General features: G+C 53.0%; 3 protein-coding genes across 6 annotated transcripts; all 3 read right to left on the reverse strand.

Annotated features, from left to right (window-relative positions):
• Positions 1-3,608: 3,608 nt before the first annotated feature.
• Positions 3,609-7,500, reverse strand: HMGN2 (high mobility group nucleosomal binding domain 2). Its single transcript, XM_090058405.1, has 6 exons — positions 7,337-7,500; positions 6,813-6,857; positions 6,546-6,575; positions 6,179-6,229; positions 5,681-5,776; positions 3,609-4,509 (listed from the first exon to the last, which is right to left on the reverse strand). Exons 1-6 carry the CDS (start codon positions 7,349-7,351, stop codon positions 4,474-4,476), a joined length of 273 nt encoding a protein of 90 aa, XP_089914531.1. The 5' UTR covers positions 7,352-7,500; the 3' UTR covers positions 3,609-4,473.
• A 170-nt stretch (positions 7,501-7,670) lies between these two features.
• On the reverse strand, positions 7,671-27,097 carry DHDDS (dehydrodolichyl diphosphate synthase subunit). 4 transcript variants are annotated; one of them, XM_090058404.1, is made up of 10 exons: positions 26,315-26,843; positions 24,739-24,892; positions 23,303-23,419; positions 22,482-22,624; positions 21,351-21,467; positions 20,997-21,098; positions 18,895-19,009; positions 17,066-17,173; positions 11,173-11,457; positions 7,671-9,219 (listed from the first exon to the last, which is right to left on the reverse strand). In XM_090058404.1, exons 2-9 carry the CDS (start codon positions 24,799-24,801, stop codon positions 11,215-11,217), a joined length of 1,008 nt encoding a protein of 335 aa, XP_089914530.1. In that variant the 5' UTR covers positions 24,802-24,892; positions 26,315-26,843; the 3' UTR covers positions 7,671-9,219; positions 11,173-11,214. The 4 variants fall into 4 exon arrangements, with proteins under 4 accessions (XP_089914530.1, XP_089914528.1, XP_089914529.1 ...); XM_090058402.1 differs by lacking the exon at positions 7,671-9,219 and adding an exon at positions 27,042-27,097 and having other exon boundaries at positions 11,001-11,457; positions 26,315-26,353; XM_090058403.1 differs by lacking the exon at positions 7,671-9,219 and adding an exon at positions 26,866-26,920 and having other exon boundaries at positions 11,001-11,457; positions 26,315-26,353.
• Positions 27,098-29,496: 2,399 nt separating this feature from the next.
• Positions 29,497-51,184, reverse strand: LIN28A (lin-28 RNA binding posttranscriptional regulator A). Its single transcript, XM_090057930.1, has 4 exons — positions 51,154-51,184; positions 50,680-50,864; positions 36,317-36,501; positions 29,497-34,474 (listed from the first exon to the last, which is right to left on the reverse strand). The coding sequence occupies exons 1-4, from the start codon at positions 51,182-51,184 to the stop codon at positions 34,261-34,263; spliced, it is 615 nt and encodes a 204-aa protein (XP_089914056.1). The 3' UTR covers positions 29,497-34,260.
• Between the last annotated feature and the right edge of the window lie 8,877 nt (positions 51,185-60,061).

Genomic DNA, 60,061 nt, shown 5'->3' on the forward strand with positions numbered 1-60,061 from the left:
GCACACACACATCAGCAGACTCTCCCTATGCCTGAAGAAGGGCATTAGTGCCCGAAAAGAAATCTTGCAAAGAATTTTTCCAACTGTTTAGTTGGTCTAATAAAAGATACCACATTTGCCCAAAGAACCTTGTCCGCCTACATCCTTAGATTAGCATGGCTACAACCAACAACCCTCAAGGTAACAGGAAGTTTTATAGCCCTTTTGGCCTTGGATATATGCTCGATCTTGGGACTCTTCCCTATTTCTTGGCTCCTTTGATGTCACTTTACCTCCTGCAAGGGAAGAGAATCAAATCTCACCCTCTCTTTGAAGTTCCAATCCAGCAATCCCACGTTAAGCAATTGAGGACCATTCCTTCCCATTCCCCACCCGTCTATGCTTTCTGGAAGTTTTCCAAAATTTCTCCCAGCCTTTATCTCCAAAGCTTTTCCAGGACAGCCTCTAGCATCTCCTCCTCTAGGCTCCCTTCTGGTTGGTTTCACCATGCTTTATAGCAGCTGTTTCTATAGCTGACTTGTTCACAACTGGGGGAAGTAATCTGGCTGTACATGAGCCCTTTCTGGGCTGCTGCTTTTGAGCGAATACACCTGTTAATATATGCAGTAGCCCCAACAGTGGGAAAGCTAGGTGACAGGGTAAAACCAACCTAAGAACAGTAAATATACAGAATAAAATCAAAATTGGATATGAACCCAATTCAGAGTATTTCATTTCCTAATGTGAAACCCTCTGCTTACAACTGGTAAACAAACAAATCTCAAGAAGCAGAGGAAGCAGTAGTTTTGGCTAAATGTTAATATAAAACCAAAAACCTATCTGAAATACAGATCCATTTTTCTCAAGCATTTACCAAGTATAGCTTGCATATGACATGACCTTCATTATCCTATCTGGATCATATGGTAAATGACCAGTAAAGTGGCACAGACATGTTTTTTTGTACTTTCTAGCTTGTCATCCAATAGTACATTAAGTTGAACATCATTTTTGTCAGCACTACATACTGGAAGTAACCAAGGTGCAGTGCCCTTTAAAGCAGGGGCAGGGAATTATTTTGGGCAGAGGGCTGCTTACTGAGTTTTGGGAAGGCACTGAGGGACATGTGACAGGCAGCCAAGGTTAGATATTAAATTTTCTAAATTATTTAGGGAACCCACGGGCCAGACAGAATGGCCTGGTGGGCTGCATTTTGCCCACCCCTGCTTTAAAGGAATATGTATTACCATGAAAAACATCTAAGGTAGAATATTCTGGATTTTTTGAAGCAAAGTAAAGTAATTTCTGTAGATGTACTTCCCTCTATGGAATACTCCTGCCTCAGTGCACCCCTAAATAAAAGTGTAAAGAATTACAGCATTCAAACACACTGCTCTTGAGGACAGTTTACAAAGAAGTTACCTTGCTTTGCTAACATTTATCAACTTAGAAAAGATCAGGACACTAGGAGGTAAGACTAGGGTGGAGCTGACTTGAAATACTTTAGCCAGGGGTTCAGTGTCAACTTAAAAACAAAATCCAGAACAAAACACTTGAACAATTAGCATTTCTTATTAAGATGTTTCTCTCAGTTATAAGCATTAAAAAGACCAATGAAAAAAACTTGAGAAAGATGTTATATCTAAGGGTCTCCTTTACATGTTCTATCTAGGAACAGAAGTTACACATAAACCAGTACAAGTGATTGGAAACCAGTTCAAATCTTAACAGTTGTTCGTTCAGTGCACATAAATTGCTTTCAAAAATTGCTGAAACCAGTTTAAGATAAACCTGGATGGATATAGTATCAGACTTAACTTATTCAGGTTAAAATCAGTTTATTGTGTCCCAGATCCCCTTTTCATTCAACTGTCCCCCAGACTTCCAGGATGCTTTGACACCTCCCCTGCAATCCACTCCCCACCTCCCCCAGAATCTGCTCCAGCTGAGCAGGGAGGTATGTTCTAGTGGCCCGATTTCTGGTCTGGGCTACTGCAGGCATGTGGCTGCATTTCCAGAATCAAAGCACCCTAGGGAGTAACTAGGAATAATGGGTGCAAACTACTAGAGAGCAGATTTAGGTCAGACATTAGGAAGAATTTTTTTCCAGTAAGGGTGGCCAGAATCTGGAATGGGCTTTCAAGAGAGGTGGTACTATCACCTAACTTGGAGGTCACCTGGCTAGGGTCATCTGACCTCAGTCCTCTTTCCTGCCGGGGCAGGGGGTCGGACACAATGACCCTTTGGGGTCCCTTCCAACATTACGATCTATGAAAAAGTGAATGTGTGGCTCCCTTGCTTATCAGCAGAGATTATTTTTGGATTAAAACAGAACAAAATCCACATTTTTCCATGATTAAAATGAAACAACCACTATATATAGATATCCATTAGTGGCATTTCACTTTAGTCATGGAAAAATGTGGATTTTGGATTACTTTTTAAAAACAAAAAATTGGAAAAATAAACAAACAAACAACCCCCAGGATCCCTGCTTATCAGTTCAACCTGTGAAGATGGGATGGATTCAGCCTCTGACTTTTTGACTGTCTGTACTAAGCCTAAAAATATACAGAGCAGAAGGCAGAGGAGGAAGGGGTGGACACCAAACTTCCCAACTCTTCTAGTAACAATCCAAAATACTGACAAGGCCAAAAAACTACAGGACAATTTTCAAACTATTCAAGCCAGAGATGATAATCTGCATCCAGCCCCTGCATTCACATAATAATTTATTATTACACTTCTTAGAGTAAGCAGCAAGAATTGAAGAAAATTAAAGACAGAAAGATTATAAACAACAGAGAAAGAAGTTTTAGCTATTTCTTCTGGATTTAAACTCAGTTTGGTCACCCGTTGAACAGTGGCTTTCAAAGTATGTGCCACAGAGCCCCAGGGCCTGCAATTGGTCATTTGGAGTTCCATAGAAACTGGGGCTAATGCAACAGGCTGGGAGGTGGTGCACTTTCTGGCCAGGCCAGATTGCCTGGCTCCACCTCAGTCTTTAGGATAGCAGGAAGGGCTCTGTGACGCAAAATGGATTTGTGACTTTAGAAGTTTGAAAACGACTTCCCTAGTGCATACACATTGATACTTCTGAACTCAACATGCCTGCTCTATGTTCACCACTAATACTGATGATTCATGAAAATTTAGCTTCTTTTTTTAAGTTAAAACTTTTAGTTCTTCCTACTGTAAACTGAAAATTTATAGGTTTTAGGATTTTTTGCATACTCTAAGTTCAAAATTAAAGTTAAAACTTTGATATTGTTATCTTAGTGCTAACTTGTTTAGACAATAGGCATAAAAAATGCAGCATGAAACAAACTGCAACTAGAAGAAACCTGCACTGGAACTATCTGCTTCACGTAATAGCCCTGAATGCAGCCTGCAGTTGGTATGACTCGAAGAAACCCGCTTCTATTTGAACATAAAAAGGCAGTTAAATCCATTTTCTGGGAATGTAGACTCGCTCATGCATTTACATAAAAGATATATTCAGAACAAATATCATCGTGCACTTTGTTAATGATTGTGCAAATACACACGTACACACAGCAGGTACATCGTTTAGGCATACTGCCACATCAAATGTAGTACAGAAGCAATGAAAATAGGAATACATCGAGAACAGTCCAAGCCAAACCGTATCCAGCTTTATTAAAGGTACTTTTCATAAACAATCATGGTAATTCAGGCAGGACATGGGCTACAATCTGCAACATTTTACAACAACTTTCAAACTCCCCTCCTCCATGGACTACCAAAACGTAAGAGTTACTATAAAACCAATGAAAAATCTTCATTTCATATTTGAACAGGGAAAGTTTAGAGTGAGGGTGGACACATTCACATTTAGCATGTTGTTTAACAACTGTTCACGAGCCTACCCTGACTTTTAGAAGAAAACAAAATTAGAACTGCATAATCTTTAATCTGAAGATCCACAATATAAAAAGAGAAAGCCTAACTCTCTTTGGAGTTATGACCTCCCAATTTTGACACCGGAATTCTAGATTGCCCAACAATGATAATGCATTAGATTTTAGGATGAAACCCAAACATGCCCTTTTTGCCACTGTTAGGAGTGATAAGCTCTAGGCAAACAAAGGGAATGAGAAAATGGCATTACAAACTGCAGTTTTAAAGCTGGCAGCAGGCATGTCAGGAGTTTCAATGTTCACTCTAATGCAGTTCACAAACCAAAACAAGATGGGCAACATCAGGGAATCCTTCCTCCTCGTGTCCAGGAAGAGCCCCTCTCTAAAAAAACAAGGGGTCTTTTTTTCCTTTTTAAAAACAGGTTCTGAGAAATGGACTAAGTGACATTTGCTCCCACTGCCCCCCCAAAACACAACAAAGCATTCTGTGTGCTAACAACATAGCTTAAAAAAAAGTAAAACAAAATTCTGCATTGTTATAAAACTTGATAAAAAATAGTATTTCAAACTGTACAGTCACCAGAAGTACACAGTTATCAAAAATTCACACAATTCACTTGGCATCACCAGCACCTTCAGCTTTCTGTGCCTGAAAGAAAAAGAGAAGCTGTTAGTACTACACAGACTTCCACTCACTTCACATGACTCTTGGACACTAGAATGTCTTCCTTCCAAAGTTAAGGAGATTTTAAAAGCTGTGCTTTCCTCAAGTAATGTCAAAATAATGACGTACTGTACTTGCTTACGTATGTACCACGCAAACCGCTGCCCTAAAACTTAGCTTTTCAAAATGAGGGTACATGTCTTAAGCAGGGAAGCTGGTTTTCTATTCAGAATAGAAGCATGGAGATATTGTAAGATGGCTGCTCACTTTCCACCTTCTCTTTTCTCTAGCAGCTGCATGGTGGGAGGGGCAGATGGAGGGGGGGCAGGGCACTGGCGACTTAATAGCATATTATAATCAACATGATTCCTACTAATGGCCCTTCACTCCACAAGTGTTAACCACCCTCTCTCCTTTTCAGTCAACTTCATGTTCCACTACTAGATCATTTCCTGGCAGTTTGGCTCTTTACTAGCTACTTTGGGGGTCTCCATGTCACAGCCTTCCAGATTGCTTAGCTTTTTCAAAACCTTAGATCTGTCCATGGAATCCATTCTTCAGCAGCTATTAGGTTTAGCTGGCTGCTCAGCCAAAAGGAGCTGCTGACAATTCAGCTGTGAAAGGGTTAAAACTGTAACCTTTTCTTGAGCAGGAGAGGGGGTGACCCACTTGAGATTAGGCCTTGTCCCTGCTTTATGCAACTAATAACTTTAGAAAAATCCTTTCTTCATTCTACCTTTCCCAAAACAAAAGTATGTGTCCTATTTGGAGGGGAAGAGTGACATAGGTCTGAAAATATGGCACTTAGAGCTAAAATGCACATGGTACAGGGTAGCCTTAGAAGCATGATTGAAAATTACTCTAAGAGTAATACCACTCATTTGTAAGTGAAATCACATATCGCATCAGTAACAATTCAATACAATTAATGAGAAAACTTTAAAAACTAATTGCACCAATTGCCAAGATGAGACTAGGGACAGAAAGCCCAGCATGAACTCTCAAGATGATTAATTTAGGCTGTTTACTAAATAAATAAGTAACAAATGATTTTTTTTTTTAAAATGTAGAACAGGCCTATAGACCTGTCTGTGCCAAAAAAACGAGCATTTTCTGTTCATTAGAAGCACTAAAATTCTTAGACCTGTGTTTATACCTGGTCTGTTTTGGCATCTCCATTTTCTGCAGGATTATTTCCCTCCTTGCCAGCATCAGCTTTCCCCTTCTTCCCCTTGGGTACCTTCTCACCCTTCTGAAAAATGGTGGGACAACATTAGCAATGCTAGAATTATAAGCATCGTTAATATACAGCTTTACAGTTACAAGCAGTCCATTAATGACACAAGGATGTAATAAAACCCTGGAAAACAGAGCTGAGTAGAATCAGTGTAATACATGCACACATTTAGTTTTTCATCAAAGACCGTTTACAGCCTTAACACTTTTTCTCGAAGCATTTGATCAGATCTTACAAAAGTTTGACAGCGAACAACTTAAATCTATTGGACAGGAATGCTGCTACTCCATAGCTTAACGAGCCATTACTTGAAACTCAAAAATATCACTTGTGATCTGTTTCATTTTGAGGCCCAGTCCAGTAGTAACAAATACACTGATAATACCTACAGGCCGCGTTTTCACGGTGCTAATTTACCTTTGGAGCTGCCTTTTTAGGTTTAGCCTCTGGCTTTGGAGGAGCAGGTTTCTAGAAGTGAGAAACAGCAAAGTAGAGTTTTTATTAAAAAGATAAAACTAGAAAACATTAGATTTTGTTCCTTTGCACTTTCCCCAGCACGCCTTGCTTTCCCAGAGTCAAAATAACTTTGGGGAAATGTCTGAGCGTCCACTGCTGACCACTACACCACTGGGTGCATTTTCCCAAGCCACCCGCTCACAAGCGTTCAGGCCGACATCCGCCTGCATCAGGAGGCGATGCTGGACGAGGTGCAATACAGCTGGTGACTATTTCCACACAAAAACTTTCTGTGGAACTAACTTCACACTGAGAAAGAGATACTTACAGCGGATAACCTTGCCGATCTCCTCTGTGGCTGTAAAAGGAAAAAACAAAGAAGCGCCACACAAACAAGTTAAAATCATGTAAAAGAGCTTTTTTTTGGTTAAAAAAAAAACCAACCTGAAACAACTCGGATGTGTAAAGGTAACCCTCCCCCCCGCAACCAAGGAGCGCGCCTTGCAGCCTCCGACAATGCGGGTGAGCGGCTGTCCATGGCAGTGCATCTTTCAAAGTCGTGCCCGAGCACCCCCGCCACCCCACTCCTCCTCACCTCATCCTTCACTTTGGCCTTATCGCCCTTGCTCTCTCCTTCAGCCTGGGGAGGAGAAAGTCAGCCCTTAGACCCACCTGCACCTCCCCTCCCCCCCCGCATCTAGGACACGAGGGAAAGTGGGGGAAAGCAGACGCCATTGTGAAGGGGGGGCGGTTTTGGCGGCAACTCGCCCCCCCTCAGCGGGGGCCGCCGCTTCCCGCCCTTTTCCCCCTGGCGCGCGCGCGCCTCCCGCCAAAACCAACCGGCTGCAGCCGGCCCCGGCCCCGCCCCTCCCCCCGCGCGCGCCACAGGGTAACGGTCGCTAGGCGCCGCCCCGCCCCCCCCGCGACCGTTGGGGCCTCCTGCCGGAGGGACGCGCCCCTCCCCCCATCGCACCCCGCAGCCTGAGGTAGAAAAATAAATAAAATTAAATAAATAAGAAAATTAATGAAGCCTCCCCCCGCTCTTTCCTCTACCCCTCCCCCCCGCCGCCGTCTCCTCACACTCCGCCTCAGGGCCGCGGGGAGGCCGAGGCCGCGTACCTTTCTCTTGGGCATGGCGGCGACGGGCGGGCGAGCTTGGTGCGGGGCGGGCGGCGGTACAGGAGGATGGGTGGGCACGCGGCTCGGGCTGCCGACCCCACTGCTTTGAATCGGGTGTTTATAAAGTTTTATATAGAGCCGGACGCGGCCCAACCGGTTCCAGCCGGATCCCCACCGCCCCGCCCGCCCATTGGCCCGCGCGGGTCACGTGGGTCGGGGCCCAGCAGCGAGGGGCGGGGGAGGCGGCCAGGGAGGGGAGGCGAAGGAGGGAGGTGCGCGCGCATCCCCCTACTGCCCCCCTCCCCTCCCTGCAAGCAGCTGGGTGCAAGCGGGACCCCATAGGAGGGTGGGATCCACCTCCCTGCCCCCCCCAAGGGTGCCGTGCACGAGTTTTAGGCATGAGGATGGAGCCCTACCTGCTCCTTTGCAAGGCCCCAGTGCACCTTCCCGCCCGGGGTTGCGGGGGCAGCCTGGCAGAAACGCGATGGCGCTGCAGAGGAGCCCCCCAAGCTCGGCAGGGGCCCCGGGGGGGGGGAGGAGCTGTTCTTTCAGCACCAGCCCCTAGGACCAGCGGGGGGCGGGGGGGTGGGCTGTGGAGTAGCACCAGCCCAGGCATCCAGGCCAAGCAGTGAGATGCTGTGCCCAGGGAGAAACGCTAGACAGTGACCCCATTCAAAGAAAAAAAGCCCCCCAACCCAAAAACTGCCTGCTTAGCAGTTTTAGGAGAAATCTCTCAGCCAGTGACCAGAAGGCGGGGAAGCGGCCCTGCGGGTGACACCACCACATCCCGGTGAAAGGGCCCAAAACACCATGGACTTGTCCGTTTTCTCCCTTTGTGGTATCGGGGTACGAGACATGGGTCGGATGCTTCTTAGGGAACTTCAAAACAAGCATCATTATCTACACATGCATGTGTAAACAGATATACAGTCAGAATACATGCACACATGAGTTTTATACCATCAATCATATATACACACACAATAGCGTGTGCATATACATATATACGCATACACACAAAATTGTTGTTTTATACTATTTCTGTATAGTACCACACATACACGCACATGCGCGCAAAGAATTTTATCTATATCTGTATGGATATGGGCATAAAAAGTGACAACTTCCACCAACTTTTCCTTTCACCATGCACTCTTTAAGGACAGTATTCACTACTTATATAAGCGGCAACACTGGAAAGTGATTTCTTTACATACACACAGGTAGGATATACACTTGCGCGCGCGCACACACACACATGCACGCACGCACGCCAGAATGCACGCACACAATTGATAGAAAAGAAATGTATGTTTTTGAGCCAAGTGAGGGAGGTCACTGTCTAGCGTTTAAAACCCAGAAAAGATGTGTGGAAAAAATAGATAAACTATTAAAACTATTAAAAACAACCTAAGGGGTTTTGAGAGCCAGTGACCATTATTGTTCTAAACGACTTGTAAAGTCTGCTGCCTTCCACGCTGAGAAAGAGACAGAGTCACTGAGCAGGTTTGCTACACTTGCGTGTCCAGGTTTTAGGTATACAGATTCATTCCTCCGAGTCTTAGCAGAACGTTCTCGTCAAGACAACTAGGTTTTGTACAAAGCTTTACAGGTCACAGCAGGGCTTCTCAACTACACAACACACCATTCCAGTTAGTGTATCCAGCATCTTTCTTCATGGTTTCTATACTACTGTGAAGTTAGGTAAGTTGCACTCTTGCAAAAGACTTGCAGCTTCATTTTCAAACCTTCATTGGAAAGGCACTTCCTAAAAGACAATACTTACAGTCTTTGCATGTAATATCTTCCTATTTCCAGTCTCTTCCTTACCTTAAGAAGTCATATGTCTACTGTCTGTGACTGTCCAGCTTTCCACCATAAACCTGAAAATATAATTTATTTCGCCAAAAGATATGTTATTACATAGAACACACTCATTCTCTTTCTTCCTCTCTCCTCCCCCTCTCCCCAACTTCAGCTTCCGTAAATTCAGTGCTATGACTCTACATGCCCCAAAAGAGTCCAAAAGAATATACCTTCCTGAGAATAAGAACTATTTCCACAGAAGAATTCTTAAAACAAAAAGGGGAAAAAAACCCAAACAAACCACAAATGAAATCCAGTTAGATATGGGCATAAAAAGTGACAACTTCCACCACCTTTTCATTTCACCATACATTCTTTAAGGACAGCATTCGCTACTTGCATAAGCTGCGGCACTGGAAAGCAATTTATTCATACATGGTCTTGGGATACCCACAAATTACTCAGATTTAAAAAAAAAAAAAAAATCTGCTAATCCTTTCCATTTGACAGGAATAAAGTGGGGAGTCACACACAGGTTAAAGAATGGCATTTGTTAGATCTCGATGTCATCTTCATTAAGCCGCAGAGAAGAGCTCCATATATTTTAAATCTTGGGCTTATTTTAAAAATGTTTGGTATGAAAATGCTTTATTCATGGTTTGACAACTTAATTATCCTTTTCACAATCATATTCAATGTGCTGAGTTTGCAGCACTTAAGACTTTTAAAATCTGCATTTTCTAGTTTTCATTTGGAGGTAAAAAGGAACACTTTAAAAACAGCAAGAGCTGGTGAATTTGAGTGTGCCTCAGAAAAACTGTGGAGACATTTTCAAGTTGATTTTGTCCATAGAAAAGCACAGAAATTAGAGATGGAAAAAAACCAGGAGGTAAGCTCATGCATCTCCCTGCCAGAGGAGACAAAAAAAACAGGTAATATAGTATCAAACAGAGTCTATCTAGCCCTTATCAAAAACTACTTCTCAGCCACCCAAAACATCTCTGCTGAAATTTAGTACATCACCTCTAAACTGAGGTGGTTTTGGGAACTGCTCTTTTGAACCAAAAGCATCGTGACCTGAGGCTGTGTTTGCTCTCAGGAGCTGAATGGAAATATTTTTAAATGATTTAGTGTATGATAAGCATCTCTCTGGCTTTAGAGACATTCTCTCCGCAACAATTTTCTTTTGTTACAGATCAGATTCCTAGCCAGTCTTGCCCTCCCCTCCCCGACCCTTATTCCCAACCTCCTCCAAAAACAGCATTGTGCCCAAGATGAACCCTTGCTTGCTTAGGCACTGCTGAGAGGATGGTGGAACAAGAATGTGAATCAAGGTGCTGCTTATTTTCCTCTTTGCAATACGGTTGTGGCAACCTACATCTTGCTACAGCTTTTCAGAAACTGGTAGTGAGTATATCAAGAACTGGCAAAAATGCAAGGAGGGGAAATAAAGGGAAAAAAAAGACAAGGAACTGGCTTGTGGATGATCTTTCCCATAACTTGGCATGTTCCTCTTCTATTGTAAATTATGTTCTCTACCCAGAATAGGAATAGCACATCTCATTTAGAGAGCTGTTCATCTATACTGTTACTAACTAGATGGATGTTTCACAGAAAGATCTGCCATTGCAAAGTGGCATTAGGAGCCGACACAAAGGCCCAGGGCAGGTTTCACAAAAAAAAGAACCAAACCAAAAAACTGCTCTACCTCAGCCAATTCATGATGGGGGCTAACAGAGTTGGAAATTAGGTCTAGCCATCTTCATCACAAAAAATGCCCAGAGCTGCAAAGTGCTAGGCAGCAGAAACAATATAGCCTGGCATGTATTCCTTTCTCCATCTTTAGTGGCAGGGAGGGAAGACATCTAGACATGCTACCTTCCTCAGTGGCATCTAGAGAGGAAGAACACTTCATAGTACTCTGCTTCCCGCACTTTAGGGAGTGCCACTGGGGTTGTAAAATATTGAAACAGTCCTACATGACCATGGTGGAACCACATCCTCTGGGTGGTACATGGGTTACTGCTAACCTTGTTGCCGTTCCCTCTCACAAGGTCTGCCCAACATGTAGATCATGCAGACACTGTCACTGTACACAGTCTTTTAAGGACATCCATTTTTTTGTGTTCTAGAGCCTCCAGAAAGCCCTGGATCCTCTCTTCCCGCAGGGCAGTGTGTTTCTGCAAGAGGATTTGTCGGCGCCGAGTATCTCCATGGGATGCAGCTCCTTCCTGTTGCAGCTCCTTTGTCACATAAGCCTGGTCCCTTTCCAGCTGCTGCCGTGTCTTTTCCTCCATGTACAAGTCTCTGGCTTTCTGAAGTGAAAAGCAGCAGTGTTAACATTTTACTAGTCCTTTAGGTCATCCCTATCCTCATGATGCACATACATACAGCACAGGTTGCAGCAGAAATAAGCCTCTGCTCACTTAGCCATCAATTTGTAAATTAATTACAAATAAGCCATGTGTGAATCTCCTGTACTTTTATGCAGAATATTGATTGGCAGATGAACGTGCTGGGGAATCTTTGCAGAACCCCTCACTAAGACACAGGTCTGATGATAGTATTGGCTAGCAGTTAAATTCAAAAAAGCTCTGACCAGCAGTGGTAGAAACTCAGGTACCCAACCCACAGGCTTAAAACAGAGATTTCAAGCTACAAAACATATGTCCACATGATTCTTATCTCAACCATCTCAGAATCCTTGTGGCCCATTCACACAGTAGGGCAGAGGTGGTGTTATAAGATTCAGAGCAATGATTTACAGAGAATTGTCACCAAATGGCCAGGTGGCTGTGCCAGTTTGCTTCACCAGAAACTAAAATATATCTGTTTAAGAGACTCAGCTTGATGGGCTATGGAAAAGTAAATTCTAGTAGCACACTTTACTATTAAGAATGGAAATGTTCCAGTAGAATAGTAATTCTGTGCTGCAGCAAGGAACCTATTTGATAGTCTGCAGTCCTGAAGCCTTTGAACACTTGAAAACTACTGATGGAGGTGGTGGGTTTATAATGGTCTTTGACATTATCCACAAAAAGCAAGTGTATTTTTAGGAACGCATTTTTAACTGTTACAGCTGAGATGCTAACCCATCCAACACAAGCCTGCTACCCTTTTAAAACAAGTATCAAGACAGAAAAAAGAACCCTAAGTGTGAACTTCCACCAACTTACTACAATGAGTCTGAATATGTTCAAAATGCCAGGCCTGTTAACTCTCTCACTGCTGGTGGCGTGAGCAGAAACATTCATGTGCATGAATGAGTGATCCTCTTGAGAGACGGTTCCCCAGGCTGAATGCTGTGGGCTTGAAATATACAGACAACCAAACCTCAGCACAGGATTCCTGTCCCTGGACAGGATGATACAGTCAAGCTCCAGGGGAAGCGTGGTGAGAGAGACCTGACCGTAGCTGCATACTACTGGCCACCTAACCAAGGGGAGGAACTTGATTTAGCATTCGCCCATGAACTAACGGAGGCTGCGCATGCACAGGACATGGTTGTCACCCTAACCCAGACATCTCCTGGGAGGAGTGCTCGGCCAGCTCGGATCAATTACGATCCTCCCTGACCAGCACCGATAAGGGTTTTTTGACTCGGGTGGTGCACAGGCCAACTAGAGGCAATGCAGTTCTTGACCTGGTCCTGGCCAAAGGGGATGACCTGGTGACCAACTTAAACATAGAGGGCAGCCTAGGTGATAGTGACCATGAAATCATTATGTTGACGGTCCATCGCAAGGCTGACAAAACAGGTACCAAGCTCGAAGTCTTAGACTTCAAAAATGCAAATTTTAATAAGCTCAGGTCACTAGTAGAGAATGCCCTGAGAGACCAAGAGCCACAAGTAAAGGGAACACGAGAAGGATGGTCATTCCTTAAGGATGCAATCCTTAAGGCTCAGAGAAAATCCATTCTCTTATGGAGAAAAAGTAGCAGAAGGGTCAAAAAACCCTCTTGGCTAAGCAGGTAAGTTGCAGCCCTCCTACAGAAAAAGGAAAAGAGTCATACAAACAATGGAAGCTTGGGACAGGGTCTAAGGAAGACTACTTGACAACAGCCCGCATTCGTAGAAAACAGATTAGGCAAGCTAAGGCAGAAACTGAACTAAAACTAGCTACAAGAATCAAGGACAACAAGAAGTCCCTCTTTAGCTACATAGGGAATAAAAGGAAAACTAATGGAAGTGTGGGGCCACTGTTCAATGCCTCAAGATACCTGGTCACTACCACTCAGGAAAAAACAGAACTCCTAAATTACTACTTTGCCTTGGTCTTTCACAAAACCAAGGGGAACAACATGCCAGGTAGAGTGCAGAACAAGCAGGGCGGGATTGACACCGTTCCCACCATTGATTATACACCAGTTCTATGGCAATTAAAAAAAATTATATATAAAAATCAACAGGACTGGATTAACTCCACCTAAGAGTTCTGCAAGAGTTGGCCAACATAATTGCAGGGCTCCTGGCAAAGGTCTTTCAAAAAATCATGGGCCTCTGGAGAAATCTCAGAGGACTGGAAGAGGGCCAATGTTGTGCCCATCTTCAAGGAGGAGAAGTGTGAAGACCCAGGAAACCACAGGCCAATTAGCTTAGCTTCTGTTCTAGGGAAAATCCTAAAAACAGTCGAAGAGGCTATATGTGACAAACTTGCAGAAGGCACGATACTGAATGACAGCCAGCATGGCTTCGTTGCAGGCAGGTCTTGTCTGACCAACCTCATTCTTTCTATGATCAGGTGACTTGTCAGCCGCTTTTCTCTCATCCAGATGACATCATATACCTCGACTTCCAGAAAGCCTTTGACCTGGTATCCCACAAGGTACTAAAATCAGAAAACTGGAAGATATTGGGCTCAACTGTGGGATCATCAAGTGGGTGCAAAAATGGTTGTGGGGCAGGACACGAGAGTCCAAATGAATGGATCGGTGTTGTCCTGGTGAGATATGGGCAGCGGCGTACCCCAGGGGCTGGTACCTGGCCCAGTGACATTCAATATCTTCATCAATGACCTGAGTGAGGGGGTGAAAAGCCCACTGGCCAAGTTCGTGGATGACACCAAGACATGGGGTTGTGCAGACACATCCGCAGATACAAGCAGACCTAGACAGGCTGGCATGTTGGGCAGAACAGAACCAGATGTGGTTCAACGTAGAGAAATGCAAAGTGCTTTTGGGAAGGAATCTGGGAAGGAAGAACACCCAGCACACCTACAGGCTGGGCATTGCTAACCTGACCAGCACTACAAATGAAAGGGATGTGGGGGTAACAACAGACCCCAGCATGAGTATGAGCTGGCTCATACAGTAGCCACTAGGGCCAATAAATCTCTGGCACGCATCAATTGATACATCTCCAGTAAATCCAAAGAAGCAATTCTCCTACTTTACTCAACATTGGTGCAGCCGCAGCTGGAGTACTGTGTCCAGTTCTGCGCGCCACACTTCAACAAGAATGTGCTAAAGCTCGAGAGGGTCCAGAGAAGGGCCACTCATATGATCAGGGACTTGCATGGCAAGCCATACGAGGACAGGCTGAGGGATCTCAGGCTCTTCAGCCTAAAGAAAAGAAGGCTGAGAGGGGACCTGATTGCAGCTTACAGCTATATCAGAAGTGTACATCAGGGCACCCTGGGTGAAAACTAGAAACAATGGCCACACACTCCTGGAAGATAGTTTCAGGCTGAACATTAGGAAAAACTTCTTTACAACTAGGGTGTCCAGACTACAGAACAAGCTCCCTTCAGAGGTGGTGCAATCATCTACCTTAGAAGTCTTCAAGAGAAGACTGGATGAACAGCTGGCTGGGGTTGTCTGACCCCAGATGTCCAGCCCCTGGTGTGAGCAGGAAAGACCCGATGATCCTTTGGGGTCCCTTCCAGCCCTATGATTCATAGTGCAATGAATGGGGTACTCTAAAGCCTCATGCTTCACCATCTAGGATTAGACCACCCCAGGCTCTACGATGCTGGAAGAGCAAGTGACAAAATAACGCAGCTGGGTCCTAGCAGAGGCAGAGGGGAAAGGAGAGAGAAAAGAAGAACACATATAAAGAAAAAAAAAGTGCCCTGAATATACATCCCCCTTCTGCTAGCTGTAAAATCTTCAATTCCACCAGCTCCTCCATGCTTCCACAGTCTCCAATTATAGCCCTCTAAAATGCAGAAACCTTCTTGCCAAAGTAGACTTCTGACTAGACCCCAATATATAACTCCTGCCTTGTAATAGTGTTTGGTGGCTTGCCTTAACCCAGATCCCCACTGGCAAGCCTGCATCTCTGCAAAGCATCTGGACACTTTCTGTGGTAAGGGACTCCACAAATTCAGCTCCTTCCTAAGATCAGTAGTTCCTTTATAATGTGTTCCCATGCCTGACTTGTCTTCGCACGCAGCTGTATGTGCAACCCGGGATGCCTTGTGTAGAGAAAGCTGGCCTTGAAAACTGAATTAGTTTTACATAACAGTACAGGACATTAACCCAAGATTAAGAGCAACTGTTAAATAACCTTGGTTATTAAGGCAATAGCAAAGACAATGGAAATTAGAACAAGTGACAGTGCTATCAACTGGGAAAGGTGGAGTTCTTGCAAAGCTTGATGCAGATGCAGTAGTTGATTTTAACTAGGGATCTTTTCCTGGCAAAGACAATATTTATTAACAACATATAAGAACACAAATCAAGTAAATCCAAGGAGAAATCCACACAGGCTTTGGACAGAATCTAACACACTTCAGTAGAAACTCCCTTGCTGACTTCTAATTGCTGCACAATACCTTAGTCTTAATATGCCCAGGTCTAACAAATTAAGGTGTTAACCACTAGCTTCAAGCAGCAGGCAAATTTCACTGTTTTACTAATCCATACTTGACAGCTATTAACACTGTGGGAAATCCCCCTCCCCCCCACACCTGAAGGCAGGAAGACAACCAGTTGACATGGATCTACTTGCCATATTTTTTAGCATTCCAAGTAACTGAAAAGGGCCTGGATAAAAATGCTCCAAGAAAAAACTGGAAATATATGATTAAAACCATGATGACAGGGTTAATTACAAGCAGGTGACATTTTAGCTAGACTAAGAAACATTGTAATCAAATACTATCACACCAACTCAGGGATTAGGAAGTTCTGTTTTAGTTACTTATGCATTTTCCATCATCAAATCTTATCTCAACTCAAATTCTATCAAGGCATTACAGAGACTTTTCACTTTCTAATTATTATGGAAGAAGATGGAACAGTCAAGTTCTGTCTAAAATCCCAAAGTTGAGGAACACTTTTGTTAACAATTCAGTTGCTGATCTTTTTACCAAACTGCATTTGAAGATCTTACTGCACTTCAGATTGAACATGCTAATGACCTAAATGGGGCAGTTCCTCAGCTCTCCAGACTAATTCTTTTGTCATACAAATAGAACTGAATTGAGCCAAACCAGCATCACTTCAACTTTGTGCGTAAGTACGTATGCTTTTTAATGCACATTAAAGCATCACTAAAAAAAAGTGCTCTTTATTTAAATGTGCATTAAGACAGACCAATGCACATTTTCCTAGTACTCACAATGGAGGTACTAGATTTAATGCGCATTAATCAAGTGCATGAATGCACGTGTAGATGCGCTCAGTTGTCATGATGTTGGCTAGGCACTGTTTTGCAAAACATTCTGCCAAAACTGACATGACCACCAAAGGGCTACTGGCATGGAGTACTTTACCTGCCCTACTATGACACTTCCAGTATGATCAATCATTGAAACAGGATCTCCTACTAGATGCAACACTGGTTTATGCAAACACAATTATAAAGTATGGTTGGGAACATTAAAATAAGCCATGCACAACTGGCTTCTAGCATGTTACTGGGCAGTTGTATAGACAACATATGTTGTCTATATGACTTTCTCTCTCTAGCGCACTTACCTTTAAGGCACTGTAGTTCATTTGGAACTGAAGGATAGCCTCAAACAAGCTCCAGAAGGTATATTCTGGCCACAATACTGGCTGAAATGCCAGGCATGAATGGGTTGCCTGCAGAAAGCAAGATTACCAAAAATTTAATAACCTAGGGAAGAAACAGACACCAAGATGTGGCTCTGCAGTCATAATCTAGGCTGGACCTGCCCAAGCAGGGGTTTACTAGACCCTAGTTAAATTCAAACCAAAATAGCCAGGGAAATCAGAGTCAATACAATTTTGTTTCCAGTTTTGAGATTTCAAGAATTCTCCATTGCTACCAAGACACACAGGTAGGGCTAGACTCAATGTTATCTAGTTTGTCTCTGGACTATTCTAAGATAACAGCTACACAGGAAAACCTGTAGCAGCACCAGACTCCTGAAGCCTGCATTTGGAAAATATGATGGACTCTACACCAGCGTCATTTTTCACAAGATGTTTTGTGATATTCCTAGCTATCCATTCATCATTTATTTTGTATATTGAATATGAAAGTCCCAATACAGTGGTAGTATAATGGACCTGGGAACCAGGAGCTCAGGTTAAACCTTGATTTTGTCATCGACTCTAGTGTTGTTTAAACTCTCTGCCATGTTTTCTGCAAAATATGGATGACATATTTCTCCAGATCACCCTAATGGCCATAAATTCTTTGAATATTTTAACCTCTATGTCAAATCCTAAGCATTCAAATATTTCCATTTGTTGCACCAACACAAGCATGTTTTAAAAGACACTTCCTTCTGACACTGCACAATAAGCTTCACCAGCATCAGGATAACTGCTGCTTTGGGGCTGTCTAGCTGTACAGATGCTGATAATAACATACACAAGCCCTCAGCCCAACTTGGTAGCTTCTCCAGAATGTCTGGCCCATTTCTTGGCCATTTCCCCCATTCTCCAACATAAGCAGGAGATTGAACTAATTCCTTGTACTACTGCAGACACATGACAATTGCATGCAGAGAAGTACCTGTCAGAAATATATTTTGGGGCAGTAACTAGAACTTTGGAAAGGGAAAGGAGAGTAATCCAGTAGCAAGTCACAATTTATTAGAGAAGAGCTACAAACATGTTTGCACAGCTGACAACAGAGACTTTCAATGTTTACAAACTATAAATGATCTGGACCGAAGGAAAACACAACAAATGTAAGTGAAAGCAGTTTGATTCCAACATCCTTTTACACTGTTTGCAGCCCACACTTTATAGTACTGCCCTAGTATATTAGTAAGTAGAAAAATGTGAAACTGGTCTTTTTCAGATTAAACCTCATGAGACTTACTGTGTATGATCTAGTTTCATAAAAGATGAATAATGTCCCTTTAAAAAGTTTTCCTCCAAAATATTCCTAGCTGATAGATGTCACATGTGAACCCTGGATGTTACTGAAGGAATGCTGTTGACTGATTAATACCAGGACCTAACATTTAAAAAACAACAAAAAAACAAAAAACCTTTGATGACATAAATGAGAGAATGCGAGCAAGGGAAGAAAAAAAAAAAAGTGTGAACTGGCTGCTTCATCAGGTTGAGAAGCAGACTATGTTCATTTTTTCCTATTTTAATGCTTTCAGAACAATAATTTGCACACTTGGACACAATTTTGGGAAAGAAAGTTAGGAAATCTGGAAACACTACAAGAGTAAGGACCACAGGAGCCACAGCCCATCCAATACATTACCAAGATATACCAAGTTCCAAGTGTATTCTGAAGGAGGTCACAAGGCCCAAAAGAACTTCACTGTGCCTGAAAATATTCTACGCTTGCATAAGACAAAGCTATTACCTACCTGCCAGAGCAAGAAGTCACTAAGCCGGACTTCCCCAGAGGTTCGAATCAGGAGGTCTGGGTCAGGGGAGTTGCTCGTGTAGAGACACTTATCAAGCAATGACTCTGAGACATCACTAAAACAGACAAAACACATTCCATTAATCACAAGTTGATGAGATGACACCATTCAATCAGCTGCAGAGCCAATGCTGTTCTGGCCCTAAAACCATCTCCTATGTGCTCTATAAAATAGTCCAGAATTGTGTCAACAAATATTATACATGTCCACTTATACTGCAAACAGCAGCGGCACACACTTTGAAATTCCCTTCTCCACCCTGGATGGAGCCATCTCCACAGTACGTTTGTGGTTTGACTTCACAGCTAGCTACAGAGAAGCCTGTTGCAAATGCAGATTGGAAGCCATAAACACAAATGCAATTCAGACATGGCACTCTGGTTTATTTCCTACTCAGGCCTCTAAGCCAAACTCATTATCATGGCACTTGGGGCCAGCAAAAGGCATATCATGACAGGGACATTTGGTTGCTGGTGAACCTCTGGAACTAGCGAATGGTATGCGCACCATACTCAAGGCCAATGGAAGTAAAAAAAAGTGACAATTCTGGATAAGATGTGCAAAGAATTATCCCTTATTGTACCACTTCAGTCTAGTCAGTCAGCTACGTACCAAATCAAGCCACTGTGGGCCTCCTGTCACTTTGAAATGGCACTTACAGAAGTATTTGGTTAAAGAGTAACAACCAGTGTTTTATGGAGCCATATATACCAATAAAATAGGGGACTGCCTTAGTGTTCCTGGTTGGGTGTACTTTTAGCTTGGCCAAGCAAAGTAAAGCCTCAGATGTTACAAATTTAAAACAGGTTTCAGCTACTTGAGGGCACCCACATGGCAAGACTGTCTCCTTCACAACTCTACTCGTCATTTATCAGTTTGATTTTTAAGTCACTGTCCCCCCAAAAAGGCTCAGGACAGCTTATAATAGAAAACAGTCATAAAAAACAGCTAAAATAGATAAAACAATTCCTCAGACAATACCCTGGGACTTAACCTCCAGCTGCTAAAGGCCTGCCCACATGCTAATACTGCTTCTGAAAGACATCCAGACTCTAGGCCTGGTGGTCCTCAAGGGGGAAGGAGATCCAAAGCTAAGGAGCGATGGCTGAGAACAACCTCCCATGTGTTTTTGCTAAGAAAACTTGAAAAGCAGATGATTCTGAAGTGATGAGGTCCCAGCAACCCATCCTTGTCAAAAGGTGGGCTCCTACATTCTGCACCAGCTGCAGCTTCCAGACTGTCATTGAGGCCAGCTCTGGAACACACTGCAGTAATCTAGCCTTGAGGTTAGAAAAGCATGGATACTGGTGACCAGACCCAAATCTGAAATAAAGGGTTGCAGTCCTCCCACCAGATGGGGGTTAGTGAAAGGTGCTTCTAACCACTGCTACCACCTGAGAATCCAGGTGAGAAAAGGATCCACAAGCACCCTACAGCTGCAGACCTGAGTGACAGAGGGAGGATGCACCCCATGAATGATAGGTGGCACATCTACAGGCTAGGGAAGCCTCTGAAAGCAATTAGGGTCTGTAGTATTAACAGAATGGATTGAAAAGGGCAGGGGGGGAAAAAAAGTCCATCTCAATGTTAAGAAAATGTTTAATACAATTTGGGTTGTGTTTTTATAAAGTACATTGCTGGGTAGCCAGCATATGACCAACTGGTTCTCTGCACAACTCTTGTGGGTGTTCCATGGACCAGTTTTAGAATCACATCCAGCATGTTTTAAATTGCAGATCGTGCCCCACCCAACTTTGTGTTTAGCACTGGTGGAGGGATAGGAGTGACTACTGTTTAACAGATCTTGCTTCTGTGTTCTTTGCTAACAAGTGTAGGATGTTTCACCTTGAAATCTTTTGCTTAAAAGCAGTTGTGCTTCCCCACTTTTATTCATACCACTGTTTAAATGAGGACAGAAACTACTGCAAATTTTAAAGCAAGAGCTCTTATACCATCCTGCTCATGAGAGATTGCACAGGAATGCCAGAAGCTATGAGGAGAAAGTGGGCAGACCAAGCTCATTAGGAAAGCACATGAGTCACCTGGGCTCCAGTAGTCCTTGTTCCACACCCCAGGCCATCTCTCTCACTGCATTGCTGATCTCATGTCTTGATGTGTATGCAAAGCAGACATTCACAAAACACCTGAAAAAGCAAAACCAAGAAGGAAACTTATTTTATACCACTGTTCTAATGATGACAGAAACTACTCCGATTTTAAAGCAACAACTCTTATGTCGCCATGCCCATGAGTTGCAGGTAGCAGAGAGAAAGCAACAGAGAGAAAAAGCAGATAGGAACAGTGTGCTGTGTCCAGGGAAATCTCAGCTGCCAAAGGCCAGGGGTGGATACAGTATTTTAGCAACTCTGGACTGCTTAAGGCTGTTTACAACTCACTTGTTGTAGTTCTTGGTTGCCAACACAGCCTTGGCCATCAATGCCTGAAGATCCAGTGGCAGAAGCGGCAGGTCCCCAATGACTCGGATACACACACCGTGCTTCTTCAAGCTGTCCCTAAGTGCAAGGAGAACAGGAGGGGTCTTAATGGGAGGCAGGCTGAAACTCTACTGCCTTCAAATTACACCCAAAACTTGCAACATCTATTAAGAGGAAGAATGTCATGATGTCACAGGCCAAATTAACATCAGGTATACTTCGGGCTTTGCTGCCACTTGCTGCAGCTGCTTATAGATGGCCAGATTGCAATCGTTTCTAATGCTCCAGGCACCTCTGAAATGAAATTGTCAAATTGGTATTATTTCTTAAACAGAAGCAATTCCGTAAGTGTCCCAAAGATAACCTAGAAAAGGACCTTAGCTGAAGGACAAGGCATTTTCATCTAGCTCTGAAACACAGCATATGACATTAAAAAAAACCCAAACAAGGCAGACACAATTGACAGTTCCCCACCATCTTACTAATTAAGAAAAAAAAATTAAGAGCATGGAGAACAGAACTGGCAGTGGCTAGCTACATAGCAGTCTAGTCTCCAGCTGAGAAAAAATTAATGTCAGTGAAGACAAGTCAAATGCAGATGGGAAACAAATGTGACTACAGAAGTTCTGAATGGAACTTATGCCTGAGCTTGAGTGAAGAATGACAACACTGGCTAGAGATCAATGCAATGCAGATCTTCAGAGTACCTTAACCTAACCAACCCTTCTGTTATTTCAGTCTTTCTCCCGCTTCCCCTATGCACCAGATCGCAAGCGATGGTATTTCCACCCCAGTTACTCCAATCCCATCTGTACAGTTCTGGCAAACTGCTTTGGCTACAAAAGCTAGAGCTTTGACTTTTCTAGCCCATGATGCATAAAGGAAAGTAAATTGGCACAAACCAGACAACTGAAATGCTCCTCTGTTGTGGTTATGAAAATATACAATGAATCAGGGTTGTCTTTTGTTGGAGATATTTACAGCTGCTTTTATTGACTTAATGCCACAATCCTTTAGCATCTTTCATTGCCATTGCCCAGTACTTTTTTTTTTTTTTTTTTATACCCTCTTATAGGCTTGAGAGGATCTTACCGTTCTTCCAGCAGGCGAATGAATTTTTGTCTTGCCAGTTCCATCAGTCCATCTACCTCTTCCTTGGTACGTTTAAAATTCTCAATGCTAAATGCATAGACAGTGACCTCCCGGATACCCAGATGCCAGCACCATCGCAGTGTCTGCAAGGGGAAAGAGGAGTTACTCAAAGCACCAGGGACACCACAGAACCGCATCTCCTTACACACGTTAATGTCACTTTGGGTCATCACCATGCTAAGAATAAGTGGAAACAAGGAGTTAAAGATGCCCATCCAAAAAAGGATTCCCAATTCAACCAAATCCTCTTTGGAATATGGCCAAGTTCCTGGCCTCAATAAGGTCTTCGGGCAATGAGTCTCAGTCTGATTCTGCAACATCATGTTTCAACACATGATTGGACGTGTTTACTCTCCCTAAACCACAAACCTCAATCTCAGAACAGACCTAGCTCTTATTCAGCCTGGGAAAGCTCTGCTTCTAGAGTAAAGGAGATGGTACATAATATTTCATATTTCATTACAGTTTTTAGTTGCTTTACAAACAACAGACGCCTTATGATCAGCAAGGCAGGAGTTATTTCGGTTTTACAGACGAGTAACTACAAAATTAAGTAACTTTTCCAAAGCCATAGAGTAAAGAGCTGTAGGTCTGAGAAGGGAACGCAAGAGTCCCAAGGTCTGTGTACAAGACCCTGCTCCAATTAAGGAGATAATCTTCACCATCCTACTGACACCCCTGGAGAGAATACACTGATGAAAACTCTATCCCAGCCTTCAATGTCCAAACTTCTCTGACCCAGCGCAGAACGTTCTCCTCACCTCTGCTAGTTTGTCGAAGCCATGTGAATGCCCCTGCTGTCTCTGCACGTGGCACTTCTGAGCATAACGGCGATTGCCATCCATGATGAAAGCAATATGCCTGGGCATTGGACCTGCCTAGATGGCAAGGAGAAAGAAAGCTAACGACCAATTTCTTAGCTTAAACTAGTTTACTTAAACTACCTGTTCCTGGCAGGGTCAGCTCTTTCCAGGCAAATGCGTTAGGCAGATTCCACCCTGAAGTGTGTGCATTTGTGGCAAAGAGATGGAGGATGGAAAGCACAGCAGGCAGGAAAGGTAACAAGAGAAATTCAGAAGGGCAGAGATATAGATAGATATTCATTAAATTAGTTTAGGTTCCATAGAAAACACTACAGCAGTCGCACTCAGTGTTAGCAGCTAAGGCGGTTGTTGAATGTAGCTGTGTTGGTCTAAGGACATAGGCAGGCAAGGTTCTTTGGACAGATGTGATCTCTTTTATTAGACCAACTAAATAGTTGGCAAGAAGTTCTTTGCAAGCTTTCGGGCACAAATACTCTTCTTCAGGCATTAGGAGGATCTGCTAAGAGCTAACTTTGGCTTTTCCTTACCCTGTTACTTGAGAGACAACCAAATGTATTTAGGATATAAAGCAACACTAGAATTATTACCTCTTTGCAAAAAGAAACTGTTAAAAGTTCTGTGCTTCTGACACAATAAGAATTTCTATTTCAGGTTTACAGGAAGCTATATAGACCCGACACATTTAAAACAGAAATATATAAGAACTTTCCTTAAGGTTGGTATTTTCTCCATTTAATTTCACCAGGCCTAGGCAACTCTTCCTGGGGTACAGAGAGAACAGCATAGGTTTCAAAACTAACTTTAAAAAACCGCAAAACCAACAACATACAGCACACAGATTTTTCCTGGCATCCTTATATTTTGTTTTAGAATAAGGTGACATTTCAGAATTATGTTCAGATTGGCCTCTTCTTTTCCATTCCTTCTTCAGTTCTTTCCTAAACCACTAGATAGGAGTGCTTTCTGACATTTGAACAACTATTTTTATGTAATCAAATGATGTACGTCTAGATCCAGTGACGTTAGCTGCTAAATGCCTGTGATATGAGAATAAAGCAGCGAAGTGAAAATAAAGGAGTACAGGATAACAAGAATCCCACTGTTTGTTGATCAGAAACAGCTGCAAAACATTGGAAGCCTGGAGTCCCAGCTTGCCATTAGCATGCATCACCTACTACCCTGCTTACTTTGCAAAACTCAAGATAAGAGAGTTTTCCATCCCTGAAACCTATATTCAGTGTCAGTGTTAACATGTATTCTTGTACAGAACATTTTTGCACAACAGCAATCAGTGTTTGTTCTGTTCTCTAGTGCTGAGAAGCCAACCTGCAGATTCTTGGTTACCGTAAACAGTGCTAAGATTTGCCCCTTACCTTTATGATATTGGCAAAAAACCTCTCTACAAGGATCAGCTCTCCTTCCCTGATCCACGACATGGTCTTAGGGACAGATTTTTTCTTTGAGATGGAAATGAGAAGAATGGCAAAGTATACAGAAGATTCTGTCTGAACCTGAAGCAGCAGTCACCTTGTGAAAATGAGATTTAGTTAGCCAGATGAGAGATTTTACTTGTAATAACTACAAGTAGAAAAAGAACATGCAACCCATTTACCCTAAAGGTGATCTAGTGACCATGAAAAGTCCAAGAAGCCTGTTCCACCCAAAAAAAAAATTCCCCCAAAAAACAAAAATCAAGTACTCCAAGAAGTAAATTTAAGAAAATACTACTAGCAAGCTTAACGCTAAGATACAGAAGTTATATACATGACCAAATAGGGCATATACAACATATCAAACTACAAGCTAAAAATAATAATCAAACACTCATAACCTAAATAAATAACAAACAGCCATTATATCTTTAAAAAAACCCCAAAAAAACCCCACAGTCTTAAATGTTCCAAGCCCTAAAATCTTGAAAGCCTCTAACAGGTGGCCAGCCTGGTAGGGAAAAGAACTTCCTACCTAGGTTTCAAAGGCTAAGTTTCAAAGAACCACTGACTTCAGTTCACCTACAGGCCCACAATTCAGTAAGAATCAGAGTTCAAGGCTGAAAAGCAAGAATTCCGAGGTGGACTTGGATTTTTGTACTCCATTACCTGGCTCAACTCCCTAAGCTTAGTAAATAAGGCCAGCAAATACAGACATGTGTTTCATAGATTATTTCATAATAATGGACTCTGCCTCATGTGGGTATAGGGTGTACTCTGGTTGCTGTCTGGTAGAAATGCCTAGTTTCGAATTACTTATTAATGCTGTGCATGTCTTAAACAAGATCCATAAAAATCACTAAATGAACTCTAAGAGACTCTGAGCCAGTTTCTCCTAACCTTTCTTTTGCCTTCTGAACTCTTCTCATCTCTGCTGCTGCTTCTCAAGTCGGTGCAAACTAATGCATAATATGACTGTTGAGCAGCTGTGGGTCTACTACAGTCTAAAAACTAGAGGGGCTGGAAAGCTTAGAAGTGTGCTACAGGGTTCTTAAGATACCATTTAACAGGCCAGGTCTGGTACTGGCTGGGAATGATCAAAAAGTTGTAATCGCCTTATGTGATCACCTGCACAGAACTAGCTGGCGAGTCTCAGTACAAAGCCCAGAGAATAAACGTTCACAGCACAAAAGCTCCCACCACGTTCTTCAGTAACTGGGCAATGGAGAAGGCAAGTACCACCTAGCCCTAGAGACTGAACTCCCCTTTCACCTGTATTAGCAGCTGCCTATTTTGTGAAATGGGCTCAGCTGCTTTTGAGGCCCGCGCCACTTCCACTTTCTAGGAGAGGGGGACTCCAGTCTCCAGGGCTGTGAAGCCTTTGTGCCACGAGCGCTAACTCGCACAGAGTGAAGCGGGGCTCACTGAATGCGAAGCCCGTTTATTGTGTATGCGGCACTTTGCTAAATGATGGACAAGTCTCCGACTTTCCCCCAAGCAGCGGCGGCGAACATTTTACCTTCAGCCAGGGACGAGCAGAGCAGCCGGGAGATGGCTTCTGTGGGGAGAACAGCAGAGGTTCAGCCACTGGGAAGCTGCACCCAGATCCTGCGAGAGATTCAGGACTGGCGGAAGAGATAGCGCAGGCTCTTCACCGGCAGACAGCGTGTGAGAACGGCCTCGGACGGGGACAGACCCCAGCTCTGCCCTGCCCAGGGCAGCGTGAACAGGGCCTGACCGGCATTTTTTTCCTCCACTCCCACTTGCGGCCTCCAGCTTTTGAGGCCGGGGAAGCGGGTCCAGAGGCTGTGCCTCTCACCCCCGCGCTCGATAGGGACTGCCGCCCCGCATTTCCTCCAAGGATGTGTCCACTCCATCGTTACAAGTCCCATGCCAGCTCCACGCCTCAGCTGGGGCCAGGTTCACCTTCCTGCCTGCTGGCTCCATGCCCTGACACCCTGGCTCTGGTCTTCCCAGAGGCAGCAAATAAATCCCGACTGACCTCCTCTTCCCCACGTAGGAAACCGAAACCCTCCCAGCCAAGGAAGCAGCAAGCCCCAGCCCCTTTACCAACGAAACCTGCTGCCTGAGCCCATTTCACAGACAGGAAGACGGAGGCACAGCCCGAAACCCGCCCGCCAGGCCCCGTCCCCCCGGGGGAGAAGGGCGGGCAGACGACCCCGAGACCCGGGGAAGGAGGGGGTGGGACCCCAGCCCCGCCCAACCCGACCCGGCCACGCCGTTACCTTCCGCTCCGCCGCAGCCTGTGAGTCCCGCAGAGTGACGTGTCCTTCCGTCCGCGTCATCACCCCGCGCCAGGGGAGGCAGGCAGCGCCTGCGTGGTTGAGAGCCGGCGAGGGGGCGTGGCCTAGCTCCCCTACAGCCAGCTGGCGGGAAGCGGCCACGTGGTGGGGTGGGCTGCACGTGGGAGGCCTCGGTGGCATCGACTCCCCTCGGGTTTCTCCCTCCTGCGGTGCTCTGGGCCTGCTCTGCCGCCCTCTGGCAGCCACAGCCTGGGCTGGGCAGACCTGCCAGGGGATGTTTCTGTCCCAGCTTTGGGCCCAGCTCCTTTCTGTGCCCCACCCCCCGCCCAAATCCCCTGTCGCTGCTGGCAGCCATCAGGCCAGGGGGCTGGCAGGTTTGCTAGCCCGACTCTGTGATTAACATTTCTATGAGGTGTTGCTGATCGTGAGATCACGCATTGAAGGACCTAGAGGAACTGCAACTAGGGATAAGGAGCTTGAATGCAGTGTGTCAATGGGGGGGAGAAGGCCCCTCAAGGGCATGGGAGGGGGCAGGAGGTGGTGAACACTAGGGTACGGCCTTCTGACATCTGTCCCACGTTTTTCTGTGGGGAGGATACATGGCTGGGTGCAGTTGTCTGGGATTTTCCATTGGAAGAAAGTCATAGCTGAGAAACATTTTCCAAACTAGGGATCCAGAGTGCTCAGCCGCTGGCAGGGGTGGAAGAGGGATGGGCTCCTTCCCTGCTGAGCAGCGCCGACCAAGGCGCTTCCCTTGCACAGAGGGGCCCAGCAGGGGAGCAGCTCATCTAGCCAGAAGTTTCCCTGGCCTTGTTTCAAGGAGCACTGAGCCGAGCTTGCCTCCCTGCATGCTGAAGGCAGATGTGCTTTTGTACGGAGTCTGACAGAGGGACCTGATAACCTTCGGAGAGACGTCTCCCAGGCCTGAGCAGATTTGCTGACCTGACTTCTGAAAACAAGTAGTGATCTTGCTTTTTAAAACTTGCTTCCACCAAGTCCCTTCTCAGCATTTTCCAAACAGCTCAGGGTCTGGCAACGTGTGCAAGGGAAGCAGATCCTTCTGTGATTAGACCGGCTGTAATTGAGGCTACGTGTCAACACGATGTCCTTGCTCTTGTTTTTTTATATAAGGAAAAAATATGTATGCAAATTAGATTCCCTGCCATGTGAATAGCTGTGAGGGATGGTCTGAGACAACACACATCTAGAAAGGGCCCAAGTTGCTGTGAATTAAGAAAACTTGCTCAGTTTTGAGCAGACTATACTGAAAAAGACATGACTCAGGTAAGTCACCAAAATCATGGCCCCAGTATATATGGGTTTGGGCTCTGGGACTGCAGTAGTCTTTCGAGGTGTGGATTGAGTCACCTTCATGAAACTCCATTGACCTCAAAATGGATATATTTGTTCCTGGGTGTTTATTAGAAAAGTGGGGATGTTCTGAGTGCTGTTCAAAATGTACTTTTATGGGCTATTCCCTTCCCAACTCCTAGCTTTCCTGGGCATTTTAATTTGTAGGCCACAGTAGAGATCTTGTCTTTCACACCTTGCAGCCCAAGGTGCTTCACATAAGCATCTAAATAAGGCAGTGCCAAAATTAAGCCAGTTCTGGAATGGAGCACGGGACCACAGAGGCCTCTGGGGAAAACTTATATTCTTATCAGACCTGCCAGGCCCTTGATAGCTTTTAAATTCTAATGAGAAAGATCTTGGTGGGCTAGGCATCCTTCTGGGCAGGAGGAGAGTTGGGTGGGCACTCAGCCCTGACACAGACTCCAGCGGCCTCAGGAGTAGATGCTACAGAAGATGGAACCTGCATTAATAAATGAGGGTATAAACGTGAGGATGGAGGTGGTGGATGATCTCACAGGAAAGGCACTGAATAGGATGGGGAAGACTTGGGCCTCATTCCCGGCTCAGACTTTGCATCTTTGGACGGGCCACTTAACCTACCATGTAGACCCTAATTCCTGTTTCGCAGGCAGGGAGCTCTCTTGCAAGGGCAGGGCCGGGAAAGAATCTGCACATGATTACTGCAGCAGTGAGATCCAGTAAAAACAGTGTGGGATTTTCTCCATGGAGCAGAACCAAGAACTCTTGACTCCCTGCGACCTTCTGTGGCTTCAGGAACCTGCTTCTCAGAAACCACGACAGATCCCTGGAAGTAAAGAAAGGTAAAAAACGGACAGGCACACTGACATCCTTTACCCAGATTCTTTATTTTTTTTTCCCCAGGAAAGAAAAAATCCCCACAATTTTACATGGTTGGTACAAAAAAATGAAAGGAGGAAAAAAAAAACAACCCAAAAAACAATCAGGCAGCGATAAGAATTCTCGATCTCACTGCAGACATTTTGGCAGGAAACTGCCTCTCTGGAAAGCAGAGTCCTGCAGCTCAGATATAACCCTACGCCCAACACAATTGCCCTCTCATGCCCTCCCTCCCTCCCACCCGCCCACTTCGTAAAAATTCAAGAGTTTGACACAAACAAGCTTTGGTTGCTAGCAGTAAACATGGAGTTACATTCTTCCGTCTCCTAGTAGACAATCTTGTAGCCACCTGATTCAAGGTTTTTCAACCAGGGCAGGAGAAGTCCCCTGAGGGACAATTTTCCCTTATACATTCAAATGCTCCATTATTCCACAGTGACCCTGAGCGTGGACAGCATCAAATACCCGCAATTCACTCTGTCCCACAATGCATAGTACCCAGCGCCTGCAAACTCAACCCCGGCAGAGGAGAGGGTGATGTGCTATGCTTCTAGCAGCAATTTATTTGCAAAGCTAGTCTCAAGGAGTAGGAAGCACCACAGCAGAGATCTCCATCTGGCAGATGGAGGTACAGAGAGGAGTGTGAGGTATTTGGCAAACCTTGGACAAAAGGACAGGAGATGTGGTTGAACAGTGTCAAAGTCCATCTATCCCCCCTGTGTGGCTTTCCTTTACAAATAAATTGCTGTTCTCGGCACTCAAGATGCCTCTTACTCTGGAGAAGCCCAAGGAATTCTCTCTTGCAGTGGCATTTAAGATATGCTTCGTTACCAGAGCACAGGAGGGGAACAGCTCTGGAAGTCATCTCCCTGCAGAGGCAGAGGTGCAAGGCAGAGCATACAGAGGACATCCTGTCTTCCTGATCCAAAAAACCATTAGATGCTTTGCCTATTTTTTTTTTAAAGTTTGTAAACAATAATTGAGAATACTGAAAGGAACTGGAGAGATTTACAGAGGTATTTACACGCACTAGACATCTAGAAATCACCAAACTGCTTACATGGGAAAAAATACTTCTACACAATTCATCAAGACAGATCCAAAACCCACAAGGGGCAGTGTCACCCTCTGGCACACCCAGGGCACCAGGGGCTGGTCAACAGTTTCCTCCATGGATGACCTGTGGATGCCAGAACCCAGGGTTAGACACACAGCCCAATGCACTTGATGGCATGTACCCTGTTCAGGCAGAGAAGCTGTTATCCTGAAGCAGATTTGTATCGATCCCGTTACTATTAAAAGAAAAAAATCCTAATAATTCCTTTTGTCTCTAAAAGGACCCACCACCACCTCACCATAAACACTGCTGCAGCAGGACAGGAACCCAGCCAAGGAACCCTCTCCACCCACCGAGCCCAGAAATGAGCTATGCCAGAGCCTCTGGAAGTTCATCTAAGTAGCTTTGCATTGGCTCATTTGCTGGTGTCAGTGGGGAGAGGCAATCCTGCCGTCTGTGCAGGCCAGTCACTCGTCCCAGTTCTTGGGCAAGGCTGCGTGTTTTAGCCCAATCCTTTCCCTTTGGGACACCATGCCTTTCCCAGGGAATGGAAATGTGGCTCTGTACCTCCACAGGATCAGGATAGGGCCCCCTGCCAATAAGTCCCAGAGCACTCAGGGTTACGAGGCGAGTATTACGCTCCCAGCAGCACAGTGGAGCCTCAGGAGGGGAAATCATCCTAACCACACCCCCCCCAAGAGATTCCCCACCTGCTTCCTGTTCGGAAAGTTGGAGCTGTTCCTTGACTGTTCCTGCCCAGCTCTAAAATCTAGCCTATCACTACCTACAAAACCACATGCATGCTCTGAAACATCCCACTGTGTCAGTACGGTCCTGTCCCGGGCAGGGCAGGGCACGGCAGGCCCCACGCCTGCAGCCAGAGCTCGTGAAATGCAAACAGGAGTCCATAGTCCCTCCCAGCCCCGGCTGGGTAACAACTGGGGAAAGGTAGGGGTAAGGGCAGGGAAGGGAGCAAGTGTACCTGACTTGCTGTGAGCTTGGGTGCAAAGACTGGCCCTGGGCACTTCTTGCATGGCTCCAGTCACCTCTCCCCCACAGAGTAGCCCTGAGGATGAAAGCCCATTAGACCTGGGTTGATGGGGCAGAGGTGTCACTAGGAAAGTTTGCTCCCAGGTCAGTGTTTTCCAAGCTTGGTGGACGCTCCTGTGCCCCCGCTAGTGCAGCTGCCGCCACTCCCCTGGGGATCGCTGTCCCCAGCAGCAATGCTCGGGTGGATTTGGTGGCGAGAGAAGCAGCAGCTGCATGAAGGGGCATGAGAGCCAACGCCTGCTCCCTGGGCGCAGACTCCCCGGGGGCGTCCGTTCTGGCGCCCCCTCGAAGCCGGCGGTGTGGCGTCCCACTCGCCCACCCCTAGTTCTGCTCCTGCAAAAAGGCCTTCTCTCTGGCACAGCTGGGATCCCAAGAGTCTGGGGAGAAAAGCTGAGGGGTGAGGAGGCTTCTCGGGGCCAACACTTCCCCTCGGGGCAGGGAACGAGCTCTCAGAGGGGCAGACCTCATTGCCTCTGTGCTGTAGGAGACTCCTGCATCCTTAGGGACAGGGGCTATAGGATGCAAGCACACAAGGTTCCCTGTTGCGCTCAGTCCAGATGAATCCCTGCCTCCCTCCCAGAGCCGTAGTACCTCCATTACCCCTCTTCTTCATGGGCCAGGGCTCCGTGCCTGATTGCTGACCCGTGACCGGGCACAGACCTGGGCCATAAGAGGGGTCTCCAGAGCCTACAGCTGGAGAAGACAGAAAAGCCTCCAGGATAGGCTCTGGAGTTTGTGGCGGGGCAACAGAGATGAGAGGGGCCGTGAGTAGATGCTGGCTTGGGGCAGAAACTAGGGAGAGGGGAAAGTTCCCGGTCAGAGATGGGAGGGAGCAAGAAAGACGGGCCATAGCCAGCATAAGGACCCCAGGCTGGGACAGTCTTTGGACTTCAGTGCCCCAGCATGGACACTGGGTGCTGTGCCCCCCACCCCTGGCACCCCTGCCTGGCTTCCCCTCACCCACCCACAGCCACAACGCCCCCAGTTCCAGGTAAACACAGAGGGGAGGGGAAGAGACCATTACAATACAGCGTCATGAAAGACCCCATCCCCGAGGGACCGTGCTGCAAAGTCGAACTCCAGCATAACATACAAACTCTGTTCTGTCTTTGTGCTGTTAAAAAACAAACCCCCCACAACAAAAAAGAAGAAACCCCCACAAAATCCACTCTGTCCGGCCCACAGGCCACAGAGATGTTTCATCCCTGAGATTGCTTGAATACCTGAGAATAAGTTGCAGTAATTCTGTCCTCTCTCTCTCTCTCTCTCTCTTTAAGATTAAAATATACAAAAATACACAAAACAGAATATTTATATTAAAAAAAATAACGAAGACGACAAACAAACCCAAAGATACGTCATACGCGCACGTCTTAGTGCAGGTTCACGGTGCAGCGGCTTCGGCTCAGGTGGAGCCTGGCGCTGCAGACACAGCTGTTCCCAGGAGCCAATAAATAAAGGCAGACGAGGGAGCCCGGGGCAAGGGGAGGTGGGGAAAGAGGGCAGCAGCTTGGAAGGGAGAGATGGTCACCCTGTGCCTCCATGCCAAGGAAAGCCATGCTGACAATGCTTATGGACTGAGGGACCAGGCCTGTGTGGAGGGAAGAGCCATGGCTTGCTGGGTGCTGCCTGGACCGTATCTGAACCCACTGCAAAAATCAGTGGGAAGCCTCCCAAGAAGCAGGCCCGACCGGCCAGGGGTTGTGTTAGACACTTTCATTTTAGATGCTCTGAGGCTGTGATGGCTTGGAAAAAAAATATATGGCTTCTTTGTGTGCCAGGACCCAGCCTGATCTCTGTGCTCCTGTGTCATCCCCAGGGAGGCGACGTGGCCCACGCGTGCGGACAGACAGCGAGCGTCTGTCCGCCCAGCAGCAGGAGCTGCGGGAAGCAGTGCCAGCCGGGCAGGAAGGGCCCCCCCCCCCCAGGCTGGCATCTTTCCCGTTCCTTGCAGTTTGGTATTGGAAGGGTGCCCTGCAACGGGGCCGTGCCCTGCTTCCGTCTGATCCGTGAGCATAGGTCTAAAAGGGAAGAGCCTGTTCTACGGACCCTCGGTTAAAGACACTGCAGAGCTGAGGTCACATGCTGCTGGATTTGCAAGGGATGGGTCACCAGGAGGAGCCAGAACAGGAGGTTTGGAGTACAGAAAGCTTCTGCCATCAGCTCTCTCCCCACCTGGGCCACCAGGAGAGGAGAAAGGCGGAGAGCTGGTGGCTCCGAAGCCAAAGGCCGCAAAGCAGGAAGGGGTCTCATCCTCTGCCACCACCCCTCCATCCAGCATGGAAAGCCTCAGAGGAAGAGGCGCTTCCCAAAGCAGGCTACAGTCAGAGGAGCAGCGTCCTGCGCTGCCCTGACTCGGAGGGGCTCGAGATGTCAGACCTTCCCCGGGAAAGCAGCAATGCAGAGCTGCATACTGGCAAGATCTACAAGGCTCACCCATGCCCAGCCCTGGAAAAGGTGGCGTGGCAGCTCTGGCTTACTGCGTATTAGTCCCTTCTGTGCTTCTCCGGTTCAGATGCTGCTGCTCTGCCTCCACAAAGGGTTCCCAAACCCTCCTGACCAGAGGGAGTAACCTGGAGTGGCTTTCGGTGAGGGGAGGTACAGGGTGATGGCGCTGCCTGCTCTCCCCTGAGGCATCTGGACAGAGGTTTCACAGGGCGTGGGAGAGGCTGGGATTTTGGAGCCAGCACCCGCTCTCTCCCCCCTCTGTCCCGATGCCAGCGCTGTCACCCCGCAGGCATCCCCTGCCCTTCCAAGCCGCTGCCCTCCTGCCCCATGTTCTTACCCCCAACCCCCTCACGATGGCAGAGCCTGCTCACTGCGCTTGCTTTGAAGACTGATGCCTTGTTGAAGCCTTTGGATCCTGGCGGAAGTCTCCCCCCATCATTCCCTGGTTTCAGGAAGAAGGGGCGAGCTGTGCATTTCTTCCTCCTCCCGAAAATAGGCCGGCTTTCCCTGAGAGCTGGGCGACTGCTGGGCTTTGATGGGGCAGTTGGCGACCATGTGGGTGATGCTTTGGCAGAAGTGGCATTTCTTTGGCTGCGGTGGGAGCTTGCACTCTTTGGCATGATGGTCCAGCCCGCCACAGTTGTAGCATCTAGGATGAGAGCGAGATCCAGGGAGGGGATTAGTTGGATTGACTGTACCCAGCCGATGCTGTTCTAACGCCTTCCCCGGGGCCTCGCCTCCGCATGCTTGGGGGAAATGGGGAGAAGAAGGCGGTGGGGGAGAAGCAGCCATTTTCATCCAGCAATGACACATCCCTGTCACTGCTGTGAGGAATCAGGAGCTGCTTGGGACTTCATAGCATCGGGCAGGGACGGGAATACTGGAATTCCTGCTCCAGGAAGGCAGGACACCGCTGTATTTTCCTCACATACAAGACACATTTTCCCCCAAAGACTGCTGCTGGAAATTGGAGTGTGCGTTACATACAAAAAGTACGGTAAGAGCGGGTTTTTTTGCTGCTCCCCAGGCAAAAGCAAAACTAGAAGTAAAATTCTGGACAGAAAGCAAAGAGCAGACTTAGCCCCAGAGCAGCAGCTCTGAGGCACGATTGCTTTCCCCCTCCATTCTGCCTTTCAGAAACAGCGGGCGTCTCTCAGCATGTTGCACGTGAAGCAGTATGGCCACTGCGCGGCTCCCTGCTGTGCACCGGGGAGCAGCAGACACGTAACCAACCATCTCCGGCCTGCCTCTACGGGGGCTGCTCGCAGCACGCCACGGTGTCCCTCGCCTGACCCGTGCCACTGGCCCAGGTGAGGGTAGCGAGGGCAGGACGGCAGCCAGACCGGGACCGGTGTGGCCCAAGCTGCCAGCCACGTTGCTGCCCCTTTGCAGGTCTGCCCGCGTCGACTCCTGCACCCTCCTGAGCAAAACTACCGAAGCCATAAAGCCGGGGGAGAGCGAAGGTTTTTCCTCGCCTCCGGAGAGGCTCAAATGCTTCCAGCGGAGCTTCTTAGGGAGGCCACAAGGGGGTGGCCTTGCCGTGCCGTGGCATCGCGGACCACTGGAAGACTAGCCAAGGCAGCCCCCGGCAAGGCCCAGGCCGCAGAGGACGGCAGGGTAGGGGTGAAGCACTGACCAGAGCCTGGCCCCCAGGCTGCAGGGGGCACTTTGCTAGGATGTCCAGCCATTTCCTGAGCAGTCACAAGGAGGAGCTTTTACTAGAGGAGATGCCCCCCGGCCCCCCACCGATCGGCTGCGTGGCTACGAGGCTCCGTCTCAGGCGCAGAGAAAGGGAGCGTCGGCCCATGCCGTTCGGCCCTGGGTGTTTCTGACCTCTGGCCTTTCACTTCTGGTTTTCTGCCCTTTCCCCCGAAATCTGCATCTGCCACTCATTAAAGGCTGAAGGAAGCATCTTTCACGGAGGAAGGGCCACTGCCCACCCCCGCCCCCGGGGAGCCCCGTGGCAAGAGCCCTCCTGTCCCCAACGGCTCCGCGGCGCTCGGCCTCACGCCTCCCCAGCTGTGTCCTCGTGGCCCGGCCGCCAGATGGGCTTTCTCCAGCCGGGCTCCTTTCTACCTTTTGTGGCGCAGGATGGGGTAACCTGCCCTTCTTTTTGAGGGTGGGGTCCCCCCACCCCCCCAGCAAAAGCAGATGTTTTGGCTCTGGGCGAGTTGCCAGCCCTCTATCCCAGCTGTGTGGGTGCCCAAACCTGCATCGTTCCTTTTTCCTGAATGCATCCTGGGCCGCATTTAGGGACGAGGAGGCCCTGAGTGACCAGAGGCAGGAGGGGCCCTGGCAGGGTGGGTGGCACTGGCAGGGCAGCCTGGTGCCGGAGTGAGAAGGGAGTCAGCAGATCGGAGCCGAGTCCACCGAAAAGCTTTCGACGCCACCTCCTCCCACCGCGGCAGCCCCGCTCGGGGCTCCCTCCCGCAGCTCCGGCACCCGCCAGTGGGCAGAGCCTGGGGGCCCCCCATCCTCGCGGCCCTGTTACCTGTCTCCCTTGGATCTGCGTTTCTGGAGGCTCTTCCCCTTCGGTCTCCGCTCGCTCCCGATGCAGAAGACGCCGCCAGGGCCTGTCACGCGGATGGACTCCAGGCCTTTGGATGACTTCTTGAAGGTGAACTCCACGGCTTCTCCTTCCTTCAGGCTGCGGAAGCCCTCCATGTGCAGCTTGCTCTGCGGGCCGGAGGAGGGACAAGGCGTTGGGGTACCAGGAGAACCCCCCAGTGCCTGCCCGCAAACATATGGGGCACTCTCCTCTGCCCTCGGGTGCACTGAGGCAGACAGGTGCGGATCGCGGAGCGTGGCCCCCCCCCGAAAACAGCTGGCTGATCTGTTGGCCCAAAGAGATGCTTGAATCTAAATGCCCCGGGTGTCTGGGAAGGCTGGGAAAGGGGCCTCCGGGCTCTTGCTCATTGCCCCTTTGGGCCTGCCCCCAGCTGATGCAGTGCCCGGGCTCCGTCCAGGTCCCAGTGAACGAGGATGGAGGTCATGAGGCCTCCCCTGCCGGCAGCGAGGGCTCAGCAGTCTCAGAGCCTGAGCTGCCTCTCTCGAGGCTGAGGATGGAGGCGCAGCAGCGGTGTGGCGGAGCCGGAGGCGTGCTGGGGCCGCTCGGCTCTGCTGCCCCGTGGGGTCTGGTTCCCAGGGCTGTCGGCATCAAAGCCTGGAGCCCTGGAGAAATCCGGGTGCACCCAGAGCCACAGCTTGGTAGACAAGGGCCCGCCAAAGCCCACGCAGGCACGGGCTCGGAGGTGCTTTCGCTGTGAGCCGAGCGGAGCCCGGGCCCTCGCGCTCAGCGCCTTGCCGCGCGCTGCCCCTCCCTGCGGGAATTATGCCTGCAAGGTCCTGAGCACCCGTGACCTCAGCCGGTGCGGCTTGCAGGATCGGGACCCTAGCAGGAGGCCTGCGGGGAAGCCTGCGGGGCTTCCTTGCTCCCCCAGACAAACCCGTGAGGGGAAGAGCCGTGGCTGACACCCCCGGGCCGCTCCCCGCCACGGCGCTGCGTGGCGTCTCCTGCGGCCGTCGGGCCCTGTGTTTCCCTGCGCAGCTTCTCGGGGAACAGAGCCGTGCAAAGGCCCTTTGCTGCCCCAACAAGCGCTGGCAGGGCTTGGTACCCCTCCTCCCAGGTCTGGCGTTTGGGAGGCCGCCCCGAGCGCTTCCTGGAGGCGCCGAGGGAGAGAAACCAGGCGGGACCGCAGCGAAACCGAAGCGGCGGCCTGCTTTCAGCCCGCTGCCGGAGGCCGTCGAGGAGCGCAGCGGCTCGCCCGGGACTCCTCGGAGAGGAAGCCCAGCCTTTCTCCCAGGGCGTCCCCGACTCCCGAGCGCGTTTCCGCTGCCCGCTTCCGGACCGGCCGCAACCCGAAGAGGCTCCGCTTCAGGCCCTGCACAGCGGCCGCCCGCTTCCCCGGCTTCAGCCCTCCCGGGCCCCGAGGCCGGGGCGTTTGTGCGGCGCGCCCCGGCCCGGGGTTAGCTCTCGCCGGGTGGGTGGGCGGGCGGCGTGCGGTGAGAGCCAGCGGGCTCCGTCGGCCCCCCGTCGGCTTTGTGGAGGGGACGGGCGAGGAAAGAGTTAACCCGCGATCTGGCTGGGGTGGGCATTAAAGCAGCTTTCTTCTCTTGCAGCAGCCCCCCTCCCCGGGCCCGAGTGACATGCTGGGGCTTTCCCCGCAGCCTCCCGGGCTCCAGCTCCCTGCCCATCTGGTCCACACGCCGCACTGTTTTTTCTTCCCTTTCTTTTTTTTTATGAATGGAGCATTCCCACCATTCATCTGTTACTCAGTAACCCGGGTCACGTGACCCCGCACAGCCCATTCTTTGCCGCCTGCGGGAACATGCCCGGTGCGGGGTGCGGGCCCGGCCCTTCTCCGGCCCCCGCGCCTCCGGGGCCGCCCTCTCCACCTGGCGGGAGGGTCTCGAGCGGGGGGGCCGCGATGGACAGTGCCCCCGAGCCCGGCTCCGTGCTGCGTGGCCGGGGCCAGGGGCTCGCTTGGCCTGTGCTCCCAGGCCAGTGCCCCACGGCAGAAGCAACAGGGCGTCCCTCCCCCCCCCCGCTTCCAACACGCCCCGCGCCCCTCTTGGCTCCTGAGACGTTTCCCCTCCGAGAGGAGAGAGAGGGGAAGGCCGGCGGATGCCCCCGCGAGCCCCCTTTGCCCCGGCGGTCTCCGCCGCCCCCGCCGCCTGCCCTAACCCGCGCCAGGGGCGCCGGCCTGAGCCAGCCTGCAGCGCCCGGCTGGGCTGGGAGGTGCCAGCCCGCTCCCCCGGGAGGCGCCCGGGGCACCGGCGGGTTTACCGCTGCCCGGGCGCAGGCCCCGGTGCTCCGGGGCGGAAGCGGGTCGCGAGCCGGGGCCAGAAAGCTCATCCCGTGCATCTGGTGCCTCACGACACCCCTCGCCGCGCGGCAAGGGGACCTGCGGAGCCCCGCTCCCTCTCCGCGGGGATAGGCCGGACCCCACCGCGCCCCCGGGCAGAGGGCTTGCCCCCGCTCGCCCGCGGTGCTGCGCCGCACCGAGCGCCTCCCTCCACCCCAGAGCCGGCTGCATTTCAGCGGCCGCCATGTGCTGCAGCAGAACCGTGACATATTGCTATTTGTTTTCCGGGAGAGATAAGGAGAGACCCCAACAAAAGGCCGAAGGAAACCCCTCTCCCCGGGGAGCTGGGGAGGGGGTGGGGGGCAGAGAAAGAAACCAGGGCAGGAGCCTAGCAGCTCTCCCCCTCTGCTCCCCCCCACCCAGGGCCTTTTGAAGTGAGCTGCTGAGAGGCTGGTGGTCCCCAGAGCCCCTCCCTCCCCCCTTCCCAAAACACACACATTGTTGGCATTCCTCTGTTATCAGATAGGTAATCAAACTGAAGCCCATTGAATTAGCTGCATACCTCCTGCATCTGAAAGGAAGAGGCCCAAAGCCCCCTCCCCCCGGCCCGCCCCACACCACACACAAAGCAGGAACATTCCCAGGCCTTCTCCGCGACCCCCCCCCCAAAAAGAGAGAGAGAAGAGGGGGGAAAGAGCAAGAGCCAGAGAGATACTGGAAGGGGGAGGGGAGGGGCTCTGCTTTTAGTCACCAGGGCTGGACACAGAGAACAAAGAGATGTCCCTGTCCACTGCTCGCGGCCGGATTCCTGGAGTTCCCGGGTCGCCATGGGGGAGGGCGGCCGGACTGGACCCCGCGCATCTGCATGTGAAAGGCCGCCCCGCACGGCAGCCGGCCCAGCGCCGTGGCCGTTCCCCCTCAACTCGCTTCTCGGCCCCCCGGGCTGAGCCCCAGGGTGGCGTGCAGGATGCCCGCCTGGGTGCGGGGGGTATGCAAAGCCCCGGACGGCCGGGCCCAGGAGGAAGTGGTGCCGCGCAGCTCTGCTCCGTCAAATTTTGGAGCGCAAGCGCTCAGTTGAACTCAGAGCAGATCTGCCTTTGAACAAGGTGGGCTGTCGGCAGACTCAGGCAGGCTGTGCCTCGTCGTGTGCGTTTTACCGCCTGAGCAGAAAGGCTGGCGGAGCAGGATCATTTCAGGGCCTCTGCGCGCCTAGGGGCCAAGGGTCTCTTGTCCTAGCGCGGCTCAATCCAACCCCAGTTGTCTCTGGACAAGGGCCTGGTCTGCTTCTCCCCCTGCACCCTGGGGGCAGCCCCCCGTTCCCTGCCCCGGGCTCTGATAGACCCTCAAGCACCCCGTGGTGTCGGCCCCCTGCTTCTGTGCCCTGCCTGGGCACCTGCCTGACAAACTCTTCCACAGGCCGAGGACCTCAGCCGCACCGTCTCCCGTGGACCTGTTCGCCGCCCTCCCAGCCCCACCCCAAACGTCACCCCCATTGCCCCGGTCTCCCCCACCCAGTCTTGTCCACCCTGTGTCTGCCCCCCGCCCAAGTCCCCTTCCTTGTAGGACACGCATTGCTCTTTGCAGCCTCCTCGCAGGCGCCTTCCCCCAGCAGTCGTCTCAGCCCCTGGGATGGGAGGCCCGACCTGCCCTGCTTCCGCTATCTCCCCAGCCGCGTGCACTTCCGGCGGGACTCCCTTCCACAGCCCGCACCCTGGTCATGGCACTGGAAGGTGCCCTTTTTGGGGGGAGCATCCTCTGCAGGCCGGCTGCGGTGGACATACTAAGACCAGCTGGGGGCTGAACAGTCACCGCGGCATTTCCCACTCATCTTCAGCAGTGTCGCCGGCCATCCCCGAGGGCTCCTCATTACCCAGTGGTGCCCCCACGTTCTCCGGGCTGCTCTGGGCAAAGAGCCCAGCTAAGCAGTAGCTTCCCTCCCCTCCAAAGGAAAATAGTCCCTGAAGTTTTTCACTGTGGCCGAGAAGCCGCCGTGAGCCAGGACGGACTAACCCAGGAGCTGTTGCTTTCCAGCAGCGCGGGGTCCGGGCAGGGCCCCTCGGGCTACAGCCAGGGAGGAGGGGTGACTCCCATGGTCCCGAAGGCACGGATGTGGAGCCTGCCGCAGCTGCGGCGCGCTGGTCCTGGGACCAACCTACGACACGGCAAAATCACCCGGGGAGACCGGCTGCTCGGGCTCCACGGGGGCTGCCCGGTGACTGCATCCGCACAGCCGGTCCCCCTTCGCAGAGCGCGTCCTACGCACCCGTCTGGCAGAGCAGCCACGCGGAAACCACTTGGCGCAGCAGGGGTGGGACGCGGATCCTCCCCAACGGGCTGGTGGAGAATCCCCGCACCCTGGAAGCAGCGCGGGCTCGTGACACACGTGCTTTCGAGCAGCTCTGAGCTGTTCAGCAGGGCTCCGGGGTGTCTACACCCTGCCCCCCGAGGGGTACGATGCAAGTCAGAAAGAGAGGGTGGGTCAGGAGGCACGAAGGAGCAGAGAGGGGTGTTCGGGAGGCACAGGCGCAGGCGCAGCATGGGCTGGATATGGCAGCAGCTTCGTCCCAACCCAGGGCAGGGGACGCTGCATGGAGGGACAGAGGAGAGGCTGGGGACGGGGGAGAGACAAGGGCCATGAGCCCAGCAGGAGGGCGCTGGCATCTGGTTTCAGTCCTTGTGAACCTGCCGCGGAGGGGAGGGAAGGTGCCCGACCCCCCCACCTCTGCTTCCTCAAGAAACAGCAGCCCCCAGCCCCTGCATGCACAGCCCCATGGCTCACGCACCCCCTGGCATTTCTCTTGCAGAGGCGAGGTCCCCAACCCAAGAGCCTCCCGTCTCAGTGCCCCACAACAGCCCCACGCCCCATCACGGGCGACAGGAGGGCATCTCCGCTCCAGGAGCACCGGGCGGTGGCCTTCTTTAGAGCAGTTTGCCCAGTGAAAGGCGGTGGGGGAGGCCTGCTCTTCCACAGCTCCTTTTGCCGGGGCTCTCGGGTCTCATCCACAGGGTCTGGGGAAAGCGAAGGTAAGGGTCTTGCCCAGGGCTGCAGAACAAGGCAGTGGCAGGGCTGGGAATTTGCTTCCAGAGCCCCGGCCCTGTGCTCCGATCCAGCCAGCGGACAGAGATGCATTCAGGAACGGCCCCTGAGCCCGGCTGAGGGTCATCTTTGTTTGCAGCCTCCCACCCAGGATACAGTGCTCTTGTCCCCCAAGGGCATGGAGCCAGCTCCACACAAGGGGACATTCTTGGCAGCGCTGGCCAGCGAGTCCAGCCAGCCTCGCATCTGGAAGGGGCCTTCGGCAGACGCCCCGAGCCTGGGCTCCTCCAGGGTGCAACCTTGGAGGCGCGTGTCACACAAAGCGGCTGCGTCCTGCCGCGTGGGCTCAGCCACAGCTGCAAGAGAAGCCCCCGTGGAACTGAAACACAGATATTTCCACAGGGTTTCGCATGCATTTGCATCCAGGGCTGCACTGCACTTTGCTGCTGGGCTGTGAGGGCCTGTGCTCCCCAACTGACACAGCCCGGCTGCCCGGGATCTCCCTGGATGGCTGCAATGGCACCGTGCGCTTGCTGTGTTGCCACAGGAAGGCTGGCCATGCTCTGGGTTTAAATTCACCCTTATTTCAGTGACAGCCTGTGCTTGTTCAAAGCCCAGGCCAAACCCTTCCAGTCCCGCCACCCCGAAGATTGTGGGTCATGACAGCCGGTGTTGGCGTTTGGGTATAGGAGATAATTCTCCCCCCCCATACTTGGGGAGCAGACCCAGTTCTCGGAGTGGGGGAGATCACCAGCAAAACCCGCTGCGGGGGAAGGAGCAGGAGCAGGTGGGCACTTTTTTTGATTTCCCTCTAAAGTCTCATGAGTGATTTGTACTCCCCAGATCCCACCCCATGCTCAGAGCCCCTCAGCCCATCCTCCCTGGGCACCCCCATACTCAGGGCATCCTCCCATGCTCCACTTCACTACGCACTGGCTGAGCTGTCCTCCTGCACTGGTCACAGTGGTCGCCCTCGCCCGGAGAGGCCTTTCCTGGCCTCAGAGCAAGGCAGAGGGCCAGAGCAGGACGGGGGGACCAGCACAGCTGAGCTGCCCAGATCCCTGATGGCTAGCCAGGTCTGTCACGCCTGTGCCTCGGTTTCCCCTTTTACAAACAAGGATAACGCCTCCCTTTGCTGAACCACTGGGACGGGTGGGGAGGTGCCTTGGCAAAGAGTTGGGAGGACTCAAAGGTGAGGCTAGAGACGACAATCAAGCCGGGTCTCAAATCAACCATGGAGCCATCAGGGGACAGCAAAACCCACTGGGCTGCAACCATCTGTTAGCCGAGGCATTGCAAAGAGCTGTGATAACGCTTGCTGCCCACAGCCGCCAGCGCAGCCATCCAGCCCACCCCAGCCAAACGAGCCCCGTGCTGGGCCCAGACACAGAGGCCCAGTTCACGGAGACGGGGTGTCACGGGTCTCTGCTGTGCCAGGGGCAAGGGCTGCGCTCTGCACCCAGCGGTCACGCGATCTGACGGCAGGCGAGAAGGGAACAGGACCCTGATCCTTATCGACGCCCCTCTGTGCATCGTCCATCAAACCCTGGGTCCTACGTGGGTGGGATCTGTGAGCCATCTGACCTGCCCCCGTGCCAGAACCCGCCGGGACAGCAGATGCCCCTGTGGACGGGGTCACTGACCTCAACCTCCTGAGCATGGAGGGAGCTGGCAAAGGCCAGGCGGAGGCCTGCGCTGGTGCCAGCAGGGGCCGGGGGGGCAAGAGGCCGCGTGGTGCAGCCGGCGAGTGGAGGCGGGCAGCAAGCTGCTTGGCCCCGGGGCCGGGTAGGCCTGGCAGGCCCTGAAGGGAGCTTGGCTGCGGGCCCCGGCTCAGCGGGGCAGTCGTAGCTGGAGTGGCAGGAGGGCGGGAAGGAGAGGTAAAGCAGGACATCTTGGGGCACAGATCGCACATGCACACGCGGTGCAGGGAAGGGCGAGGGACACGGAGACGGATGGGCCAGGAGGAAGGCTTTAAGAAGACCGTAACTGCTTCGCCTGTTCTCCCACTCGGAGAAGGGCTTGGAGGAAAGGGAACGGACGCAGTCAGGAGTGGGAAAGGGAATGAAATGCCCCTTTCAAGTCAGGGTCGAGGCTAGTCTGGAGTGGCCCAGCCTAAAATGAAAAGCCTCATGTCAAGACATCCCTGGAAGGGAGGAAAGATGAGATCCGTGCGCTCAGTTGGCAGCCGGAGCCCGGTCTGTGTCGGGAGTCCCCTGGTGCTACCCAGCACACCTGGCACGTTTCAGAGACGGCTGGTCTCTACCGCCCAGGTCTGAGAGCATCTGTCCTAACCTCCTTGGTATCACAGGCCCTCATGACCCATGCAAATACCCCTACACCAAGTCCAAAGACCTAAGTCAGATTAATGCATCTCAGACCGGGGGGTTTGATGTGGCTAACCCAACGGCAGGCGCTCAGACCGCACCAGCCAGCAGGAAAGACCCAGAAACCACCTACACCGCAGGTGTCCGCAACAGTCGGGTAGGAGACACCCGGTCCCTGCCGGTCTGAGCTGCCCATCCCCAGGCTCACAAAGGAAGAGAGCAGGGAGGGCAAGACCAGCCAGACCCCAGCTCCCGCGTGCAGCATAGGGGCCTCTCCACAGCCCGCTCGGGGAAGAGCCGTCCCCCAGCGAACCCCAGACACCGCATCCCCTCAGCAGACACACGGTCCAGTCGGGCGAGGCAGACCGAGCATCGTCCGCCACCGCTGCCTCGTCCAGACCCGATCCGCGTATGGGCTAACCCCTCCGGCCTGGGACGCTTGCCTTTTCATCCCCCCCACCAGCTGCTGAGATCTGGCCACCCAGTGTCTTCCGTGGCTGCTTTTCCACTTCTCCAGTACATCAGAGAGTCGGATCCCTTTGTCAGCCAGATGGATACCCTCGTCAACACAAAATCAGCAATGCTACCCCCTCCCCCCCAAAGTGGTCAGAAGCAAGGGAAGGATAACCTCGCTCTGGAGAGCTGGGCCTTGCAGGAAAGCATTTGAATGTGCTGATGCAGCCATGCAGATGGAGGGAACATTTGAATGAATAGAATTCCTGGCCTCTCCCTGAATCACTTGGCTAATTTCTCCATTGCTGGAGGGCATTTACAACTGGGGAGAGAGGGAGAGAGGGAGAGAAAGAGAAGCCTGCTCCCCCCTTGCTCATCTACACACAAACCAGGACAGAAATAACAACATCCTTTTCAGTTCTCGCTGGAAGTTATTTTGGTTGCCAGGCTGCGTGTGGACGCTGATTTTGCCATGAGCATCTATTTTATTTAAATCCCGGGTTTGCCTGCCTGGAGAAGTTGTCCGGACTAGGTAGTCCAGAAAAAATCCACGTACAGATATTCCAGAAGAGCTGAAGGCATAGGGCGAAGAAGGGTGTTTGTGCCTGAATGCTTGCAAAGAGCAGTTTTTCCAATTATTTAGTTGGGCTAAAACAAGAGATCACCTCTACCCAAAAAACCTTGCCTGCCTGTGTCCTTACACCAACACGGCTACAACCAACGCTCCAGAAGAGCTGCACATCTTAAACTTCCCAACCGACCATCTTCTAAAATATCTTTCCCCATCTTCCCCTACTTTTTCTTTGCACTGACTCGAGCTAGATCTCTCTCTCCTGCTGAAATAAAGGCTCTTCAGCACATGCAGATCTATTTCTTATTCACTCTGCCTTGAAACTCCCCTTGCGGGTGCTCTTATTCCCCAACAAGAGTGCTCTCTTCCTTAGTTTTAACTTGCTTTTCGAAGAGGAGCTGCGTAATTGTTAATCAAAGGAGGGGTGACTGCATTTTACAATCCCCACCCCAACCGAAATCCCATTCACTTAGGCGTGTGGATAAGCTCCTAGGGTACAAGGGTACCAAAACCAAAAGCACAAGTTATTGGGTACAGACCTACCCCGCTCATAAGCCACGATTTGAGAGCAAATTCATGGTGGAAACAGTAGCACATGGTGAAACCTGCTCTTGTGACCCAGAGGCCCAGTCTAGATTTCAAATGCAGCCCGGCTTTCCCAGGTTAGATGTGAGGCTCGCTTTCCCTGCAGCAGGGGAGAGATTTCCATTCATTTGGAGTCACTTTATCTTGGAGACGACTTAAGGGTGTTTTCTCTCTCCAAGCCCCAGGGTGGGGGAAGGGAGATGCCTGCAGTGATCAGTTAATCTTTAGACAGAGACAGGAGCTCAGAGCCCCTTTTTAAGTGTGCTGAGGGATGGGACAAGCCCGCTCTTTTTTCACACCAGGCAGTCTGAATCCAACCTGGGCTTTGGGGTTGCAGCATGCTCTCCGATTTACTCCTGCAACACGGCACGGCTAGAGCTACCTTTATGCAGCTCTGTTCAGGTGGGAGGGTCGGTCCCCAGGTATAAATGGAGAGCAAATCCTGGTGCACAAGAGTTGGGCAGAAATTCACCTCTGAATTCAGATGCCTGATGGCGAACGGGCCTCTCCGTGCACCAACCCAGGACGGTGCAGGGTGCAGAACCTCTCTGCATCCTCAGAGTCCTTAGGTGGAGACCGGGAAAGATGGTGGTAAAACCTCCACGGGTTCACACAGCCTCCCACGCTCCTTTTCACCGGCCAGTGCCTGGCTGCCAGAGGTAGGGGGTCTCTCCCCTTTCTGGGCTGGCCACGGGGCAGCTGTACTGGAGGTTAAAACTAGCGTGGCCTTTTAAAGTAACAGAGTGGGACTCATCTGAGTTGGGTTCAGCTCCTGGGCCTGCCAAGGCCCCCTGTGACCTGGGAGAAGTCACTCATCTCCCACGGGGCAGATCTAGCTGTTGAGGGCCTGGCACAAGGGAGCCGCAGTCTCCTGGGTTTCTCCCATTGTAATATGCACAATAGGAAGATGCGCAGAGCTGCGCACACTCCAGCAGAGCTGCACCCTTTAGGGAGTATAAAACCTGGAAGGGGAACTTTATCCGGGAGAGGCAGCTTTGAACTCGAGAGAGTTGAGCAGAGTGGCAGCAGGTTGGACTTTTACGCAGAGTGAGCGCAAGTGCATTAGCAGCTGGGCACTTCCTTAGCAATCGGCGACCCACCGGAGCAGCGTGTACATGCACGTACCCCTGCGTGCACGCACAGACACAGACAGGCACACAGCCCTTGCCAACCTCACCAGCTTTCACCAGGGCTAGATCTGCTGTGGGCCTGACCCATTGGTTCGTCCACACTTTTTTTTTAATGCCAGGGAACAGCGTTTTAACCAAAGTGCTCTGGACCTGCCTGTTTCTAGTGCCCTCAAAGCCAACAAATGCAATGAAGTGTGATAAAAACCTATGGGCTTTCACTCTCCAGCAATGATAGCAGCTCTGGTCTCCAACACAGAGCTAAAAAGCCCGGCTTTCCTAGCTGAGGTGCAGTCCATGGTTGCATCTGCACCCAGAGATACGAGCAGAGATGTCCCTCTACTGCACTCTCATTGGGGGAAGCTGCTTTTACCAGATATTGTCAAGCTCGTCCTTCCCACCATACTAGCAGTCCCACTGCGCCGCGCCCCAATCTGGTTTCTACCAACTCCCTCCTCGTAGACTCGGAGCAGGTCATAAAGAGCACGGTGCTCCACACGTACGGAGCAAAATGATCCTTTGAAAAGGGTGTTGGGAAAGGCAGGTGGGTTGGGTTGGGGAAGGCAAAACTGCACGTGGCTTCTGCCAGGACGGGCTTGTCACCAAGGGGCCAGGCTGGGACCCAGGAGAGTCTTAGCTCTGCATGGATGTCCTGAACCTCAGCTCAGCCCCTGCAGGACCTCCTCCATGTCACCAAAGCAGCACACCCCAGTCCTGCCCCGCAGCTCAGCAAAGGTGTCCAGCTCTGTGGCTCTGCTGAAGGCGACGCTCATCGTGTCAGCCACGGCACTTCCCTTCAGCCCCTGCTACCCGGGGGGGGAGGACGACGGGGGTTAATTCCTGGACCACGCAGGGGCAACTTTCCAAAGGTTTTTTATATTATTCCATTCCTCAAGAGCCCCTTTTGTGGCTGTCTCTGCTGGCCTCTCAGTGGTCCTCTGGGATTTACCCCATTCTTCCTGGCCATGCTGCTGATGGCTGGGTGCATGCTGGGTACATGCTGCTTGCATAAAACACCTGGACCCAGGGGTGCTTTTAGATGGGGATCCCCACAGAGGCACAAACACATGGGCCTCCAGATGGGGTAAGCTTCCCAGCCCTCCTAATTTATGCCAGCTGAGGGAGCTGACCTTGCCAACACTCAGCTCACTGCATCCTGGGGCACATCCAACTCAGCTGCCCATGCTCAACACCCTGCCCCCCAAATCCATCTCTCCGGTCTAAAAAAAGCTCAGAGGTTTTTTTAAGCTAGATAGCCCTGGTCCTCTCTTGTCCTGCCCAGTCTTTGAGATGAGATGGGGGGGGGGGGGAGAAAAGGAAACTCTCATCCCCACCAGCAAGGACCATTCAAACCTGGTTCCTGTAATAAAGTGATTTAATAGATCTAAAGAGGCCAATTCCCTTCTTTCTCCCACAATTACTTCCTGTGGGTCATCATTCACATATGTAAATGGAGAGGGGAAGGAGTGGGTCATCAAGGAGGCTGCAGGCATTAACCCAGTGTCTGGTGTGGGGCATTGTGGAGGATGGAGATATCCCCCATGGCAGACACGTCCCACCCCCCATTCTCAACACCTCGCCAGACACCTCCGGGCTTGACTGTGCCCATTTGTCCACTTCCTCTGGAGACTTTGGTTTATGGCCCCCTCTCCTTTGACCCTGGGCACCATCTCTTTGTATCAAGGTCCCCACATGCTTGAGTTCAGCAAATGCAGCACCCAGAGGGCTACCGGCCACGAAGGCCTGTATTCAGGGGACAGTGGCAGGCAACGCTCCCTGGACAGGGCTTCAGTGCATCTCCACCCTGCCCCTGAGAACGACTCTGGAGAAGGGAGGAGAATTTGCCATATCTCTCCCCTTCAGACCTTGGCTTCTCAACAAGGGTAGCCACCAAGACCCAGTCCCAACCACATTTTTGCAGCAAAAGGGGCAGCAGTGCTGAGATTGGGCTTCATTTCCCATGGACCAAACTGCCTCGCACCACCAGCCTGGGGCTGGATTCAAATCAGGGCTCTCCAGGTGAAAGTTTCCCCATCCCATCATCAGACCAAAGCCAGCTAGTCCCTGGGCGGGGAACTCCTGCACCCTAGAAGCCAATCTGGAGGTCCCCTTATCACACGGTAAAGCAGGAAGCTCGCAAGTTGAGGCATTGCCGTTTGAGCACCAGAGGTACCAGCGACCCTCCCCTCCCCTCCCCTGCCACAGGGCCGTGCGCACAGACGAGTGCCACGAGTGACCTGGTCCCATCCCTTCCGTCTAAATACAAGCCATTCAGTACCCATCACAGCAAGGCCTCAAACTCGGGGCTCCCCAGACCACATCCTGGGTGAATTAAGGAAGCTGGACATCTAAGGCCTTTGCCTAGACAGTGGGTGGGGACGGCAACAGTGGGCAGAGACACCCCGGCTTGTTCTTTTTTTGTGCAGGAATGTTAGTGCCGGCAATCAGAAAACTAGACCGTCTGGGGGCCATAAATGCTGGGGAGAATGGAGGATTCCCACCCACAGACTCCATTACTCAGGGCTCACATTGAATTTCACACACCCGCGCAGAGGCACAAAAGATCTGGCCATTTTCTCTAGCAGAGAACTTGGCTCCGTCCATCACTAGACACAGTGACCGCTCTCGGTCATCAGGGCACCATGGTCCTGGAAAGTCCTTTTGGGCCAGAACCTGGTCCCCTGCATCCGCAGAGAGCCGTTTATCCAGAGTGTCCTAAACGGGTCCACTCCAGCCCCCCATGTACCCCGTCACAAAGTCCCCTGGGAGAACAAACCCAAGGGAGGGGGAACAAGGGCATCGGCGGCGAAGTCTCTAGGTGTTCCCAGGTGAGCTGGGAATCCTTGGCCTCCAAATTCAGGTGATTTTATGGCCCACCAGCAGGACGTAATGAGAACAAAAGGAGTCTCCTCTGCTTGTGCCGTGCTCAGGCTCTGCTTGCCCTCTCCCACAATAAGGGAATTCAGGTTCCCATCGTCTTTCCTCCCGGAGCTTTTATGTCCCACCTGAAGGGACCAATTCCCTCCTGGAGCCGGCGCCTCTAGTCCCACCTCTACTACATCTCATGCTTTCCACACACACTCGGTCAACGGCATGAAAACCCAGCCGCTGAGCACCACAAACTCTGGGCGAGCCCTATACCGAGCCCTTCCAGCCACAGCCATCAGAGACCCCAGAAACAGCTCTGTCCTCTGCAGCTCTCATCCCATTTGCACCGAGTGAAAACACGGGGGGATACCCCAGATCTCCCGGAGAAGTTCACACGGTCAACGCACATTAAATATCCACTGCTTGGAAACAGGGAGAGCATCCTACCGCAGGCATCGCCCTGGCGTTTCAATTAGGAGAACAAGCACATGTTTCTGTGATCCCGTGCAGGCCGGGGGAATAAATCCACCTTTGCTACAAAAAACCCGCACTCCCTGCTTCATCCCTGCAGCCCTCCTGCTGGCCCATCCTGGCCAGCCGACCCCAGCCGGCCTGTGCCCAGAGAGCGGCCCGCGGCGGCGGGTGCGGGGCGGACCAGCCGCCCCCCCGAGGATGCCAGGGCCCAGCCTCGGGGCCTGCCCCACAAGCAGCCGCGCGGAGCCTGCAGCCCCCCTGCGCCGCGGGGCTGAGATGGCTTCGCTCGCTGCTAGCCGTCGCTGCCCACCGCCCTGCCCGCTCAGGACCTGGCTCCCGCGGCGCGAGGCCAGTTTGCAGCCCGGGGGGCCGCGCTCACGCGCGCCCGTGCCTGCCAGGCGGCGGGTGGGTGGGCGCTGGGGGCTTTGTTTGACAGCCGGGGCCGCCACCTGCTGAACAGGCCCCCCCGGTGCCAGCTGGGTCCTGGGGCGGGCTGGGGTTTGGGTTCAGGCCCGGTGCCGCGGCCGGTGGCGCGGGGGGCACCCGCGGCCTGCCGGCTGTCTCCGGGGGCCGGCGAGGCCCCGGCCCCGGCCCCCGCGCCCGCGCCCACCTGGTGCACGAAGACGTCCACGGGCGCGTCCAGCGCGGCGCCCTCCCGGCTCGTCATGGCGAGGAAGCCGAAGCCCATCCGCACGTTGAACCACTTGCAGATGCCGGCGCCGCGGAGCAGCTGGGGCTCGTCGCCCGCCCGCGGGGAGTCTCCGGCCGGCTCCTCGCCGCCCTTGGCGCAGCCACCTGGGGACGGACACGCGGCCGCGCCCGCTGAGCCCGGCCGCTCGCCCGCGGCCCCCGCCCCCGCCCCCGGCCCGGCGCAGCCGCGCGCCCTCCGCGGACCCCGGAGACCCCGGCCCGGGGCGCCCCGTCGCGCCCCCGGCCCCGCGGCAGGTCAGGCCCCCTCCCGCCGCAGCAAAGTTTTCGCTTCTTTTTTTGTGGGCTCCGGAGTTGCGCGGAGCCGGGCCGGGCCGGGGCGCCCGGTGCCCCCCGCCCCGCAGCCGCCCGCCCGGGGGGATATCCGCGCTTTAACCTGCGAACTGCTGGTTGGAAACGGAGCCCATCCTGCCCGCACGGCCGGCCCGCGTTGTGGCCGGCGCCCTCCTCCCCTCGGCCGGGCGGGTCGCGGCCGCTCGCCCCCGCCCCCGCCCCCCCCGCCCGAAAACAGCCAAATAAATACATAAATAAATAAATAACTGCCGCCAGGCCCCAAAGCGGCGGCGGCGGCGGCGGCGGGAGGGGGAGGGGGAGGGGAGGGGGGAGGGGAGGGGAGGGGAGGGGAGGGGAGGGGGGGAGGTCGGCTACATCTTCACTCCAACAATGGAGGGGGAGGGGAGGGCCCAGGGGCTTTTCAAAGGAGCCCAAATTCTCAGAGACAATGGGGAGGCCGGAGCGCTGCCCCCCGCCCCGGCTGCACCCCGGGGCGCTGCCCCCCGCGGCCGGGCGGGTACTGGGGCTCCGCGGCCCCCGGACACGGGATGCTCGGCCAGGGGAGGGGGTAGAGCCCCCCCCCCCGGGCTAGCCAGTCAGGGCTGGAAACCACCTGTGAAGCCTAAGAAATGGATGACCCCCCGACCCAGCCCGCCGGGGCCGCGGAGTCGCCCCGACGGCGCCGAGAGCCGCCGCGGCCGCGCGGGGCGCGAGCGGAGCCGGGAGCAGCCGGGCCCGGCCCGACGGCACCTCGGCCGGGGAAGCCCGCGGCGCCCGCGCCGGGCCGGGGCTGGACACGGGGCGGGGCTGGCTCGCCCCTGCCCCCGCCGCGCCCCGCGGGGTGAGCCCGAGCCCGGGCTGTGCGGCCCCGGGGCGGGAGCTCGCGGCCTGGCCGGACAATGGCCGCCCCCATCCCCCCCCCCCCCCCCATTTCCGGCGCTCGGCCGCAACCGGACCGTGCCCGGCGCTCGCCCCCGCGGCGCGGCCGGGCTGTTAAAGGGGCCGCGCCCAGCCCCCCGGCCCCGCGCCCGCCCCGCCCCGCCCGAGAGGCCCCAGGCCGGCCCCCCCGGGGGAACTAGCGCCCCCGACCCCGCGCCCGCAGCGCCGGCCCCCGCGGCGGCCTCCCCCGGCGCCGCGGCCGGAGCTCCCGGGGCCGCGCTGCCTGCCCTCGGGGCGCCGCGGGCGGGGGAGCCCCCGCGGGGAGCGCGGCGCCCCTCCCCCGGCGGCCGCGGGTGCGCGGCGCTGTCCCGGGTGCTGCCCCGGCCGCCGCCGCTCTCCAAGGTGCTGCCGGGCGGGGCGGGGCGGGGCGGGGGCGCCGGCTCCTGGCTGCCGTCGCCGTCACGTCGCCCCCGCCCCCGCCCCTGCCCCCCCCCCCCGGGGTGCGTGGGCGCAGCGACGCTTCCCCTCTCTCGGGCGCTGGCGAGGCCACGTCCGGAGGGTGTCCGGTTTGGCCCCCTCCGCAGAAGGGACGTGGAGGTTGGATACCCGGTCAGACTCGCCGAGGGGGGGTGGGGAGCACTGGGGCAGGCTCCCCGTCCTCGGGGGTGTTTCAGACCCGGGCAGACAAAGCCTTGGCTGGGGTGACCTAGCTGAGCCCGGTCCTGCTGGGAGCAGAGCTCGGACTAGCGCAACCTCCTGAGGTCCCTTCCAGCCCTCACTGTCTGCAACTCTGCTTTCCCCCGGTTCCTGCTATCTTTGCTTATGGGCTGACTCTCATGAAGGGGATGTACATGGAAGCCAAAGGAAAGCTGGGGGGGGGGCAGTGAAGAAGGATTTATTGCACATCGCTGTATTAATTGGCCCTTGAGTCGTGTTCCCTCTGGAGGGACAGCAGTAACTGGAGCTATTCATAGCTGATAACGAAGCCGTGAGACGTGCGTGCCGCGGGAGGCGAGAAGGCCGCCCGGTCCGCAGGGCACGCCCGGTCCGTAAAGGGGACGCGCTCACTCCTCTAGCCCTGGAGCTGCTGCAAGCGTTCACCCTCGTGCCCCGCAGGTAACAGAGATGTTGCTCCGGAGAGCTGATGCCGCTGCCCCGGCGGGGCTCCAGGCTGGCGGATGAGCCCCGGGCATTTCTGCTGCCCGAAACAGGGGAAACCTCACACGGGGCAGACCTCTTCCTCCTGAAGCCTCTCCAGACCCAGCTCAGAAGACACCGGGGCTCGGGGGGAGCACAGGGCCCTGGTGCGAAGTGAAGAGGGGTGGAGCGGACTCCAGTCTCCCCCAGCGATACAAGGGACCGAGTAGAAGGGCAGATCGGTGCGAGGTGCCGGTGGCCGGGGGCCTGGCATCTTGCTTCCTCACCCACCTCCGCCTTGCCAAGGGGTCAGTCTAGGACTCCAGCTCAGCTGGGGCCGTCTGTGCGGGGCACAAAAGCACTAGAGTGAGAGATCAGGGACTATCCCTGAGGTTTGCTCTGGCAGCCTGGTGGGGACTTGTCAACTCCAGAAGAGCCTGTGGTCACACCTCCGCCCCGACTCAGCCCTTACTGGCAGCTCCTACTGCTCATTGATGGAGCCTTCCTCAGCAGGGCTCCTTCCTGGAAGGCCCTGTAGTCATGCGGGGAGGGCAGCTCAGCCTCCCAGCTTCTCCTGCAAGGCAACTAGCCGTTGGTTTCAGCAGCAGCGCCGCGGCCTCAGCCTCTCCGCAGGACCTGGCCCAGGTCTGCACGGGGCCTCGGGACATGCCGTTTCCTGGAGGAGGCACCGATGCACCAACTCACGCCGACGCCGCAGGAGCACTGGCACCAGCAGAACCGCGTTAGAAACCGGGGGGGATGAAGCCCCTTGGTGCGCAGCATCTGCACGGTTCCTCCCCTGCCTGGGCCTCACCACGGCAAGCACAGGACGGAGAAGCACGTGCCTAAACGCTCTACTGAATCAGAGCCCCGGAGGAGCATCCAGGGGAGCCTTTCTGCTGGCACTGCTGGCACGGCTGGAGTGCAAGTGAGAGCAGAGGATACTTGTCCTTTGACAGCTTGAATAAACCCCGCAAAAACCCACCTCAGGTAGCCCCCCAACAGCCTCACCGAAGCTCTGGGTGCCAGTCTCCCTCTCTCACCAGCAACCCCCCAAGGCAGCTGGTGCAGACACAAGCGAGTCCTTTGCTTTCACCTCGTGCGCAGGGGAGCCAGCCCTGCTAGCAAGTCACCTGCAAGAACAGACAAAGCACACGAGAGGCCAAAAGCAGTGAAACTGGTTCATTTGCTTTAATGGGCTTCAGCACGATGCTGAGATCACCACCCACAGCACTGCGTTCGGGAGTTATAGCTCCCCTCACAACTGCCCTGTTGTGGGCATGAGTGTGGCCGGCCGCCTTTGGCAGATCATACCTCGGTTCCCCTAAGATTTGCCTGGTCACCCGTGGCAGAGCTGCGAAGGGAGCCCCAGAGTTTTTTCTAGTCTCCGGCCAGCGCAGTCTGTTAGATAAGACCCTGTTCGAGGGCCGAGCTCCCCCGGGGTAAATCCAGAGTACCCCACCCACGGACTCAAAGGACCTGCTCCAGATTAAGACCTGAGGACAGGGCCTGGAGAGAACAAGCGCGGGGCCGATGCAAGCAAAGGAAGCCAACGGGCACCTAAAATGCAGCTCTCCCCATGAAGTGGGGGCTGCAGACAAAGTAGGTCAGCTTCCGCGGTTGGCAGTCACAGCAGATGGGGCATTTCTACGCCGCATCATGGTGATACGGCACAGGCAACTACTGTATTCTCTCGCATACAACGCACACCTTGTTTTTTAAAGGCAGAATTAAGGCAGGGGAGAGCTTTCCTTACCGTAAGTGACTGGGGAGCAGGAGCGAGCGAGCCGATCCTGCTCGCTGTTCTGCTCCCGGTGCATTGCTGTGGGTTTGACTGTTTCGCCTGTAAGCTGGAGAACCAACTCTTACCATATTTCTTGCATATAATGTGCACTCAAATTTCCAGCAGCTGTTTTGGGTTTTTTTGGTTTGGGGGGGGGGGGTAGCGGGGAGGGACAGGGAGGAGGAAAGGCTCTTGTTGTATGCGAGACCATACAGCTCTGGCAGAGGAGGTTGCATTTGGATTTGCTGTGCCTACGAGGCTGAAAAGCCGAGGCGAGGTGAAGATATCTCTCAACCCCCGGTATGGAGCTCCCTTGCTGGGGCTCTGTCTTACTTCTCCCCCAAAGTCTGGGTGATTCAAGATGAGCACAGCCTGGACAACTCCTCCCCTCTGCCTGTGAGGACCATGTAGAGCCAGGCTAGGCCACCACTGTGGTTCCCCACACGTGCCCTCCAGAAGACGGGCACCTCTGACTAGTCTCGACCTCTCTGGCAGACGCCACCCTCCTCCCATCGAGCCAACGGGACTCCCCAGCCAATGGTCAACCAACGGCTCCAAGCCACCCTTGGCCAGAGGGCCACGGACACACTCAGGCTCCCGGGAGAGTGGCTTAATTCGGGGATCAGAAACACCAGAAGATCCTGTCCCCAAGACGGAGAGGTCCCTGATGGCCTGCTCACTCGCTCCCCTCTGGTGCGTCACTGGTCATGGAGCAGCTACGAAGCTTTACTCAGAAACCTTCTTGGAGACGATGACGCGCTATACACCCGATCTACCCGTCCCTGGGCGAGGTGGCTGGCGGAGAGGCCTCGGTAGTTTCAGGAAGGCCTTTATCGGGGTGAAGCCGAGCAGAAGGGGTTGGGTCGGGTTGGCGAGTGCCTCCAGGAGGGGAATGGATCCTGCCCCACGCTCCCTTCCTTAGCCCTGGCCGCTGTCCTCCGTTACTACCCCGCTCCCCACTTCTTTGCGGTGCTTGTTCAGGTCTCGGCACCTCGGGGGCTGGAGGAGCCGGCGGCCGGCGGCGCGGCCGCTTTCGGAGAACATACCTTTCAGCGCACCAGCCTTCTCCCTCCTCTAGTTACCGTGGTGACCAGCCAGGCCAGGAGATGGAGTAAACAAAGCATGCTCATCCCCGGGCTGCCCTCCCCAGGCCTCCCTCCCAGCCCTCCTCTCCTCTCCGCTGCTGGCCTTGGAGACGTCGCTACCGCGGGCCCAAGCCACCGGCAGGCGCCTCAGAGGAGGGCGCAGCCACAGCTCGCCTCCCGCCTGCCCCGCCATGGGCCGTTGAGCAGCGGGGGGCAGAGGAAGGGGAGGAAGCCCCTCTCCCCCGGACGAGGTCTGGCGTCTGCTCTGCTCCGGGGAGGCTTAGTCAGGGCTCCCACGAGGAGAGCCCCGCTGCTTCCCTTTGTCTGCCCCGCTGCGCCTCGCCTGCCGGAGGCGGGAGGGAGAGCCACGCGGCAGGCCACGAGGCTAAACTCATCGGCAACGTGGCCAGTCTTGAGGGGCGGGGGAGCAGGGGGCAGGAGCGGGGTAGTGGCCCTGGCACCCGCAGCCCCGCTGTGCAGCTGCTTGGGTCAAACCACGCTGCCCTTTTGCAGAGGCTTGTGGGCTCATTAAGCCAGCACTAGGCCACGAGGAAGGGACGGGCTGTTCCAGAAACCCCCCTGCAGTGTTACAGCCGAGGAGGGGGGACGATGGTTTCAACAAGGTCCAGGATGGTCCGGGGCCTCCCTCTCACACAGGGGCTGTGCAGAGCAGCACCTCAATGACCCCTGGGTGACCAGGTCCTGTCGGACGGCTGCTGTAAGTGCATAGGTAATAGTGATAACAACGCCCTGAATCGTGCTAGCGAGACGCATCCCACAGGGAAAAAACAAAGTCAGGAGTCAGCAGTTACATTTCCAATGTCTGGGTCCATCATGCTGGAGCAGGGGGAGGGAGGGCGGAGGGGCAGCGCACAGCATTGCTGGCCCGGGGACAACCATGGGAAGATGAAATGAAAAGACAATGGGGGAAAAAGTGAAGCTTTTGTTGACGAAGGTCTGGCAAGGAGAAGCACAGCCCGCTGCAGCAGGCACCGCTCTGCTCGGAGACGAGCTGGGGGTAAGCACATCCAGACCTCCACAGGTGCACCCGGCCTCACACACACACACATTTGCTCATGCCCCCTTGCACCGACACTCCCACTTGCTTTCCTCCCAGCAATGACAAGCCAAGTGTGCAAACCTGCCGGGTCCCTGTGGTCTGCTTCCCACAGCGCGGGCAGCTTGCCGCGCTCCCGATAGCCCAGAGGGCCAAGAACCTGCTTTTCCCACTGGGACACTGAGTGCACGGGCCGTGCTGGCTACAGTGGCCTCCTTGGGCCATCGGCAGGCCTGCTTGATGGCCAGAAGAAGGATTTGCCTTCTTGTGTGCATTGGACGTGAGATCAATGTTTCCAAAAAGTCAGGGAGAAACTTGTCTTCCTCCCCCTCTGTGCAGCTCTCCTCACTCTCTCTGGTCAGAGGGAGTTGGACTTCCCACAAGAGAGGGACATTTGCAAGGGCTGAGAGGCCTCGTGTACCTTCCCTCCCATTTCTTCTGCCCCTTCTGTGAAAGAAAACAGTAGCCCCAGGTCCAGGCACCTTGGCCAAAGCAAGGCTGGCTGTCGCACACCGACAGCCAGGCCCCGAGCTGACCGTGCTGGACATCACCCCCGCGCACAGGCACTTGGGAGTGCTGTCATGCTCAGGGCTGATGTAGCTGCTCAGCTGGGATTGCTGCACAGTCGCTGCTGGACCAGCTTCGTGGCCAGGACAGGGTTGGGATCTCGCTTTGGCAGAAATGCCATATTAATGCCACCTCTCAGCTGGTTGTCCAGCCCGAGGACGGAGCCTGGGGCAGAGGACTGAGGGGCCACCCCCTACCCCACAGGGAAGGCAGGAGACTCCCAAAGCTGCAGAGAAAAAGTGTCAGTTTGGGTGGGAAGAAGACAGGGAAGAAATCACCCCGCTCACAACTAGTCATTGCGTGTCACATGGCGAGGCGGGGATGCCAAAATGCTAACTCTCTCCTGCTGTCAGGCCTTGTGGAAGTCAACAGCGAAGCTCTCGTTGACTTCTGTGGGGCCCCGATCCCGCCTCAGCCTTTGCATGCTTCTCAGGGGCTCGGTCCCGATTTGAATCCTCCTCAGAGATCAACACTTCGGCGTTAATCATCAAGCTGCAGCGTGTCAGGACGCACGCAGCCCCCAGCGGATCCGGCCAGGCCCGGCCGGGTGTTGTATCGGGGTGTGCGGTGTATTTGTTTTCCTGGCCTGTTGAATGGCGAAGGCTGGAGGAAGGGGGCTCCTTCCTGTTCTTTCAGAGCCGGTCACCGCGCGCTGCCCTGCTTCAAGCGGCTGGGGAGCAAAGCGGTCACTCTCGCAAATAATGGCTTCATTACATTGAAAGAAGTGGACAGTGACCTCTCTGAAATGGACTTTGTGACCCCTGCCGACCTTTTGCCCTCACCCTGACAGCCTCTAAATCTTCCTCCCTGGGGCTCCTGGCAAGGTAAGGGCTGGGAAAACCAATCCTGGATCTACCTGGCCTGAAGGACAGTCCTGATGCCCACCCCAAGGCCTGGCGCCTGGCACCCATGGGGCACCGTGGGCAGCAATGGGGCTAGTTACCAATAGCTGATGAGCTGGAGGGCACATGCTAACTCCTGGGAATTGCAGACGTAATGCTGGACTTTGCAGCCTTTGGCTTTTGGGGGAGATCTCACCCTCAGCCCTGAGCAAAAGCCGTAATCACTTGCTAGACAGTTCGGTGTCCCATGTCCACCCGCTGGCTTGTCTCGGCCCAGATCTGAGCAGGGTTTTTTTGTACCAGAAACTCCTTCCCTGCTGCTGGGCTTTAATCGGCATCTCTGCAGGCTGCCTTAGCAGAGAGGCCAAAGACTGCGCATGGTTTACACTCCTCACCCCAAAGACGCAGCAGCTCCAGGCAGACTTAGCGCCATCTTGGCAGGAGCCCAACTTGCCCGGCAATGGGGTCCAGAAAGGACCCTGGAGAGATGGGTCGAGAGCTCGGGAAGTAGGTAGGCAGAGGTGCTGGAGGCTTGCCAGCGTCCGCAACACACAGTTGGCTTCTGTCACCAGCTTTCGCTCCACCAGCGCTCGGTGCACGAGCTGTCCGAGGGGGCTAGCAACTAGCAGTGGAGCAGGTACCGGACAAGTTGGGAAGCATCTGGGATTCTCCCAGCATGACCAGCAGCAGGGCAGGCGGTGTCCCAGTGCCCTTAAAAATGAAGCATGTTGCCAGCAGAACATCCTTGTGGAAACAGTGACAAGCCTGCTGCCTCGTCCAGAGCTCCCCCAGCACAGCTGCTGCTCCGATCCTTTCCCCTCCTCCTCTGCGATGTTCGGAGAGAAACCAGACGAGCGTCAGACCCGGGTCAATGAAGACATGAGGCCACTGGGGAGGGGTCTGGTCCATCAGATGGTCCTTCAAATGCAGCCTCCATTCTTCAGAGGTCCCTGGGCCGGTGGTCAGCCCAGCATCAGTCCCTGGGCCTGGAGAAGGAGACGTTCCAGCGTGCATAGGGTCAGCGGCTGGCTCCAGTAACATACCTGTCCCCACTGAACCACACGCATCACCGCTGCCCTGGCTATGCCTCACGTGCCATGTGTTGGCTTGGACACGCCTTACCCGTGGACACACAGCTGCATGGTTGTACGCGTACCTACAGCAGCAAGCAGCGCTACCTCTCCAGGGTGATGCCCATGCGCGCTCAGGGGCCCCTACAGCCACACGCGGGTGCAGCTCTAGTGTGGGCTAGGCAGCCCGCGGCACATCCCCATGCTTCCACATAAACAGAGAGAGACACAACCAGATACACCTGCAGACACCGAGGGGCGCGCCTCCCACAGCTGGCTGCAGCAGTCCTGGGCGCCCACACACAATAACACACACACCCATGGTACCGTGCCAGCCACACGCGTCCATGTGCCCACGCATGCAGCTGTACACCCTCCTCCTCCCAGCGCTGTGCTATGCACCACGGCTCAGTCACCCCTAGCTCCCCAAATCCAGACCACAGCACAGACCCCAGCGTGCTCCCTTGCCGGCTATCGCAGTGGCCGTCACCATCCTACCGGTCTCTACCACAGTACAGACATGCAGCGAGCTCTTCCAGTGCCCTGGGCCAGGGCGGGGTGGGGTGAGGGGCAGGGTACGGTGCATTACGA

Source organism: Crocodylus siamensis, chromosome 7 (assembly GCF_052110815.1).
Source record: "Crocodylus siamensis isolate JL-2025a chromosome 7, ASM5211081v1, whole genome shotgun sequence".
Classification (NCBI taxonomy): Eukaryota; Metazoa; Chordata; order Crocodylia; family Crocodylidae; genus Crocodylus; species Crocodylus siamensis.

Coding starts and splice junctions, on each gene's coding strand:
- HMGN2 (XM_090058405.1), bottom strand. Junction 6,576..6,812: donor AGGCCAAAGTGAAGGATGAG/GTGAGGAGGAGT, acceptor TTCCTTTTACAG/CCACAGAGGAGATCGGCAAG. Junction 6,230..6,545: donor GATCGGCAAGGTTATCCGCT/GTAAGTATCTCT, acceptor TCTCACTTCTAG/AAACCTGCTCCTCCAAAGCC.
- DHDDS (XM_090058404.1), bottom strand. CDS start 24,801: ATGTCGTGGATCAGGGAAGGAGAGCTGATCCTTGTAGAGAGGTTTTTT. Junction 23,420..24,738: donor TTTTTGCCAATATCATAAAG/GTAAGGGGCAAA, acceptor CTTGCCATCTAG/GCAGGTCCAATGCCCAGGCA. Junction 21,468..22,481: donor ATTCGCCTGCTGGAAGAACG/GTAAGATCCTCT, acceptor CCTTGCACTTAG/GGACAGCTTGAAGAAGCACG.
- LIN28A (XM_090057930.1), bottom strand. CDS start 51,184: ATGGGCTCCGTTTCCAACCAGCAGTTCGCAG. Junction 50,865..51,153: donor TTCCAACCAGCAGTTCGCAG/GTTAAAGCGCGG, acceptor GTCCGTCCCCAG/GTGGCTGCGCCAAGGGCGGC. Junction 36,502..50,679: donor TGGACGTCTTCGTGCACCAG/GTGGGCGCGGGC, acceptor TCCGGCCCGCAG/AGCAAGCTGCACATGGAGGG.